The 60948-nt window shown below is 46.0% G+C and overlaps 6 protein-coding genes, 2 long non-coding RNA genes and 2 other non-coding genes across 13 annotated transcripts in view; 4 read left to right on the plus strand and 6 right to left on the minus strand.

Annotated features, from left to right (window-relative positions):
* Positions 1-2992, plus strand: part of LOC100840849 (type I inositol polyphosphate 5-phosphatase 4) — a 5311-nt gene extending 2319 nt beyond the window's left edge. For 2 of the 3 annotated variants that reach the window (XM_003557456.4, XM_024457689.1), the window contains 9 exons: positions 74-574; positions 737-872; positions 979-1172; positions 1257-1365; positions 1507-1655; positions 1766-2009; positions 2163-2228; positions 2368-2403; positions 2494-2992. In XM_003557456.4, coding sequence (XP_003557504.1) covers positions 74-574; positions 737-872; positions 979-1172; positions 1257-1365; positions 1507-1655; positions 1766-1985 — 1309 coding nt within the window. In that variant the 3' untranslated portion in view covers positions 1986-2009; positions 2163-2228; positions 2368-2403; positions 2494-2992. The remainder of the gene's footprint in view (positions 1-73; positions 575-736; positions 873-978; positions 1173-1256; positions 1366-1506; positions 1656-1765; positions 2010-2162; positions 2229-2367; positions 2404-2493) is intronic. The other variant, XM_014896316.2, reaches the window with a different exon arrangement.
* A 2845-nt stretch (positions 2993-5837) lies between these two features.
* TRNAF-GAA lies at positions 5838-5910 on the minus strand. The gene has a single exon. It is a non-coding gene; the product is annotated as a tRNA-Phe (tRNA).
* A 3254-nt stretch (positions 5911-9164) lies between these two features.
* On the minus strand, positions 9165-10261 carry LOC100841155 (non-specific lipid transfer protein GPI-anchored 2). The gene is made up of 3 exons (XM_003557457.4): positions 9815-10261; positions 9641-9712; positions 9165-9537 (listed from the first exon to the last, which is right to left on the minus strand). The coding sequence occupies exons 1-3, from the start codon at positions 10134-10136 to the stop codon at positions 9428-9430; spliced, it is 504 nt and encodes a 167-aa protein (XP_003557505.1). The 5' UTR covers positions 10137-10261; the 3' UTR covers positions 9165-9427.
* Positions 10262-27705: 17444 nt separating this feature from the next.
* On the minus strand, positions 27706-28919 carry LOC100841459 (protein YLS3). Its single transcript, XM_003557458.3, has 3 exons — positions 28458-28919; positions 28264-28326; positions 27706-28132 (listed from the first exon to the last, which is right to left on the minus strand). Exons 1-3 carry the CDS (start codon positions 28816-28818, stop codon positions 27948-27950), a joined length of 609 nt encoding a protein of 202 aa, XP_003557506.1. The 5' UTR covers positions 28819-28919; the 3' UTR covers positions 27706-27947.
* Positions 28920-29477: 558 nt separating this feature from the next.
* Positions 29478-33627, minus strand: LOC100839165 (potassium channel AKT3). Its single transcript, XM_024458106.1, has 7 exons — positions 32101-33627; positions 31920-32018; positions 31718-31750; positions 31422-31607; positions 31142-31342; positions 30951-31026; positions 29478-30858 (listed from the first exon to the last, which is right to left on the minus strand). The coding sequence occupies exons 1-7, from the start codon at positions 33271-33273 to the stop codon at positions 29885-29887; spliced, it is 2742 nt and encodes a 913-aa protein (XP_024313874.1). The 5' UTR covers positions 33274-33627; the 3' UTR covers positions 29478-29884.
* Positions 33628-45992: 12365 nt separating this feature from the next.
* Positions 45993-46991, plus strand: LOC112270212. Its single transcript, XR_002962610.1, has 2 exons — positions 45993-46219; positions 46361-46991. It is a non-coding gene; the product is annotated as an uncharacterized LOC112270212 (long non-coding RNA).
* Positions 46832-49493, minus strand: LOC104581704. Of its 2 annotated transcripts, none has more exons than XR_002962609.1 (5): positions 49182-49493; positions 48833-48915; positions 48396-48729; positions 47945-48052; positions 46832-47142 (listed from the first exon to the last, which is right to left on the minus strand). It is a non-coding gene; the product is annotated as an uncharacterized LOC104581704 (long non-coding RNA). The 2 variants fall into 2 exon arrangements; XR_729807.3 differs by having other exon boundaries at positions 48833-48912; positions 49182-49492.
* A 3992-nt stretch (positions 49494-53485) lies between these two features.
* Positions 53486-54075, plus strand: LOC100841763. The gene is made up of 2 exons (XM_003557459.3): positions 53486-53622; positions 53706-54075. The coding sequence occupies exons 1-2, from the start codon at positions 53497-53499 to the stop codon at positions 53934-53936; spliced, it is 357 nt and encodes a 118-aa protein (XP_003557507.3). The 5' UTR covers positions 53486-53496; the 3' UTR covers positions 53937-54075.
* A 2174-nt stretch (positions 54076-56249) lies between these two features.
* MIR7756 (microRNA MIR7756) lies at positions 56250-56342 on the minus strand. Its single transcript, NR_127045.1, has one exon. It is a non-coding gene; the product is annotated as a microRNA MIR7756 (primary transcript).
* Positions 56343-58490: 2148 nt separating this feature from the next.
* Positions 58491-60654, plus strand: LOC100839777. The gene is made up of 2 exons (XM_003561317.4): positions 58491-59797; positions 60281-60654. Exons 1-2 carry the CDS (start codon positions 58621-58623, stop codon positions 60337-60339), a joined length of 1236 nt encoding a protein of 411 aa, XP_003561365.1. The 5' UTR covers positions 58491-58620; the 3' UTR covers positions 60340-60654.
* Positions 60655-60948: the final 294 nt, after the last annotated feature.

Raw genomic sequence — 60948 nt, forward strand, 5'->3', positions numbered from 1 at the left:
ATGGAGTCAAGTATTTTTCTACATTTGCAATTTTGAGGTGATTCAGTTAATTTGATTTGTCGATCTTTGGCAGATTTCAGGAGATTGTTCCTTTGAATGCTGGAAACGTTCTCGGTACTGAAGATAACATTCCAGCAAAGAAGTGGGTATCGCTCATTAGGAGGACACTGAACAAAAATCCTGGGGCCAGTGGTTATGGTGGCTACCACACGCCATCACCGGTCCTTGATCCGGTTGTAGAATTGGATGCTGATTTTGAGGGGTCTGCAAGAAGGCAGGATAACTTTTCATTATTCCATCGTCGATCATTCCACGATCTCAGCCGTAGTTTGAGGATGGATGGAGACTTTATGTCCCAGCAACCAAGATTAGATCGAAGGTTTAGTGTGTGTGACCCAGTCAACTTGGGGGGCAGACCAAGTGACTTTGATGGAAATTCACGATGGATTGGGTCACCAGATGATGAGAACATTGACGAGGAAGTGAGCACCAGCGCACAATTTTCACCGTTCCCATATACCTACAACATGTCAGGGCCCACTGAAGAAAATGACGGGCAATCAAATAACTCTAGGTATTGTGAATTCTGTCATATTTATAGGCAATTTTACCTAGATTTCTTGCAACATATTCTAAAACTCTCTAAATTTTGATATTATTGTTGCTGCATTTTTGTGCATGTTAACTCTTAAGTTCCTCTTCTACTAACTCCGTGAAACTGATTGTGCCTTGTCAGGTATTGTTTGGTTGCCAGCAAACAAATGGTTGGTGTATTTCTCACTGTTTGGGTACGCAGTGAAATAAGGGATGACGTGAGAAACTTGAAAGTTTCTTGTGTAGGTAGAGGACTCATGGGCTATCTTGGAAACAAGGTAACATAGTACAACCAAGTGATACCGGCATCTCTTCTCTTCAGACATTTTGTCATTATTTGTATGTTGTAAATTCTTGTAGTAAGGTCCTTTCCTTTTATCGCAGGGTTCTATATCAGTAAGCATGTCTTTGCACCAGACCAGTTTCTGCTTCATCTGTTGTCATTTGACCTCAGGGGAAAAGGAAGGGGATGAATTGCGGAGGAATTGCGATGTTATGGAAATTTTGAGAAAGACCAGGTTTCCACGGGTTCACGGCACTGGAGATGTGAAGTCACCTGAAACTATTCTTGACCATGAGTAAGTGTCTGTTTCCTGCGCACTAATGTAGAAGCTGCAGCAAACTTTTCTAATCCATCAGTTGCCCTCTAATATTGATTGCAGTCGTATAATATGGCTTGGGGATTTGAATTATCGGATTGCATTGTCCTATTGTTCAGCAAAAGCTCTTGTCGAAATGCATAACTGGAAGCAATTGCTAGAAAAAGATCAGGTGATTATTCATTTCTACTGTTAGGATTCTGATTTTATACCAACTAATTTGATGGATAAAATCTTCTGATCAAAATGGCCTTTATAAAAGTATAAGCTGTGAAGACTATAATAATCCTTGAGTTTACTTCTTATGGAACAGCTTCGGATACAACGAAGATATGGGCGAGTTTTTCAGGGTTGGAAGGAAGGAAGGATTTATTTTCCTCCCACATACAAGTATTCCTTCAACTCAGATCGGTATGCTGGAGAGGGCATGCATTCCAAAGAAAAGAGGAGAACACCTGCATGGTAAGTTTCTTTACTTTGCATAATATGCAGATATATTTGCTTTATTTTACAGTAGATTACTGCTTCCTGTGGATCTCAAACCCTTTCATGTTTGGCTTATGGACTGAAAGGTGCGATCGCATTCTCTGGTACGGCAATGGCCTCAATCAGCTATCTTACGTTCGTGGAGAGTCTCGCTTCTCCGACCACAGACCAGTATACAGTATTTTCATGGCAGAGGTTGAGATTGTCCACCAGAGGAAGAGAAACATGGGCTATTTTAGCTCTAGGATTGAGGTGGAAGAGCTGCTACCGCATTCGCAGAGCTACAGAGGCATAAACTTCTACTGATTTGACTTATTAGCATGTTGTAAGGTATGCTATGCTAACTCCTGTTTAACGTTGATGAAATTCCAAGGATAATAAAACTTGAACTTTTGTTCTGGTTGCATAATGTTTACACCGTTGATAACTTGTTTACTTGTATTCCACCTTTATTTACTCTTTTCCTTGTGTCACACGGTGCAGGTTAGGAGGTTGGCCAAAAGTACTTTATGTATGGTTCAAGATTCAGAGCCCACTAGATTATCAGATGTGAGTTTGACTAAATATTTAAGCTTTTGACTCTTTGTTTGCTGAAACGAGACATGCTTAGGGTCTAAGATATGATTGCCGGTAATGATGATATGATCTCAAACCTAATCGCTTGTTTATTCGACATGCCTCGTGACAGATACTCAAGCAAGAATGTGCAAATACTAACTTACAGGTGCATTTTCTCAATTATATTGATATAGTTTTAAAAAAAATCTTGCAAACCTTAATAGTTGATTAACATTGTTTTGTTTTATGATTGCAGGATATTGGGCAATTTTGCAGGCAGCCATTTTGTCAAATGGAGAAGTACCAGCCCATGTCACTAACTATACTTGAGATCCAACTTTAGCCTCTTAGTTTCTCTGAGCAAGATATTGCTTCCAGTTTTTTCTTCTTCTTTAGTTCTATTTTGTTCAGACTGTCAATAAACACCATATATTATTTTGTTTTTTCATTTCCCCTTTGCAAGTTCTGTAAACAAACCAGTGTATCCCATGCAAGTTGTGCAAGAATTATTGCAAAACATGATGCCTGAACTTAGCTTTAGGAGAAGTGTTCCCGGCCTGAGGGAGGAATGATGAGTCTGAAGAGGCTTGCATAGTTACAATCATGTGTACACCTTTCTCCTTCTGTTGTAGTGCTCGAGCAGTTAAGTGAGGCATGCATTTTTTTTGTACTCATTACTGCTTTGACCAAAAAGCTTGGATCCCTCCATTATGCTCCCAGGTTGATTAATTTGCCCTCTGTAATGTTGCTTGAAATATTCTGTTTGCCACTGGTTTGTTAATCGAGCAAGTTTTTGCTTCGTTTGAAGTACCAAACAAACTATTTACTTCTAGCTCTTGGAAAAGGTTGCTTAATTTGCTGCTTGATGTCCACAAAAGAAAGTGAATCCACTGTATGTAGATGGCTCTTGGAGTCTGATGTTTAACCTATTATTAGTCTCTAGCTGCATGGCGTCACATGCTGTGATCTCTCCTCCCTAGGTTCATGCACAACATTGCTGTTCTGACTTCTGAGTGCTCTTGGAGTATTGTATTGTAGTAAATGTGTGTTGGCATGCAGTTGCATCAAGTCATTGGCAGGAGAGCATGCATGATATGCCAGTTGATCAAGATTAGGAAGGAAATCCAGAGTTGTGGATCAGATTGAGAGCTTTGACTATCTGCTTCTGCAAAGTTCTGGCAATGTTGTTCTATCCTAGGTGGAAATTAGAGTATATGTATATTTCCCAAGGCTGTGCTGTCCATGTGAAGTGTAAACTAATTAATATTTTGGTCAACCATGAACTGTACTGTACCCCTCCATGTTTCTCATCCTACTTGTGTAGATTTTATTTTAGTTTTCTTCTGGTTAGACATGCTAGTGATGATCTGGACATTGTTATTGTTGTGATTACTTTTCTGCTCACCAGATTCCATAAATACAGTTACCAAGAAGAGCAGAGTACCTGTTTTCCAAAAAAGAAAGAACTGCGCAGCAGCAGCAGCAGCAGAGATGAAGCAGAAAGCAAAAGAAAGAGGGAAATGCTGTTCCAAGTTTCCAACAGTGCAAGTAAAAGATAAAGGTATAACGGGTAAAAGGGAAGAGGGAGCAACGGTCGCGTCCAGTAAAATGAGTGATGGCCTTTGGAAGTTGGAACCCGTGAGTCCAGTAAAAATGAGAATCATTTCTGTCATCTTCTTAAACCATAAATTGTTTCTGCGATCAATACATACCCTTTCTCTATGCTTTGGAACGAAAATAAGTACTATTATCTGAAGGTGAAATGTCTCCCTAGTTGAACAAGAAATTCGGCAAAAGTATTTGATGGTGACAATTTTTGGTAGTATTTGTTTTCGCTGCCTGTTATTTGCTCCCTGTCGCCAACTGTTCTATTGCAGCTATACCGGCTTTTTGAAATTGCGTCCTCTAGTCTTTGATATCCATGCAAACACTGTATCTCTGCTCTTCATATGTAAACATCAAACAGATGAAGATTAAACGCAAGCATCAAGAATTAAATATACAGTATAAATTCTTCGTGTTGTCTTGCTTCGCACACATCGTCGTTACTAGCTTGTATTGCAGTTACATACATCGTGGAAGATCATGCATCGAGATGCTTCTGCGCATGCTCCTTGGCCTTGTTTTACTGACCTCTGTATTATATTATGCTCATCTCCTCGTCACTCCTGATGACAAATTAAGCAGCAAACTGTGGACTGAACCTAGTAGATCTTTGTCAGGTGAAAGTGCATGGATTTTTGCTCTTTAAGCCATGTTCATTAAAGTGGCCTGGACGCCACCATTATCTCTGAAGCGATAGTCTAATTGCTAGCAGTTCCTTATCTCGCCTCCAAATCAAAATAAAGCAGGTCAAACTATCTGAATACCTCCTCTAGAAGCGTACTATAGCCACCGGTCTTGCCTTGCCACATCTGCCATCATCGTCAATTTGTGCGGCAGATCTTCTTTTTTTAGTCTGGTCCGCTGCTACCTTGTCATTGTTTTCGCAATCGCTGTTATCTATATCAATATATTGAATTGGAATTGGTGATGATGGTACGGACGTCACGGTACGTCACTTCACCAAAATTACGAATCTGCCATCGATGTCTTCACGTGTCTTTTAATTCCGGCTCCCGCAGTCTTCAAACGTAGAAAAAACACGTACCGCTCAAAAAAGAAAAAAAGAAACCAACAGAGCCCTCCTCGCTCCTCCTCTCCTCCTACGAATCTCACCCCCACCCCCTGCCCGATCCGGCTCTCGCCGCCGCCCTTCGGATCTTGCCCGCCGCCGCTCTTGTCGTCTCCACCAGCTCGTGCGCGTCGGCGGCGTCCGTGTGCGAAAGGCGGCTGCGGACCCACGGCGACGGCGCACGCTCCGACTGCCGCCTTCCACCGGCTCGTGCGCGCCTGTGGCTCCCCGCGGGACTTGGACGGCGATGGGATGAGCCTGAGGCCGGGATAACGGTGGCCTCGCGCAATGTAGCTGGAACCGCGTCGGCGCGAGCCATCGGTGGCCCTCCGAACGGGCAGTGGCGCGCGGCGACCAATGGCCGGACGCGATGTGTGGGCGGCGCACTGCGTACTTGGCGGCAAGTGGGAGTAGACGGCGCGCGGGAGTGGACGGGCAGCGGGAATCTACGGACAGAGACGGTGCGCACAAGCGGGCGGGCGCGCATGGTGACGTGATGTTCGGTGGCAGGATGAATCGGGGCAGGGAGAGGAGGAGTTTGCACTCAGGATGGATGGACAGGATAGACAGAGGGAGAACGAAAAATTGGGAGAAGAGATTTGAGAAATAAAGTACGGAGTAGGAGTAATAAGAGAGTAGGGCAATGAGAAATATAAAAAATAAGACATGTGAAAAAGAGAAAAAGAAAACAGGGTATAGCACACGAAAATAAACATACCATAATCGCTATATACATATGTATTCATAAAACACATCAATATTTAATTTAACGTTTTGATACAATTTTTTGTTGTTCTGTAGCAACGCACGGATCTTTTTGCTAGCGCGCGCGCAAAATCAAATTCCGTAATCAAAGACAATTAGGAAAAGGTTCAAAAAAAGGAGCGAAGCAATACGCGAGGGAGGGAGGGATAAAAAAAAAGGAATGCGGTGAGCGTGGATCGAACACGCGACCTTCAGATCTTCAGTCTGACGCTCTCCCAACTGAGCTATCCCCGCTTCGACGATTTTGAACACCGGACACATTTTTACTAAATGTACAAGTACTATGATTGTATGAGGAATGTGTTTTCCGTATCATCTATGTTCACGTTCTCGTACATCGTGACGACATGTGTCGGGTACCACCGTCGCCTCCAAGTTGCCACCTCGGACGCGAAGCCGGCACGATCCACGAGGTAGATGCATGCACGGGCCTCCATGTGGCTAAGCTAATAAGCTGTCCTGCTCCACAGAGATCGACGATGCATGGAGACCCGAGAGCCGGCCGGCAATTAACCTGGCCCGCGTCGACCCGGCCGGCCCATGCCGATGCCTGTTCGTTTTGCTTCCTGTCAGATGCCCAACGTACACTCCTCCAGATGCATCCCTGGCCGTGGCCTGCTGCGACTGCGTGCATGCATGCGTGGTCGTGTCGGAAGCTACTGTGCACAGACTCCCCATGGATGGATGGAGACTGATTGTTGGATGGTTGGAGGGGCGTACGGCTATATGCAGCAATGCAATGCATGGCAAGGGTTCACGGCACTCAGACGTACACGACCCACTGCACACCAGTCCCATTTTTGCTGTCACACTCACACGGTGTACGTACCCTTTTATTTTTCAAGAAATAACGGGTATTTAGGGATTTCCACTCCCTAGCTTACACGTAAAGATTTAACCAAGCAAGGGTTCTCTGAGCAAAATGATCGCGGTACACATATGAACGGTGGAGTGCACGTGTGTACGCCGGTACGCACTTATTAGCGTACATGGACTTACGGGAGCAGGAGCATTGACTCGAGAGGCTACGGCGCCGTGCGATCGACCTAGCTAGCCCATGCATGCGTACCTTAGTTTTACGACACGCAGTCCGCGACAAGATGTCAAGACCAGCCCAGCAAGCAAGCAAATGAGCCCAGACCGAGCTCTCGGAGAGAGAGAGAGGCTTCGTAGAGTTTCAGACAGCATGCACATGCACATGCATGCATGCGTCGACGCGCGCGCTGACTACGGAGCGGTGCTACGTCCTACGTGATGTGTGCCATCGGGACAAGACCGGCCGGAAGTGACGACCATCGTCAGTTCCTACTCAATTCCAGTAGCTACCACTAGGCAAGCATTGAAGATCGGTGGTCTGAACTTCTGAGGCAAAGCTGACGACGACCGACGTGATGCCAAGTTTCAGACACCCGTACGTACGTATACGCTGATACGCATGCAGCACGTATGTACGTACGTACACGGCACCCGCCCATGCATACCTTTGATATACTCATGCATAGCGTGCGTACATCTGTACGTGGGAGACCGTACGTACGTACATCCAAGCCTGTCGTCGTTGCGTGCGGATCGCGCCAGCGCCACAGCGCGCAGCTGAAACTATGCCAGTACGTGTAGCTACTACTCCGTGCATGCATGATATGTATGGGCTACTGGAAAACAGGCCGGCCAGTGCCCAGCAGTACGGATCAGCTGCTAGCCAGTGCCAACACACACACGCGTAGTACTATACGCTCAGGCCGGCACGCATGCAACTGTTGAACTCGAGTTATTTCTGTCACTGCATGGGCTGGTATAAAGACCTAGCGTGTCCGATCTAAAAAAAGAAGCTCGCGCTGCGTGCATGCGCGCTCCTGCTGTGCTAGTACTGCGTATACACACGTCATCGCAACTTGGTTACACGTACGCGTGTGTATGCATGCATGCAATGTGTACGTACGTACTGCAGCGCACAACTGTTGAACTCGAGTTATATATACTCAACGGCTATATCTTTGTTTCCTGCGTGTGCCGCCGGGTGGCATTCAATGAACTGGCAACTGGTATAGTGTCAGTATGTACATATGTATGCCGTGGCTTAATTTGTGCTTCTAGCACGAATATCTTCAATCAACGCATGCGTCTGCTCCTGCTCTGGTTCTCATACAGTGGCTGACGAGTAACGACTTGTATATGTACGCACAACTGCGAAGCTGATATGCATGCATTTTTGCAAAAACTGAGATGTAAAACGAGAAAGATATTCGCGGATGTAGATTAAAAAAAAAAACAATCCTGCCATGTTGATCATGTAGTTGATGAAAAACTGGCCCAGGCATTTTGCTTCGGGCCCAGGCATGAATGAGCACGTAGATCACTAGTAGTACGTGCGGGCCAAGGCTGGGATAAGCCCAGAAACCTGCAACTACAATTGCAAGGGGCCGCGACCCAACCAACCACCGTTCAACATGGCTGTCTCAAAAGAATGATCACCATGCCGTTAGCTTTCTGCACCAACACATTCGTGTGCTACACTAAACGGAAAGAAAAAAACGGCATGTCGACCCATGCCAAGTTCTGCATTATCAATTTTGCTATACAATGTGCAGCGTTTAAAATGAACGGAATTTTTTACTTTTCATCTGTGATGACTGTTGTCAAAGTAGAGTTTTGGTCTTTGAACCCTGGTACCGACGTTGATAGATGTCTCTGTAAATTTGATATTTTTTTTTTTGACTTAGGACAAAGATAGAAACATCATGTACTAAAAACATATTTAGAAACAGAGAAAGTATAAATTATCGGCTTCTTAAAAAATTAGTTCATGTTTTTGTTGTTCTGATTTTTTAAAATTTAGTTTTTGTTGGTTGTTATTCGAGTTTACTAAATTCCCAAAACCAATTCCTGTACGGGAATTCTAAAGAGCAAATGTTCTTTCACTCGTGTTTGTGCGCGATGCCTCTTGGTGGTCTGATATAGTGTAGGCTTGTTTAATTTTTGTGCTGACTGGACTGCCACCTATGCGAAAATGAGAACACTTTGTTTTTGCGAAGATTGTCAGAGCACTTTTGGTTGACAAAATCTAGATCGTCAACACTTAAGAGTGGACATGCCGTCCATTATAAGAGTTGACATACCAAACACACACTTTAGAAATAGTGAACCAACTAAAATCTGGCTCCTTTTTTGCGTGTATGCATGGATGTTTTTTTCTTTGACAATATATATGCATGGGTAATTGGTAATGTAAAATTGTATTTACTCGTAGTGGACATGCACATCATATCAAACCCAATATGGTGTGCCGACCATATGAAGTGACACGAAGTTTTTTCCGGGAGAGAAGATCGTTTCGACCATATCTCTACATCGATCGATGCACATGAAATTATAACATTTTTTCTCTTCTTTCCTAACATGTGCAATGGGTGCGCGTGCCTTTCATTTGAAACTGAAAGGGCGTCGAAATAGTCGAACATTCATCCGAACAAGCACAACACGGAAATTCATACGAGAATATGAGATGATAACAAATAAATATGGTATAAATTTTATTACAAACACGACAACAAATCAGGTAGAAATAACATCATGAATGCCACGGTACAAAAGAAGAACAAAAGCTCATCAGGCCTCCTCCCTCTCGAACTCACCAACCAACGAGATCAAAACACACCCAATGTAATATCCCCAAATGAACCTCAAGTGCAACCACCGCTGTCAAGAAGAGACCGGACTGTCGGTCAGTCGGCCGGCCTTCACATATATCGGATCACATGACGGACACGGCAGCGACGACGAGGCCAGCGATGATGCCGGCGACCCCTCGCAGCGACGGCGCAACGCCGCTCCCGATGTCCGTCGTCGGCGTCGTCTTCGATCCTGCGTGAACATACCCAAACCGTCAGTACGACCGCAAATTCAGAGTTTCAGACAAGATCATCTCAGCCATGAAATTCCATCTCCATCGTCTTTAATTAATTACCTGCGCCGGCCGAGGTCGGCGTCTGTCCCGCGGGCGTCCCGGCAGACGGCGACGTCGTGGGAGCAGCGCCACCTGAAAAAAAATCCACCAATCAAGACAAATGAGTCTCCAAATCCAGGCATAATAACAAGTAATTTCCATGGAACTCTGCTCTGCTGGCTTAGTGCTTCTTACTGTTGCAGTTGCTGAGGGGCGGGGTCTTGACGGAGCACTCGTCGGGCAATCCCACGGCGCGGGTCTTGTTGATGGAGCCGAGCCCGAGCGCGGCCGGGTCGGCGTTGAGCGCCACGCAGAGGCACTCCGGCTGCGACTTCACCACGGACGCCAGCTGCGAGCAGCACGAGCTCGACGGCTTCGTCGAGTTCCCCGTGATGTAGCCCAGGCACGGCGACATGCCGATCAGCGTCTGCGTGCACCCGCTGGACGACGACTGCGCCGACGCCACGGACACCACCGCCAACGCCATGGCCACCGCCAGCAACGCCCTCGCCGCCATTTCCTCTCTTGCTCCTCTGCTTTCTCCTCAAAACTCTGTCAGGCAGTCTTGATCGAGAGTATGTGTTGCTGCTCTCTATGTGGCTAGGTGATTGTGATTTGTGTGTGTTCGATCTCTTGATCTGTGATGGCTTTATAGGAGAGGGGTTTGGACTTTGGACTTTGGAGGTGGCGTCGTGGCAGGAGACGGTGGTTTAGTTAGGGGTTGGTGACCTGAATTTTCCTACCCTTGAAAAGGGGGGAAAAAAATCCAGGCAGGCTATCAACTCTGTTCAACAACGTAATCTTTCCTCGTGTTGAAGTTTCAATCATTCAGACCAGTTGCCGTACGTTCATCTTTTAATTATGCGTGTCCGAAGAGATAATTAGCGACTAACGGTATGCGTCAGCGTGGGACCGGAACGTGTTTGAAGTAAGAATTGGTGTGATCCGGGCAAAGGCAAATTGGATCTTTTGCTCTTGAATTGCTTCTAGACACTTGTAGTACTGCCTGCGTCGAGATCGAGAAAGCGCTTTGAAGATTACGAGTAACCGGGAAAAATGCAATGCCGTGTTTTCTTTTCGAATTTCGGAACGTTCATGGAAAAGGAAATGAAATGAAATGCCGCGTTTTTCATTACCGAGCGATCGAGCTTTTTTGCATGATACTCGTATATGCTTTTGGTTAGGCTCTCTCTTCTTTTTAAGAGGGCAGCTAGAGTGCTACCGCAAAGCTAGCAATGATTGGGCCGGTGCTGCCTCGTGTCTAATCAAGTTTTCATGCACCGGTGATTCTGGAAACTGCATGAGAGAAGGATGCCGAAAGAAATCATGCAAAAGCAAAGGGGCCTTCATGCATTCGCGCCCCCCAGTCCAAAGTTGCAGTGCATTCGCTTCTTCTTGCGCATGCATCGCGACCATTCCCTCCATGTCCTTTCTTGTTCCGGACCGGACCGCATCGGTTCGCGTTTCCCGTGGAAAAGACTAGTAGCGGTATTTGAATGAAGTTGTAATGATATTGATGAAGTATTAATAAAATTCACAATGATATATCAACCAAGTGGAGTATCAATGAAATTTCAATAATATATTAATAAAATAACGACATTTTGGTGAAATTATATTATTTTATCAAAATCATAATTCCGTTAACATATACAATATTATTTTGTTGGCCATGTATATCACTGAAAGTTCAATAGCATTCATTTTTTTATTCATTCGTATGTGAGTGTGGTTGACACGTGTGGAAGCATGGTAGGCCAGTAATAAAGTCGTGTACCTTTTGGCTCGACAGTAGTCCAGACAATGAATTCTGATTTCTAATCACCTAACCACAACAAAGAAATTCCGTGAGGAAAATGCTACTCCCTCCATCACATAATTCTTCTAGAAATATTACATCTATCTAGACATTTTTTAGTAGTAGGTACATCCATTTTTCAAATTTGTCCCAAGATGTATGTATCTATTTTTACCGCAAAGCTGGCAATGATTGGGCCGGTGCTGTCTAGTGTGTAATTAAGTTTTCATACACCGGTTGATTCTGGAAAATGCATGAGAAAAGGATGCCAACTCAGAAGAAATCATGTGAAAGCAAAGGGACGTTCATGCATTCGCGGCGGCCCCGGTTCAAAATCGTTACTCGTTACGCAGTGTGGGTTAGTAAATTGGAGTGCATTCACTTCTTCTTGTGCATGCATCGCGACCATTCCCCATTTGTACTTTCTGCTAGTCTTGTTCTGGACCGCATCGGTTCGTGTTTCCCGTGAAAAAAAAAACACTACAGAGTAAGACTTAATAATTAAGCAAAATTAAATTCCACGCATAAAAGAAATTATTACATAATGCACTTGTTGTTTCTTTCAAACTTAGATCAACATAAAATTTAGCCATGTTTTTTTTTGACAAAAAAGCCACAGCGAGCTATTTATTACCAATAGAAGGGTTGAGAGAATCAACCCCAGGAGAAAAGTTACACGGTTAAATACAAAACAGGCACGAGAGGGGGGAGGGAGGAAAAAACTAAAACGGATACAAATCAAGGAACGTCATCCGAACCGGAGACCAACTCTCCAATGCCAGCACCTGCTTTAATCCAGAGGGCGGCCTCCTCCTTGATGAGGGCACACACCACAGACGATCGCAGAAGCTTGTGTTGGAAGATGCGGCGGTTTCGCTCCTTCCACGTCTCCCATAAGGTAAGGAGGATCAAGGAAGCCGTAGCCTTCGCCCTTGGCTTGCCCATCGTCGAAGATGCCAAGGAACGTTCAATCCACCAAGATCGGACCGAGGTAACACCGGACCAACTAGAGGGGTCGATCAAGGGAGAGTTGAACTGTGCGGCGATCCTCGTCCAAATGGCTCTAGCAAAAGAACAGTCAAGTAGAATATGGGCAGCCGTTTCAATGACATTGTGGCAAAATGGGCACCACTTATCATTCGGAATGCCGTGTCGTTCTAACAAGTCGGCCGTGGGAACTCGGTGGAGAGCAAGGAGCCAACCAAAGAAGCGGCATTTTTCAAGGGCAAGACGTGCCAGAACAAGCGGTCAAAAGAGACGCGGGTCAGCCCCTAGAACTGGGCAAGGTAAGCACTTTTCGAGGAGTAGACACCATTCGAAGTGAGATTCCAGGTAATGCTATCGGCGCCGTCCGACAGAGCAGGTGCCCTATCGAGAATCGAAAAGAGCCAAATGAACCGGGAGATATTCATAGGACTAATGCCATGAGCCATGTTTTGACGGGGGAAGACAGGAGCTCTGTCAATTTAGCCATTTTTGGGGGTCCATTTCTTTGAAAATCATATTCTTATGTTTTCCTCCGCTTCACCTAACCAATGAAGTTGTTTGGTCAGCATTCCGACCGTGAGAATGGATTCCAGAAGAAACAAAGATAATAGTAAAGCGAGAGTAACATGGGTATCAGAAAACATTCAAAGTTTGCTTGAATGTGAACTTTTCAGAAATGTTGACCAGTTTGAGTTTTTCGATAACTAGACCACTTCCTCACCTTGCCTGTCACAAAAGAAACGACTTCAAGGTAGGCTTGGTGTAGTGTACCTAGTTCTAACGATGAGCATCCGAGCCCAAAAACCAAGTGAGGGCCTAAGAGAGTGGAGGCCTCATTTTTTAATCGATCTAGAGTTCCTCATTTTTTGCAGGTCATCTTCGAAGCCACTCATTGGATTCGACTCTGGTCCTTCCTACTTCCTGCACATCGGCGGGACCTTTTGGCTATTGGATGCAACCATCTGGAGATGGTATCTCGGGATATCTTCAGCCGGGCTGGTTGGCGGTGTACTAGTCGTCTTCTAGATGCATAGACTCACTATGTTGAACTTGTTCCGCTGGCTCATTTGTGTTTCCACGATATCTATTCAGTGATTTGTAAGACTCTTATAACTTCGTAATAAAATATGGTTGTGTGCATCAATTGATGCAGAGGCCGGGGACTCTTCCCCTTTTCGAAAAAAAGAAGTGAGTGGAGGCCTTATTGTAAGTCTGACTGTTAGTGAAATATCGAGCTTTGTAATGATTTTTTTATTGGGATCCTAAGTAGGTCCGCCCTCACTTGTACTACGTTCGTTCAATAAATAAAGCCCGATCGTTGTTTAAAAAAACGTAGGTCCGCCGCTGGTTCAAACTCGCTTGAGCTTAGCACCAGTAGAAGTGGAGCCTAATTTATACATGTGAAAGGGAAACATTGCTCTTGTATGGGTTTTGATGAATGATGACAACATGGTTGAGAAATTAATAAGTTACATATAGTGTTTCAGGTTTTAGTTCCTCAGAAGAGTTGGTCTAACGAGCATCGATGACCCCTAAAACTGAAGTACAGGTACTGGCTTGAAGTATGAAGAACTCAGTGAAGAACGGTGAAAAACATGAAGCGTAGCATTCTTCATAGGTCTTTCCGTAGTTGTTTTCTTCACTTGAGTATAGGAACGCTGTATTATTAAGAGGGGTTTAAAGTATGGAGCTGGTTCAGGTGAAACATATTCTTTACGTTCAGCTTAGGCGAAAACCATTTTTTGTGTGAGTGTTTTCCGTCGGAGTGAAGAATGAAACATTTCAAACTTCACAGAAACTTCCTCGTGAAGTCTTCACTCTGATTTCAAATGTGTTTGAAAATCTGTGGCTTTCATGCTTGACCACCTAATCTAACCGTTGTGAGACAAAGTGATAAAGTGTGAGGTGGAGTCTCAGTGATCACTTTATCCAACGGGTCACAATGGATAGATCAGTCGTGGCCAAGGCTATATAAGACGACCCACCCCGAAGGAGTTCGGTGGTGAACCCCAGTGAGTTGTTTTGAAAAACACCTGATAAAACCCTTAGAGCTGAACTGAGCGTGAAGAATGGGATCCCCTCTCTAGCCGAGCACTTGAAGCTTGTTACTCTTGGTGATTGGCATCACCTAGACGGCTAGGAATCAGTGTTGAAGAGCAATCAAAGATTGTGATTTGCCATCAACCAGTCTGTGAAGGTCTGGAGATCAACTCAAGATCTACCACGAGTAACTGGGCGAGACTTTGGTCTTACCTCAGGAGGATTGGGTGGACTTGTGTGTTCGCGAGTCTTGTGTGACTCAGCCCCCTCAACGGAGACGGAGGATTGTGCCAACAATCTGAACTTCGGAAAACAAATCCCTATGTCTTCAGTCCTGGTGATTTCGTTCCTCAACTTTTACTCTCTGTTGAAGTATAACTGATTCATTGTGTTCTGTCTTCATTGCTGCTGCTATAAACTTGTTCATCTTTCTTTCTTTCCACTGCAACTCTAAAATTGCTAAGTGTAATCCCTGTTGTTGAAGTATTGTGACTGTCATCAGTCTTCAGTCTTCATTTTGAAGAAAGTTTTAGACTGGTCACATTCATCCCCCACCTCTGTGACATACTCGATCTTTCACTTGGTATCAGAGCAAGGCTTCCTTGTTTTGGTTTAACCACCTGAGAAAGAATTATGTCTAAGGAAGGGAAGTTACCTGTTCTTAGCAGTACCAATTATGCTTTTTGGAAAAATCGCATTAAGACTCACATCATATATACTGACCCTTGTGCTTGGGAAGCAGTCACAAACGGCTTTGTTGTTCCTCAGGGACCCATCTCTGGATATGATCCTATTTCTCATAAGAAGTATCAAGCAAATGCCAAAACTTGTGATATCATCTTCTCAACTGTCAGTGATGCTGAGTTCAACAAAATCAGTAACCTTGTTGATGCAAAGAAGATTTGGGATCTTCTCACTGAAGTCCATGAAGGGACAACCACTGTCAAAGATTCTAGAATTACTCGCCTCATCAGTCAGTTTGACAGACTTATGCTTGAGCCCAATGAGACTGTTTCTTCACTCTACGATCGCATGAGCACCATCGTGAATGAGCTGAATATTCTTGATGATCACAATACCACTAACTTGATGCAAAACGGAAGGTTTTTTCGAACTCTCCCCATGGAGTACACCACTGTCTGTGAGTTGGTCAAGCATAGGCCAGACTTCAAGGAGTTGACTCCCACCTGGGTTCTTAGAAGAATTGTGTCCTATGAACTTGACCAAGAAGAAAAGAGCTTGATCCATGGTTCGGGATCCAGTTCGAAGAAGAACAACATTGCACTCAAGGCCAAGAAATCATCCAAGAAGATTGTCTGCTCCAGTAAAAAATCTGAAGACTCATCTTCATCAGATGAAGAATCCAATTCCAATGACGAGCTTGCTCTTTTTGTGAAGAGGTTCAATAAGAAGTTTGGAAGTAAGTTTGGAAACAAACTGAAGCACCAAGGTGAATCCAGCTCCTCAAAGTTTCGGAAATCTGCTCATCGGAAGAAATCTGATATGGCCAAGAGAGCTTGCTTCAACTGTGGCAAGAAATATCACTTCATTGCTGAGTGCCCCGAGAAAGCTGATGAAGACAAGGAGAAGAAAGGATTCAAGAAGCACACTCACAAGAAGAACCATAACTGTCACAAGAAGAAGGATTGGAAAAAGGACTCTGCTCACAAGAAGAAGGAGAAGTACTACTTTAGAGCACATGTTGGTGAATGGAACTCAGATTTTTCATCATCTGAAGAATCATCTGACTCTGAGTCTGAAGACGGTGTCGCTGGATTGACCATAGCTATTACATCTGCCAGAGAGAAGACTTCACTGTTTGACTCTGCAGATTCATCTGAAGATGCCTCGGGAGACGATCGCTCCTCACCATCATGCTTCATGGGAAAATCCTCTAAGGTATGATCTCCTAGTGAAGAAGTAAACTCTAGTGATAATGATGAAACTGATAATAAAGAATCTGAACCAATGACATATGAAAGACTTCAGTTCATCGTTGAGAAGCAAGAAGACCTGCTTATCACTGAGATTAAGAATAACACTAACATGGCTAATGAACTCAAAAGACTCAAGTCTATGTTTCGGGTCATGGAAGAGGCTCATAAGGATCTGAAGAAAACTCATGCTGAGATTAGTCTTAACTATGTTTCGATCAAACCCGAGCATGATAATCTGAAGATTTCTCATGAGGACCTCAAAACTGAGAATCTTGATCTCAATGCTAAGCTAGTCAACTTATCTCAAAACGGTGATTCCTCTGAAGCATGCTCTAAATGCAATTCTTCATTAAACAACATTCTTCAAATCACTACTTCACATGCTGTGACTCAAACTGATTTCCCTTATTCACCTGATATTGCTTCTAGCTTTACTACTATTGCTGAATCTTGCACTGCTATCACTAACCCTTCACCTAGTGATCTCTCATTGGCTGAAGAAAATGCTAAGTTGAAGAAGCAGATTGAGGCTGGTATCCTCAAGTGTCACCAAGGGACTGAAACCTTGAACCAGATTCTTGGTCTTCAAATTCCTCGCCGACGCAAGGATGGTATCGGTTTTGAGAGGAAGTACAATGTTAATGGTGATGCTTGGCTCCCTGAGCAATATTCCCCTACAAAGTTTGTCCAGAGAAGAGGAATGTATACTGAGGTTCCTCCATTTGTGGGAAATCTGAATCCCCGCAAGAATGCTTCAAAGCGTCCCAATACTTCACGTGCTTATCCGATATTCCATGTTAATGATTCTTATATTCTGAAGATGGGCAAGGATAATAAAGTGAGAGCTAATTTCACTAGAACCATAATGCGTGGAGAACATGCAAAACCTCAAATTTGGGTGCCAAAATCTGTCATTACTTTTTTCTGTGATGCCATGTGTTCTTCAAATTTTACTAACGTGCAGGAACCCATGAAGACATGGGTGCCTAAACGAGCCTAACTTTTTTCGTAGGCATAGGCATCTGGAGGAAGAGAATGGGTCATGGACTCCAGATGTACGAATCACATGAATGGTGAGAAGAAAAATGTTTAGCTCTGTAGAACTTGGTCCTCAACATCATGAGAACATCACTTTTGGTGACAATGGTAAGGGAAAGGTAATTGGTCTCGACAAAATTGCTATTTCTAAGGAAAATGACATGTCTATCAATGAAGTACTTCTTGTTGAATCACTTGGATTTAATTTTCTATCTGTTGCTCAACTATGTGATCGTGGACTAATCATTTGCTTCACAAGACCATATGTGTATGTTACATCAGAAAAGGATAACTCTTTTGTATTCAGAGGGCGAAGAAAGGGAAATCTCTATCTTGTAAATTTTGAAGACTCCTCATACTCACCCCTACGTGTCTAGTTGCAAAATCCTCACTAGGCTGGTTCTGGCATTGAAGACTCGGTCATGTGGGCATGAAGAATTTGAACAAACTTGTCATAGGCGACCACATCCGAGGCTTGAAGATCGTTTCTTTTGAAAAAGATCGTTTATGAAATGCGTGCCAAGCTGGGAAGCAAATCGGAGCGTCTCATCCCGTGAAGAATGTCATGTCTACTTCAAGACCTCTCGAACTGCTTCATATGGATCTTTTTGGTCCTACAACTTACATGAGTATAGGAGGTAACTGATATGGATTTGTGATTGTTGATGATTATTCACGTTTCACTTGGGTGTTCTTTTGGGATGATAAGAGCATAGTAGTTGAGATCTTCAAGAAGTTTGCATGAAGATCCCAAAATGTGTTTGAAGTATCCATCAAGGGCGTGCGAAGTGACAATGAAACAGAATTCAAGAACCTGATGATGGAAGAATTCCTCGATAAGTTCGGCGTGAAGCATGAGTTCTCTGCACTTCATGTTCCTCAACAAAATGGGGTGGTAGAGAGGAAGAACCGTACGTTGATCGAAATGGCCCGGACTATGTTCAACGAGTACAAGACCCCTGACCGTTTCTAGACTGAAGCCATCAACACCGCTTGTCATGCTTCAAATCGCTTGTATCTTCATCGACTTTTGAAGAAAACTCCATACAAGCTCATCTCCAACCGCAAGCCCGATGTGTCATACTTCAGAGTCTTTGAAAGCAAATGCTACATCCTCAACAAGAAGAATAGACGAGCTAAGGTCTATTCTAAATGTGATGAAGGTTTCTTCTTGGGTTATCCCTCGAATGCACATGCTTATCAAGTTTTGAACAACACTACCAAAGTTGTTGAAATTGCTAAGGATGTGCAGTTCGATGAAGCTAAGGGCTCCCAGGAAGAGCAATTGCCAATATATGTAGATATTGAAGAAATTTTAGAAAATATCCAAAAGATGGCCATTGATGATATTCATCCAGAAGAAGTCAAGGAAAGTGAATCCGGAATCAATAATGAAAAAGGCGCTTCACAAGCTGAAGAACCTAACCAAACCGGAACTTCCACCCTAACTGAAGAACAAACTGATGCTTCAAATGAAGCACAACCTAGCACTACTGGTGGTGAATGACATCATCCGAAGATCTGCAAAAGAATCCAGAAGGATCATCTTGTCGATCAAATTCTTGGAGACATCAGAAGAGGTACTCAAACTCGCTCACGTGTTTCAAATTTTTGTGAGCACTTCTCTTTTGTGTCTTCAGTTGAGCCAAAGACGAGGGATGAAGCATTATCGGATCCGAATTGGGTAATGGCTACGCGTAAAGAACTGAACAATTTAAAGAGAAATCAAGTCTGGACCCTTGTGGAAAGGCCAAGGCAAAATGTCATCGGCACCATGTGGGTTTTCAGAAATAAGCAAGATGAAGACGGAATTGTCGTGAGGAACAAAGCACGTCTTGTTGCACAAGGCTTCACTCAGGTTGAAGGTTTTGATTTCGGTGAAACCTATGCCCCTGTTGCACTTCTTGAATTCATTAGAATTCTTCTTGCATATGCTAATCATCATGACATAACTTTATATCAAATGGATGTGAAAAGTGCATTCTTAAATGGTGAAATTGAACAACTTGTTTATGTTGAACAACCTCCTAGTTTTGAAGATCCAAAACATCCTAATCATGTTTATAAACTTGATAAGGCACTGTACGGCTTCAAGCAAGCACCTCGAGCCTGGTATGAATGCCTCAGAAAGTTCTTAGTCAAAAAGGGTTTTAAAATTGGTAAAATTGATCCAACACTTTTTACAAAGAAAATGAATGATGATCTCTTTGTGTGTCAAATATATGTGGATGATATTGTGTTTGGTTCCACTAACCCTGATTTCAGCGAAGAATTCGGAAAGATGATGACGGAGAAATTTGAGATGTCTATGATGAGAGAATTGAAGTTTTCCTCGGTCTTCAAATCAAGCAAATGAAGAATGGAATCTTCATCTCTCAAACGAAGTATATCAAGGACATGCTGAATAAATTTGGGATGGAATCTGGTAAGGAAATTGAAACTCCAATGCCCACAAATGGTCATCTAGACCTCAACACAACCGGTAAACCTGTAGATTAAAAGGTTTTTCGTTCCATGATTCGCATTGCTTTATCTTTGTGCATCTAGGCCAGATATCATGTTGAGTGTTTGCATGTGTGTAAGGTTTCAAGCAGATCTCCGAGACTGTCATCTCATGGCTGTGAAAAGAATCCTTAAATATTTGGTTCACACCCCATTCTTCGGTCTCTGGTATCCAAAATGAGCTTCTGTTGATCTTGTTGGCTATTCCGACTCAGATTATGCCGGTTGCAAGGTTGATAGAAAATCCACTTCCGGCACTTGCCAATTCCTCGGAAGGTTCTTAGTGAGTTGGTCCTCAAAGAAGCAGAACTCTGTTGCTTTGTCGACGGCTGAAGTAGAGTATGTTTCAGCAGGCAGCTGTTGTGCCCCACTTCTTTGGATGAGACAAACTCTCAAAAACTTTGTTATCTCAGTGGATGTCGTTCCTCTTCGGTGTGACAATGAGAGTGACAAAAGATTGCCAATAATCCCGTCCAACATTCTCGCACGAAGCACATAGATATTCGACACCATTTCTTCAGAGATCATGTGTCCAAAGGAGAAATTTGCCAAAACCATGTGAGGACAGACAAACAACTCGCAGATATCTTCACCAAACCACTCGACAAAATCAGATTCTGTGAGCTGAGGAGTGAATTAAACATCTTAGATTCCCGGAATGTCTCTTGAAGACTTGCATACTTGTGAATACTCTTGCATTCATGCTTACTTCCCATGTATTGTCTTCAGTTTCTCTATTCCTCAGTTTGTGTTATCTGTTCTTCGTTTTCATTTGTCTTCAGTAGGTTTAGAAGCCTGTTGTTTGCCTCTTTTTTCAAATTCATCCGCGCAGTTGTTCTTCACTGATGTTGCCTGTTACTGCCAGATGAAAATGAAACTTAAGGACACCTTAGAACCTATATATCTTATCTATTTCTTGTCTGTACACAAATTCTGTTCATCATAATTCAGGTATCATCGAAATCCTTGTCGGTGATGCAAGAATTTTCATTCTTCAAAAATGAGTTTTGTTTTCGGTAAAACAGTCAGTCTTCAAAGTTCTGAAGAATACAATTTTAACGGAATCTCCGTTTTAGCCGTAGTCTTCACGAATCTTTCCGAACGGTAAAATCTTATCCTTAAGGAAATTTAAATCGTACGGGAAATCCTAACGAAAATTTTGGTATAAAAAGATACCGATAAGATCCACCTTTTTCACCTCCCTATATAAGGACAGCTACCCCTCCTCGGAAAAATCACCTCTACCCCAAAATCCACCGCTCTCACGCCCGGAAGCTCTCGCGACCTCTTCTCTTCGCCGCGAACGCTCGGACGCATTCATCAAGCCCGGATCTTTAGCGCCGCCGGTGATCTTCGTCGATTCAAGTCGGGAATTCCAGGCAAGCGTTGTTTTTCCCTTCTTAGATCGATTCCACGTAGCAAACTCATCTAAATATCCCCGTTTGCTGCAGTAAATTGACCACTCTCGCCGAGTTAGGGTTTTGCGGTTAGGGTTTTGGTGATTCCGCTGTTCTTCACGAAGCTCCTCCTAGGTACACTTCAAATCTTCATTAGATGAATCCTCACTCATGTAGATTGCTATGTTTGCGTAGATTGATTTACTCTGTATTTCCGAAGTTCTAGCTAAAACAGATCTAGGTTGAAGCTCTCTAGTAGAATTTCAGTTTAAATCTGTGTAGCTGTCCTCGTTGAAGAACTGAGTTGTCATTCTTCACAAACGTAGTCAATTTGCTTCAACTAAAAACTCTTTGTCAAAATCGCTTTGTTGCTGAGAATTTGTGTACTTCTTGCCTATTCTTCTTATCCTCTATTTCACAGGTGTCACCATGTCTAACTCGACCCGCTCCAGCAATGATTCAGAGAGAGAGAGACAATACCTGTTTGACTCAACGGCTGAGCCCTCACCGCCTGTTTCCCCCAATGTTAACATTGGGGACTCAGATGAAGAGGTTGAAGAACCTGTGCCTCTGAAAGTGACACCCTCTTCCGATGTGCGCCTGAAGTATGCTATCAACTCCCCACGGCCTGGTGAAGTATTGCCCAGTCGTGGAAAGAAAGTGGCGTCGAAGCCCAAGGTAGAGAAGAAAGAGAAAGTCAAGAAGTTTATGGATGTGCCTGCTCCCACTGCTGAAGAGATCTTCATTTTCTATTCTTCAGAAGACGTTGTGGAAGGGGAGATCAGGATGAAGAGGAAACACCGTCTCCAGCATATCATCCGCAAGCACTCCCATGTGCTCGCAGCTGAGATTCGGAGAAGGACCAAAAAATCGGAGAGTGCTAACATGTATTTTCCGGCTCCCAAACTGGGAAACTTCAAGATTGCCCGCAAGGAAGGCGGACATCACCGTGAGGAATTCAACAAAAGAGCTCTGAAGATCATCAGAGATATTAACTATGTTGACATCTCAAAGAAGCCTAAGTCCAAGAAAGCTTCAGATGCTGAAGACAGTGACGTGTTCCTGTCTGAACCTGTCGTTGAACTGCGAGATCCTGCAAGAGCATCCAGGCTTAGATGTTCTTCACTGCCTCCTCCTGTGCCTCGTAACAAGCCCAGCGAAGACACTAAGGGCAAGGCAAAGATGCCCAGAAATGGAAAAGCTCTGAAGACGCAAAGAAACAGTTCAAGAAAGATCTGAAGAAAGCTAAGAGAGCCTCTGCTGTCGGACCCGGTTCCTCATCGAAGGATGCTGTGGTGTTGCCGCAATGGCTTCGAGAGAAATTCCGTATCCTCCTCAAGTCGTTCACATTGATCCGGTTCTTCTTACTACATTCAATGAAGGAACGCTCTCTGATTCCCTCATGAGCCATGTTGAAGGTCTGATCGTTGCCAAGACTCAGGCTGAAGAATGGGAGCAGAGCCGCAGTTTGCGTGTTGCCAAGAGATTGGAAGAAGAAGATCGTGCAGAAAAGAAACGTGTTGAGAAGGAGAAGGCCGAAGGTGCCTTGAAAGAAAAGGAAGAGAAGAAAGCTGCTGAACTGCAGAAGAAGAAGGCTGAGAAGGAAGCAGAGGAGAAGAAAAGGTCTGACCTCATCGCCCTGAAGAAAGAAAAGGAAATTGCCTTGAAGACTCAAGCTGAGCTTGAGAAGAAGAAAAAGAAGGCTCTGCTCGCTGAGCAGATGAAACATGTAGCCGAAAGCATGAAGGCTGATAAGGCTAAAAGTGATGTCAGGAAGAAAGCCGCCGAAAAATCGCCTGAAGTACAGGGTGGAAATGAAGAAGTTGATCGGGAGAAGACTGAATATGAGAAGACGATGGATGCAGCTCGTGAAATCCGTCGTGAGATTGGTCTCAAGGCCAGAAATGATCCAGCCGCCCCCTCTGACACTGAAGAAAGTCAGGATTTACCTCAGACTGTTCCATCAAAGAAGATCACAATGACTCGCCAGGCGTCTGAGATTGCTGAAGTGAAGAAAACTGCCAAGGAGTTTGGTCTGAGGATCAAAGTTCCTACTGGAAGAAGTACCTCCACTTCATCATCTGTGGAAGTTCCTCAGAAGAAGAAAGCTATTGACACCCTTGTGCCAAATACATCCAATGTCAAGCTTACTTCACTTCTTGAGGAACAGGAACAAGCTGCTTCATCTCCCACAGTTCTGTCTGAGCACACCGCTCAGCAGGAAGAAGGAGATGAGGTGCCGAGGAAGAACCAAGAAGACCTCGCCCGTCCTGAAGAACCACCCACCAGCAGTTCGTTGCCTCACACTGAATCAGTTGATGCCTCTGCTGAAGAAGAAAGGACTTGTGACTTCGAAGCTGAAGCCACTCGTGATTTGAATGTCAATGACATACAAACTGATGCAGATGCCCCAATGCCCACGCCGGAAGTCCGTATGAAGAAAGCTGTTGAGAAGAAGACTGTTGCACCGTCCGACCCGTCCGAACCGTCCGACCCAAGTTCCTCGAGTGATGAGCAGGAAGAAGAAGAGAAGAAGGAAGAAGAGAAAGAACCCGCGCAAGAGTCTGATGATCTGATGGAGATTGATCGTCTGCCGGAAAAGAAACGATCCGGAATTATTAAGGATTGTGAAGACAGGAGACTCTCACGGATGCTTGTGAGATCTCAAGCTATGTCTGAAGACAACCGTGAGCTGTTGTCTCCCAAGCCCATGATGCCTATATCCTCTGACCGAGAGAAGGTTTACTTCAAAGCCCTGAAGAACGCTAAGCTTCGCCTCGTAAGGCTGAAGAACGGGCTGAAGTACAAAGAGGAGAGATCAGCTGAAGACCGGAGGTTTTGGTCTTTTGAGCAGTAAGATTACTATGCGCAGATTCTTCTGCCAAGGACCTACTTCGCTAAGATGAAGTTACTCAATGATGATTGGTTCACCTACAATCGTCAAAGTGGTGTCACGCCTGCAGCAAATGCTCTCAATGATCTGCATCTGCTGAAGTTTGTAGAGACCTGCTAGAACTGGAATGATGAGCTGATTCTGCAGTTCTATGCTACTTTCGGCAGAAAGGTCTGCAAATTTGAAGACAACTCAAAGGGCTACAACATCTACTGGATGACTGATGGTGACAGGCACAGTTGCACCTCCAAGCACTTCAAGAGTTTCTTGGTCTCGCCGAGTTCGATGGCCAGCCCAAGATCCATGAAAAACATGCTGCCTCAGATGAAGAAATCGCTATTCTTTATGAAGAAGGATTCTCTGGCGCCTTTGGAGGACTGTCCGCGTTAAAGCCTGAAGTGAAGATTCTCAATGATATTCTTCGTTTCACTCACTCTCCCAAGCAAGGCAGCTCCAGTGAAATTGCCGGTCTTCACCGCAATCTGCTGCTTGCAGTCTACAAGGGTGAGAAGAAAGATTTTGGAAATTATATTCTTCAGACCATATGCGTGCTCTGCCCTATGCACCTCAGATCATGAAGATAATCTTGCAGTTGTCAGAGAAGCGTTTTGAGTTGGAGCATCAGCACAAGTACTTCTCGCTAAAGCCTCAAGACCCTGAGCCGTCTGTGCTTCCTCCTACGGTGTTTGATCGCCCGTCAAAGGAGTTTTCACAGCCCATTCCGTCGCAACCGCAGCTGACACAAGCACTTCGTCCATCTAATTCTCAGTATGAGACCAGCTCCGGCATGTATGGTTCCTTGAAGAATCTTGTTGTGAAGCTCTCCCGCAAGATTGACGATCAGCAGGATCTCCTTGAGAAGCAGGCTGCTCTTTTGAAGAATCAGCAAGTGCTGCTACAGAAGCTGGTGTCCCGCGAGGAGAAGACTAGTGGCTTAATTCAAGACTTCCTCACCAAGCACTACCCCGACGTTCTGAAGCCTGAAGACAGCGACGCTACTCCAAGCCAGTAGTCTTCAACCTTTTTGGCGTCTTGATGCCAAAGGGGGAGAAGGAGTAGGGGGGAGGTTTCGCTTTATTTGTTGCAAGGGGAGTTTTGCTTTTATCTGGTTCTTCGTCGTCTTAAAACTTTAGTCCTATCGTTCGTGGTTGAAAACTTTTTCTTGGTTGTGTTAAAGTATAATTAATATTGCCTCTTGCATGAGGATTCTGCAATGCCTGTAATAAATTTAATCTTCATGCATTTTCGTTCCTCATGCATGCATGTTTACTTCAATACTTGCTGGGGCTGCTTCTGTTTACTTCAATTTATGAGCATGTATGAATTCTTATTATTTCTGCTCTAACCTTGCACACGAGCACCCTTGCTTCTGAAGAATATGAAGATTTCCTCACATTCCTAAAGCTCTTTGCACTTGCATTCAAACGCAATCTAAATAGTGCATATCTTCAGGGGGAGTCTTCATATAACTCAGAAGCTAAATCCTTCACACTTACTTTTTGCCATCTTTGAAGCTTTAACCAGTGTTGTCATCAAACACCAAAAAGGGGGAGATTGAAAGGAAAACCTTGCCCTTGTATGGGTTTTGATGAATGATGACAACATGGTTGAGAAACTAATGAGTTACACGGAGTGTTTCAGGTTTTAGTTTCTCAGAAGAGTTGGTCTAACCAGCATCGATGAGCCCTAAAGTTGAAGTACAGGTACTGGCTTGAAGTATGAAGAACTCAGTGAAGAACGGTGAAAAATATGAAGCATAGCATTCTTCATAGGTCTTTCCGTAGTTGTTTTCTTCACTTGAGTATAGGAACGCCGTACTATTAAGAGGAGTTTGAAGTGTCGAGCTGGTTCGAGTGAAACCTATTCTTCATGTTCAGCTGAGGCAAAAACCATTTTTTGTGTGAGTGTTTTCCGTCGGAATGAAGAATGAAGCATTTCAGACTTCACATAAACTTCCACGTGAAGTCTTCACTCTGATTTCAAATGTGTTTGAAAATCTGTTGCTTTCGTGCTTGACCACCTAATCTAACCGTTGTGAGACAAAGTGATAAAGTATGAGGTGGAGTCTCAGGGATCACTTTATCCGATGGGTCACAACGGCTAGATGAACCGTGGCCAAGGCTATATAAGACGACCCACCCCGAAAGAGTTCGGTGGTGAACCCCAGTGAGTTGTTTTGAAGAACACCTGATAAAACCCTTAGAGCTGAACTGAGCGTGAAGAATGTGATCCCCTCTCTAGCCGAGCACTTGAAACTTGTTACTCTTGGTGATTGGCATCGCCTAGACGGCTAGGAGTCAGTATTGAAGAGCAATCGAAGTGTGATTTGCCATCAACCAGTCTGTGAAGGTTCGGAGATCACCTCAAGATCTACCACGAGTAACTGGGTGAGACTTTGGTCTTAGCTCAAGAGGATTGGATGGACTTGTGTGTCCGCGAGTCTTGTGTGACTCAGCCCCCTCAACAGAGACATAGGATTGTGCCAACAATCTAAACTTCGGAAAACAAATTCCTGTGTCTTCAGTCCTAGTGATTTCGTTCCTCAACTTTTACTCTCTGTTGAAGTATAACTGATTCATTGTGTTCTGTCTTCATTGTTGTTGTTATAAACTTGTTCATCTTTCTTCTTTCCGCTGCAACTCTAAAATTGCTAAGTGTAATCCCTATTGTTGAAGTACTATGACTGTCATCAGTCTTCAGTCTTCATTAACTGGTCACATTCACAACCCCCTTGGACATACTCGATCTTTCAACATGCCAACAGATTATAGTGGATGATGATCATTGCGGAAACTTTCACGGTCTTAAACTTTGTGTAGAATACCCAACATGCAATCGACCGGTGTTAAGCTTAGGACAAACAATAGAAATCTTTATCAAAATTTCCTTATAATTCTGTTAACATTTATTATTTAGTTGGAATATCACTATAACTTCAATATCATTCTTGTTAATTTCATTCATATGTATATGAGTGTGTCTGACACGTGTCGAAGCACGATAGGTTGGACCGGCTCCTTAGGTATGGGCACCAGTAATAAAGTCGCGTACGTTTTGGCTCGATCAAAAAGTAGTCTGGACAATGTACTCTGATTTCCAATCACCTAACTTCAAAAAAGAAATTCCATGCTATAAAAACGCTAGATCCATCATGTGTTCTGTTCCAGGCACGGTTTTTTCAAGGTGGCCAGAGGTCTTTTTCTTGAGCATAGTTTTAGCCGAAAGTTAGTTACGCCTACTGTTATGACCCTGGCTGCGGACAGCCGGACAGTACTTCAGGCTCTCTTTTTTGGAAAAGAAGGGAATACCACCGACCTCTGCATTGATGCACACACTCATAGTGCTTCAGACTCTGTAGTTACTGAAGCTACTGAAGATGGCGATACCAACAGAGAGCTAAGACAGAGAAGCCGACGACTGGGCTTGTGCGCGCCAACTGACGAACAGATAGTTTCCTTCCGTGTGGTCAAGCTTCGCTCGAACTATCCCATGGATTGAGGACTAACACTCAGGTTTTCCATTGTCCAAACATGTACTGTATGTATTATTTCCCCAAGCACACAACCCAAAGAATGTAAAATTACACAACCAGCTAGCGAACAAATCATACTAGTACTATATGTACCCGTGTACAAATCAACTCTCGGTTACGTACGAAACAATCACAAAAGACACACGATCAACACTATTCTCGATCCGCAGCTCCACTCAATAATAACCCATCAAGGTAGTCTGATCAAACCAGCATGGCTCCAACGGCGGCTACGAGCACCACGGACACGCCAGCACTGGCGCTCCTCCATCCTGAGCTGGGCACCACCTGCGGCCTCGTCTGCCCCTGGCTCTGGCTACTCGGCGCCATCGTCACGGTGGTTCCCGCAGGCGGCGCCGGCGCCTCCGGAGCCTCCGGCTTCATTGGCGCTGCAGACATGACAAAACCCCATGAGATATATCCATCGATTATAAACCACAGAAACCCACAGCTTTGCCATGAGAACGAGGAGCAGAGATGAGGTTAATTAATCAAATCAATCAAGCGAGCTTGTTCTTACGCAGCGGGGGCATGGCGGGAGACACTGCGACCGGGCCCGGCGCCGGGAGCTGCGCCGCCGTATCTGCAGTCCATTCATCACCAAAAAAAAATCAACCAACCAACCATTGGAATCAAAAACTTCACACGAAACAGCCCAAACAATTATCATCTGAATTCTCAGAGAAATATATAGTCTCTGTAGTCCGTTTGTACCTTTGCATTGGAGCGGGACGGCCTTGGATTTGCAGGCCTTGGGGAGGGTGACGGCGAGGGTGCGGTTGATGGGGAGGCCGAGCGGGACGTTGCCGGTCAGGATGAGGCACGCGCAGCTCGTGCTCGCGCTCACCACCGACGCCAGCGACTGGCAGCAGTCCGCCGTCGGCGACGACCCGCTGCCGCCGTTGCTGCTGTTGGTGATGTACCCCAGGCACGGCGTGAAGCTCGTTATCAGCGACGCCGTGCACGACGTCGCCACGCCACCGCCGCCGCTCCCCTGCCCGGACGCCAACGGCGCCGCCAGCGAGAGCAGCAGCAGCACGGCCGCGGCCATGGCCAGCACCCTGAGGAGACCCATGGTTATATGTCTCGAGATTTGTGTGTTTTCTGGACGGGAAGAGAAGACTGGAGAGCGTGGATTAATTGGTTGTGAGAGGATGGGATGCCTCGTTGTTAACTGCATGCGTTGTGGTTATATAGTGATGATCAGGATTAAGGCCAGGTGTAGTGTCGTGTTGGTGGATCAGATGTTTGGTTGTGGCAGTGCAGCTACCATAACTAACTTAACCATCATGTTTTTTTGTTAATACGGAAGTGTTGAGGTGATGGGACTTCTTTTTGTTTTTCGTTTGAAACCTTGAGGTGTTGGGAGCTGATGATGAGATTATGCGTTGATCGGGTAGGAAGGGTTCGTCACCAAATGCTAAACTGGTCTCGTTGACTATTTTTCCGTCCATGCGTGATGTGGCACATACAGATGCACCGGCCTGCTGAAGTTTTTGTTGGTGGAGATCCTACCCACCTGGCAACGACAATGTTGGGTGCGTTATTTTCCATGATACAAAATTGCATGAAAAACCAACCGGTCTAAACTCTCAAGTACTTCTCTGATTTTTAAAGCATCGTAGCTGTAACGACACTGCAGTGTGCTATTTAAAACTTTGATTGGCCATCGAATCAGGCTTCATTTTGAAGACATAACGTATCTTTTATTTTTGCGGAAATGGAAATATTATGTCACCCTAAACTGCAAAATTCCTCGTCCAAACATGGGCCGTTAGGCCCGTACAGATATTTTTTTTGAGAGAAAGGCCCGTACAGATAGAACTTTTGGACCGTTGCCTGTATGGGTTCGTTTTTTGGTTCCTCCTATGGACTTTCCTCGCCTGCTCGGCGTCCTTTTGTGGGCCGATGGGCCTCTTTTTCTCCGCACTTATCTGATCGAAGGCTGCAGGCTGGAGTTCCCCGATCACCAGCATTCCAGCAATGGCGGCCGCCTACAGCAGCTCCTCCTCCTCCGCATGAATCAGGGCAGGAAGACCAATCTGCTACTCAAAGCTCTGCAATTCGCCCCCCATAATCTTGCAGCCTTCTTGTCTAAAAAAATCTGGAAGATGATCCATCCTCCCCTAGAGCTACTTCTGTTATTGGTTCCTACGCGAGCTGGTACTAGTGTCAGGGCCAGGCGGCGCCCAGTGATCGGAGACGAGGAAGATGTGGTCGCCGTCCCTGAAGACCCTGACATCATCGACCTCGGCGCCGTCGCGCGTCACCGCCCTGGTCGCCGCCCCGAACCCGAGCCTGCTCGCCCCGCCCTCCACCAGCTGCCGCATCGTCTCCGGCACCGGCACCATCACCCTCCTACTCCCGCCTTCTCCCTGAACCTCCGGGCACGACACGGTCACCCTCGCGACCGGCGACGGCGCGCTCTCCTGCTGCTGCTGCTGCTGCTCCCCCCTCTCGTGCTGCCGGCGGGGAAGGCGGTGGTGGAAGCTCCGCGCGCCGTCGTCCAGCCGGTTCCCGTGGAACGAAGTGGAGAGCACCCCGAAGAGCGAGTTCCGGAAGCTCGACGCCATCATCCTCCGCGGCGAGATCCGCGCCGAGGACATGGGGGACGAAGAGGAGGAGGAGTTCGATGGCGACCGGTTCCCCACTCCGCCGCTGCCCCGGGAAGGAACCCTCTCCGCCGCCGCCGCCGCCGGGGACGAGGGCGTGGGGTCCGGATCTGGATCTCCCTGCTGCCGGTGGTGGGACGCGAAGAGGCGCTGGATCTCGGCGTGGCCATGGCGGTCGGCCATGGATCTCGGCGTGTGCCCGCGGTCGTCCTGCCGGTCGGGGTCGGCGCCGAGGGACAGCAGTGCCCTGGCCATGGCGGCGCTGCCGTTGAGCACGGCGCGGTGAAGCGGGGTGACGCCGTCGCTGCAGGACGCGCCGGCCACGTCGCCGCCGCGCCGGGCGATCTCCTCCAGCAGCGCCGCGTCGTCCTCCTCCACGGCGAACCGCGCGTACGCGGCGCTGTCCCCCGCCGACAGGCTCCCGCCGGCCTCCGCCAGCAGCTGCGCCGCCCGCTCGTGCTTCCTGCTCATGGCCTCCCACAGCGGCACTCTTCCTTCCGGATCTGCACTTACATTAATTTGGCAAACAATCCTACTTAGAATTCAGAATTATTCTACGCCAATTACATTCTTGTTTGCAATTTGCAAAGCATACCTCTGGCATTTGGATCTGCCCCATTCTCCAGAAGCAGCTTGACACACTGCTCACTCCCACCGGAAGCTGCTATATGCTGTTACTTGGAACAAATCATCAACCATGGAAAATTAACATCAACACCGTAAATTTCAGATTTCACAAACTAGTACTCCTGGAGTAACTAACAATGTGTTCTGATCTATTGTTACCAGTGCAGTTCGTCCATCATTGTTGGTTTCATTCGGGTCCAGCCCGCGGCGCTTCAGTAGCTGATGCAACAGATGTTCATCTCCCCTGGACGCCGCGAAGCAGAGTGTGATTGGCAGATCAAGCTGGCCCCTGGTTATCATGTGCTCGATCTCCTTGCTGACGCCGGCGATCACCCCGTCGTCCTTCTTCTCCTTGAGGTACTGCGTCATGATGATCAAAGTGAAATGAGCCCCCAAATGATTCAAGATCAAAATCACCCCCTAAATGTAATGTACCTACATGAATGAGGTTGTTCATGATTATGGTCCCGTCGCCGACATTGGACTGGACGATCTGGAGGAAGTCGGTGCGGTCGAGGCGCAGGAGCTGGCAAAGGGATCTTGTCCTGGCCGTGAAGAGCTGGGGCCTGTAGCACAGGACGCCGATCTCGCCGATGACTTCGCCGGACTTGGCCGCGCCGGCCGGCTGCACGGTGCATTGCCACATAAGCTCAACCAGTCATTGCTCTGTTCGTGTTCTCACTTGTTGAAGCTATGTAGTAAATATAAAAGGTGCAGATCAAAGACTGGACTTGCCTCCTCTGCACCGTTCTGGATGTTTATCAGCTCCTGCCAATGCGCCATAAATGGATCAGTCGAGAGCCTCTTAATTTGTCTGGTTTTCTGACGAACAAACTACCGATTTGTGCTTTTGACATGAACACAAATTAAATGGAGCCAAAAATGATAAAGAGTTACATGATGGATATGTAAAGAGTTGTGTCTATATTTTTTTTACCACACTACCAGTGACAATAATGTAGAAATCGGTGGGCGCTTCGTTCTGCAGTATGACGTCCTCCCTCGGCGCAAAGTACTCGGCGGTCATCTCGGACACCTTCAAAATCACCATCAATCATTTGAAGAGATTGTGAATTAGCAGCAATGCATTATGCAATGCAATGGATTAGCATATATACCAGCTGGAAGATGAGGTCGTTGGAGACGCCCTGGAAGAGGTATGCGTTCTGGACGAGTGCAAAGAAGAGGTGATGCGAGATGCTGGAGCGGATGGCCTTGGGCAGGGCGTCCAGCGTCTCCTGCTGCTGGAGCCCCTCAGAATCGGTCCTGAACTTGAGACTCAAATGGGAGATCATCTGCTCCTGCAACCTGTCCGGCAGCTGGTGCCTGACCGCGAAGCTCGTCGCCGCCTGGATGGTGTCCCTGTACTTCCTGGTCCGGCTGGCGCCATGGACGACGAGGTTGGTCATGTTGCCAATGAGGTAAGCGGTGAGCCCCAGGTTGAAGAGCATGTAGACGGTGCTGAAGAGCATCTCCCTGGGGTTGACGGCGTGCATGTCGCCGTATCCGACGGTGGTGAGCGTGGTGATGGACCAGTACATGGAGGCCACGTAGCGGTCCCAGAGGGTCCTGGCGTGGAAGTCCGGCATGGAGGTGGCGATCCACGTGGCGGCCGGGTCCGGGTAGCGGTCGGCGAGGAGGTAGTAGAAGCAGCCGGCGCAGTGGACGGCGAAGACGGTGACGAAGACCAGCTTGAGGCACCGGACCCAGAAGTAGCTCAGCTTGCGGTCCTTCTCCATGGCCGAGAACAACGCGCCGACGCGCCGGAGCCGCCAGAGCCGGAGCATGCCAAAGAAGCCGTAGGACCGGAGGTCTTTCGGGAGGAGCATCCGGGTGAGCTCCGTCGGTAAGGTGGACGCCACGTCGAGGACCAGCCACGTCTTGGCGTACCGCCAGGCGATCTCGGACGGCGCGTCGACGAGGAGGTATGTCTTTTTGTCGGTGTAGGCCACGAAGAAGGTGAGGACGATGTCGACGGCGAAGAAGACGTTGACGGCGTTGTCGATGACGGCGAGCGGGCTGTGGGCGGTGGGGTTGTGGAGGAAGCCGAACTCGAAGGGGGAGACCCAGGCGGAGTAGAGGACGAGCGGCACCAGGGAGTGCTGCCAGAGCCTGTAGCGGCGGTCGTAGGGGGAGATGATGCAGCTCCGGAGGCGGCGCCGGCGGCCGCTGCCGCTGATGCTCTGGGCGCCTAGCGACGGGAGGATCCCCGTCGTGATGCTGAACGACCGCCCTGAGCTGCCTGACAGGTCGCCGCCGCCCCGGCCCCACCGGCCGCACCGGGACGGCATTTCGATCGATCCCCTGCCGCGGCGGATCGCGATGCGCGCTTGGGTGATCGGGCCGCGGGTTGCGGGCTTTATTTAGGGATGGGGCCTCGAAGCTCGATCGCCCGCCGCGCCGGCAGTGGGGAGTGACACTCGAGATGAGTCGACGCGCGCGCGCCGCGGCGGAGCGGCGGGAGTCTCCCTTGCTGACATGGAGAAGCTAGCGGAGGGTAGTTTTCTTCGACGGATGATTTGGTCAAACGAATGGGCTGGGCCTTTTTTCCCTTTGACTCTGAACCATACACTGATATGGCCTTTTTTTTGGGGGCCACCACACTTTTTTTTTCTTTTCTAGAATACGCCCACCACTATTTCAGTTTCGCTAGAAAAAAACCACAATTTTTTTTTCTTATTGAATTTGAACTGATGTGGCTAACAAGGAACATTGTCTTCTTTTTATAGAAACTTGGCTGAATAACTAATGGACTTTTACTCCCTCAAACTGTTGGCCGTGCTCTGTTGATCCCTAAAACAAAACTGGGCTCACATAATCCTTTTAAATATTATATCCGAGAACACCACTGTTAAAATTTCATACATGCAGTATGAGTATGTGATGTGAATAATATACATTTAATTTTTTGCTAAAATTTACGACCATTTACCATACTCACGCTAAGTAGTAAAGTCTATTTTAAACCTGACTTTGTAGAGCTTGGAGAAGATGAACCTTAAGCTTCTAATCCTTGAAATTGGCACCCTTATCTTTTCGATCCCGGACATTTCCGACCTTCTGGCACTAAAACATTGTTTGGAGGTCCAGGATTGCTAATGTGGCACCGGTATCCGGCATTTCTAAACTTGTCCTCACTTCTAACCTTGCCATGGATGTTCCTCGGCTGGTTCGTCGGCGAGCTTTCTGGTGAACTCCTGTGACGCTCCAGCAGCCCCCCGAGCTCTGCGCGCACAGCCTGTGTGGTGGGTTTGATTCATCCCATCACTGCAAGCTCAAGAGGTTGAGAATAGACTTTGCGAAATAGAATGGGCCGCTCCCAAAACGGGCCTGCAGAACTAGTGACCAGGGCCTTGTGCACGGAGATTGTTAATCAAACTTGTCCGAATCCCTGTCGAAACGACATCTTCTAGATCGAGGCGATTAGGATTAATAGGATTCCTCCCGTGTTCGTCCTCGTGTAGGTCTCGATCTATTATCCCCTGGCCTGGCCAGGCCATCCGGCCTATATATAGTACACACAGATCGGATCTGATCTGATCTCGATTGCTCGCACACGTACGAAGAGACGTTTATATCGATCGAATTTCGATATGAGATCCTTCTTCTCTTCTCCTGTGGCTGTGGAGGAGCAGGCCCCCAATGCGGCTGTGGAGGAGCAGGCCCGCAAAGCTCATGAATGGGGCCTGGAGGGTCGCACGCCTGAAGAATTCATGGACATCCTCCGCCGAGAGTACGTCGTCCCTAGCTCAATCCACTCTCCTCAATTGCACATTCTTAATCTGTTATCCAAATTTTTAGTAGTACCGGTGCTCACTTCGTCCAACAAAAGATGTCTAAAGTTTGTTAAAATTTGGATGTATATATACATGATTTAGTGTGTAGATGCATTCAAATTTAGTCAAATTTGAGACATCTTTTCACTACTACAAAACAATGTATCAGTAACGAGCACAAAACGTCGACGGTCATTAGTGACGGGCGTGAAAGGTCCGCCACTGATGACTCGTCACATATGCGCTGTTTTGTAGTAGTGTTTGTTGGACGGAGGAATACATAAACTGGACGGTGATGATAGGCCCCCCTGCCCATGTGCAGGTTTAGATTTCTCGTACCACCTCATCGTCGTCGTGCGATTTTCCTTTTGAGATTGGACCTGTCGCCGTAGCTGCGCTTCGATCAATGTCGAAGCCACTGACTAAATAAACGTCGTTCAACACCTAGATTAGGTGTAATTTCCTGGGTCATTATTAGTTAGAGATATATGTACCTACTGCTGTTGTCCAAGGTGTGTGTGTGGCAAGGACAACATAGTGACGGATCAACACCAAAGGATTCACATTTGACAATTCGTAACATAGCCCGAAAGCATATCGAAGAATTTTCCGGCTTTTCTCTTGGTCGATGCTTCACAGCAAGATTCTTACCGCTGAAAATTTGGAGGTGAGAGGTTGGGATCATGAGACAAGGTGCAAGCTCTGCAATTCTCAGCCTGAATCTGTCACTCATTTTTGCAAGGATTGTTCTTATATTAAATCTGTTTGGGCAATTCTTCGGAGTTGGAATGATATTCATATCTTGACTATTGATAGAACTGATTCCGTGGAAGATTGGTGGAATGCGGACAGGGTAAAGGTTGCTCATTTTCATAGGAGGTTTTTCGACGGATTGCTCATTTATTGCTTGGGACAAAGGTTGCTCATTGCCATAAAAAGCTTTTCGACAGATTGCTCATTTATTGCCTTTGGAATGTGTGAGAATCTTCAACAATGAATCCATGGAAGAGGAGGAAGTTGCTGCCAAAGCTCAGGAGGATCTCAAGTCTTTTTTGTGGGCTAATGAGATTAGCCCGGTTGTGTTGAACGGTGTTAGAGTGTAACATTTTCCTTTTGTGTTGGGGAGGTTGTGCGCCTGCCTCCTTATTTCAAGTTCTTGTAAATATTAACATCTCTCTCTTTTAATGAATGGCAGTGCTCCTGCCTTTTCCGTAAAAAAAAAAAATTTTGCAGCTAAACCTAGAGATATGGAACCCATACCATAAAAGCAAAATTCATAAGATATAATTGCCTCCTAGATCACACCCTGTAAAACAAATTCTCTCATATGACAATATTATAGCAGCATGTCCTTTCAAGACGAGGCGGCTTCTAGAACATGAATCAGGGATTTCAAAGTAATTACTAATTAAGTAACTGTAAACAAGCTTATATAGCTCTCAAATGGTCAAAACAGCAGTAGATCGAAGAACAAAGGTAAAAAGAAGTCAGATATCATTACATATGCAACTACTCTAGCAGAATCAGCTCCCGTCGTAACAAAATGTCAATCATGCCAACTATCCATGCCGGCTTTCATTTCTCCATTGTACATATCCTAACTACCATTACGACGGTTATGTGCTCGATATAAATCCATTTCACACCTTTTGAACATTAGCAGATTGCGTCAAATACAAACACCTGTTTCGTATGTTGTAATGATTAGGCTGGGAGGATATTAGGATGTAGAGGCCAGAGAAAGATCTGATCCGTCATCTAAAAAAAAAGACAAAGAGAGAGCTCCCAGTTGTTTAAAGGGTCTACAAGACCAAAAAGAAAAGCTCGGCTCACAAAAATTACTATGGTAAATTTGGTGCTCAAAGCATATTTCTGTAATTCTATCAAAAAAATTAAAACAACAAACATAATCTAAAGTAATTAAGCTTTTATTTAAATTATCTAGTTATATGAACCGCAAAGAGCACATGTACTGGTACCTTTTCAGCCATGTTAAACACAAGGAGAAAAACCATGAGAGTTTGGTATTCGAGAAATTACCAGAAGTGGAAACTGCAGCTCTCAGTCCAGCCACCCAGTTCTAGCACCAAATGTTGCCTGTGCACCAGAGCTTGTCGGCGTCGTTCCTTGTTGTCCTTCACAGAATCACAGCTCATTGCTCTTGAAGATTAAAAAAACAAGGATCTTTAGAGCACCCTTGATGCATGTTTTGGCTTGGATTACTATAAAAGATAACAATGCTAAGGTACGAAAGCAATTCCACACCAGAAAAATAAAAAGTAGGCCAGTGCACTGCTATGTCTGTCTTGACAAATTTTAAGGCTGTACAATATCATGAACTCTTTCTTCATTATGTAGTTCAAGTCCTCAAGCTAATGGAAGTACCAACAATTCAAAAATGTGAATTCTATCACTCATATGCAAGTTGAAGGTACATAATCACAAAACAAATGATGTGTGCTCAGTAAACGTAGGTAAAATAAAACGTAAAACCATATGCTACCTTGCGATGGGAGTAACATCTGATCAGATGCTAGATCTGTTGGGAAAGCTGAACAAAGAAGATTGTAGTCCCAAGAAGCTAGCTAGGCACAAGGTGCTGGACCACTAGACATGCTTATAATCCATACAGCTATTTAAGAAAAAAAAACATATATGCAAATAAGACCGAAGAGGAAACATGCGTGCATGAGGCGCTCCCCACAGCTAATGAACACGAAACAGCACCTCATCCTCCAATCCTTCAAACAGAACCTCGTAGTTCAGATAGCACACACGATCCAAGCCCAGTTCACACTGCACACATTCACAAATTGTCTCCAACAATCTTGCTTGCCAACTGAAAGAGTAATTAACATGTACATTGCAAAGCCATGTATCAAAACTCATTGCACAATTCATCAAAAGCATTACAAATAGCCAACAGCCAAAGTTTCGGACACATCCAGAAGCAATAGTTAAAGCACCAAGTCAGCGGGAGAATTACGAGTGTGAGGAATTGTCCTTTTTGGATGACCTGGTTGACAAAGAAGTAGGCGAATAGTGTTCTAACATAGTCATGGCTTGGTCACTCATAGGATTGTCATTCATCAAAAATATCACCTGCATCATGTAAGTTCAGACATTTGGCTTGTATGGCAAAGAGAACAGAAAACCATGAATATCTCTAGATATAGATGGAATTATGTGCCGAGAAAGCAGCTGGTGGTCAAAATCTTTCCCCTTCGAATATGGGATGAGTTTAACCATGCGATGCAAACATACTAGCCACAAAGGTTGGTCCCCATTGGGTGTTGCAGACACTGAATTTTGGTTACAAGAATCAGGCATTTGGTAAGAAAAATACTCTCAAAACACATGAAGAACTAAAAATCAACATTCAGTATTCTTACTGAATGCTCGGATATGTCATATGTGTCCCAAAATTTGCCGGCCTTTTCCTTGTTTGCATCTCCCTCCACAGCCAACGCACTCCACCAATGCACTACAACGGAAGATTAATCCATGTAATCAATTCTCGGCCATAAATCTCTACTACTTATAAAGACACAAACATATTCATCCCAACGTCCACCCAACTAAACGTACACGGACAAATAATAACCCCACAATCAGCCTAACAAAACATGGATTACTTGCTAACCGTGTGCACTTAGTAATTACCTATTGAGGCTGAAATTCCACCCGCAGGAGAATCTTTCAGTCCATCCCGAACCGTTTTTCTTCTTTTCTCCTCGCCCGTACAGCCTCCAACGCCGCGATCTCGATCTCCTCCTCCGCCGCCTCCCACCCCCGCGGCCCTCCTCTGCCCAACGGCCGCCGCCGCCTCCCATCCCCCGCGCCCTCCTCTGCCCGGCTCGCTACTCGCCCGCCGTCGCCACGATCCGCGCCGCACGCCGTGGGAGGCACGTGACGAGGAGACTCCCAAAGCTGCCTCCTCCACCCAGAGGGCCTCCTCTGACCCGCCTCCCATCAAGCCCTCCTCGGCCCTGCCTCTGCCCGCCATGCACGCTCGCCAGCCATCGCCGGCAATCTCCACCTGCGATCCGCGGCCGCCGTCAGAGTCTTCCGGATCCTCAATTCCGTGACACCTTGAGTTCCCATTATGTGTCATTCTATAATTTCAACGAATTTTTGAAGAGAGACATATAATGTGTCAAAACATTGTTACATGCTCTTTTGATTGCGCATATGTACTAGACTGTCGATTCAAAAACATTGTTACACTCCAAGGAACTATCATGGGTACGAAGTTTCTCACTCCCACACAATCTTATCTCATTTTTTCAACGCACAATGTAACGTTACATATGTTTGCAGTGGTCTGTCTGGATATTTGGTTTTCAATTTCATGCACTCATATCACAACGAAAGGCTACATTATTCAATACTGACGGTGATTGTTTTTAACATGCTCATTTGTACCAGATTATCACATGAATTTTTTTATGACCATGTTTTATGACGCATGTGTAGGACGACTTCTTGCTCAAACGACGATTTTTGGCACATATTTTAAAGCATGAACTCAATGAAGTTGTAGACAATATCTCTCCCGAGGAACGAGACGTTCTTGACCGCATAGAAAAATGGACATTCACCGATTTAATAGAATAGTGGATAATATTCTGGAATACGTGTATTTTAATTATTGCTTACAATTTCTGTCGAGTTGTAATATTTCGGTACCTAAATGTAATATATTTATGCGCTCGTGGATTTTATAGTTACATTGCTACATAATCACAACTATTATAATAATGGTTCAATGAGAAAAACAGTAATAATAAATAACTTATACAGTAGAAAAAATAAATTTAAAAAACACGTATTGTGGAGACGTGCGTTGCACGTGCAAGCTCACCAGTGATTAGAAATATTACAAATTGAATTAGTTCCATTACCTTTCAAGAACTTATTTTGTATGCGTATAATCCCGAGTTTGTGGGAATCGGTGTGGAAAGCTTTGTCCATTCTTTGTGCAACGACAATCAAGAATGGCAAAACCGAGCAATGCTCATGGATGCATAGTCTGCTCAAAAGAACCGTCCCTTTTAAAAGAATGGCAGGACCGAGTGATGCTCGCCCACCCGCTGTCGAGGCCCGGCCTGGCGGCCTCCACAGAGGTGCTCACTTCTTAATTAAAAAAATGCCTTGGGTTATAGTGCCCATCGAAATATTTTTCGAATACAAAGGAGGCAATGTAGTTAGGCTCTTCAGTCTTCACACAAACGAACAAAAACTTATAAAAAGAACTGAAAGATGTTAAATGACAATTACCTTGTAGAATCAGAACAATCCTATTCTTTATGAATTATAAACAAGCTCAACGACTTTCGTAAGGGGATGACCTGTACCCCTTGGAGTGAGTATAGACCAATAAGAAGGTCATGTATAATATCACTTTGATTTTATCCTTTGGATTGTGCTAGTGATGAAGGGGATGAAGCGTCAGGCTGCTTTATGACAGCAAAGAATGCGATCACATCATTTTATTCGTTTTCTGTTAGTCCACTTAGTTAGTACATAATCTCATAAGTTGTCAAGGAGCACTTGAGAAATATGCTAAAACTATTTTAAACAAGTCGTGATGAGTATTGGTAACAGTAAATGCATGAACATTAACATTCTACTATTGTGCAAAAAGAAAGGTGTTGTTCTAATCCTATATGTAGAAGCAATGGAACTAGAGAATTGTTAGTTGAACGCTCTTCAAACATGCTAAGATTAGTATTCAAAACTCTAGCAAAGCTTACTCTCAGATTCAACTTACTGAACACAAAAATATACTTCCTGATAGGGATACTAGTAATACAGAAGCAGTCCAGTTACACAGAAAACGAGGAGTTGTTCATGGAACACTTAAGGCATATGGTAAGATTTTTGGACAAGGAGTGATTAAGCAAACAATGTTTGATTTTTTTTAGGTGACTAACCAAACACCAACAACATTTCATCAAATAAATAATTATTTTGAGCACAAGTATGACATCTCCATATATGAAATGGATCAAACATTCAAAATGAAATACAATTTCTACATCATCTAGTGAATCGCATGAAATGGATCAAACATTGAAAATGAAATGCAATTCCTGCATCATTCAGTGAACCATATGAAATCTGCAATTACGAAATTGACAAAACACTCAACCACACACATGAACTAATTTCTGTAAAAAGAATAACACAGTAGAAGAAGTCAACAGTGCTCCCGGCCCCAATCCACATCTGAAGCCATCACACGGGCACGGCAGTCACAGAGAAGGGGTCGCAGTTTCACCGAAAGCAAAATATCATCAAAAATTGATAGGGGCTGGATAGGGTTAGAGGAGGATGGCCGGTTGGGGCCAAGGGAGCCGATCCACGGCCGTCAGATCTGGAGGGGCTGGATGGCGTTAGAGGAGGATGGCCGATTGGGGCCAAGTGAGCCGATCCACGGCCGTCAGATCCTACCGTGCCGGCCTCGCAAGAAGGATGTTGGTTGCGGCGGCGGCGGCGCGCCCTGGGGTTGGATCTGGAGTAAGGGCGGCCAGCCCAGGAAGCGCCTCTAAGGGATCTTGCATCGACGCCGGCGAGTCTACAGTCTACAGCTACCGCGCCGCGATTTTGGGAGGAATACAGTGACTAAGCATAGCCAAACAATCAGATCTGTACTTGAAGACAACAGTTGAACAAAATGGAACAGAAATTCTTCTACCACTGTACAGTAAGTACCGATCAAATTCGCTTGTGAAGGGAGTAATGCACTGGACCAAATACAACGAGGTAGCAAAAAGATTCCACTCGGGAATACAGTAAAATTGGACGTTCCCCGTCCGAACCCAAGCACATAAATACTACACCCTCAGAGGAAAAATAACACCTTGCTTAGAACTGAGCGCAGCCAGCTCTTCTTCTTCTTTTCCTCGAGGAGATTGCGATCGAGGGGCTCCACTGTGATGAACGTCAAAGTTCTAAACGCTGAGTAGAGAATCCATCTCACGGGCCCGTCGTCCCTATGGTTCTCCATCACCTGAATATACATCAGGTCTGCCTGCTCCTCCGGCATGATATATCCAAAACAAACAACAGTGTGGTTGGGGTCACCTTCTGCGCCTTGGTAAGCTTGGGTTTCCCAATCGCCAGAGTAGTAATCCTCGCCAATACGCAGAGAACCGATTATTGGGCCCTTCTAGTAGATGTAGGCGGCTATTTCACGAGGACTGAACTGTTGTGTCACGTTCGGGCAATATTCAATGGTCTTGACGTCGAGATAGCCGTCCTTCCAACCATCGACCTTGACTGTGGGCACTCCTTTCATGCATTGGATAAGAGAAAGCACTGCCCTCTCAAATGTTCCTTGCTCTGGTTTCCAAATTGACACCTCCTGACATATGTACTTAAATGCTCCGACTTGTGTGAATCCAATTCGGTATGGAAAGGAGAGGGCACCATATACTCTTTCAAACGCCAATCTGTGATGAGCTTCGAGACACACTAGGCATGAACATATTACACAAGAACCTGAAATGTATTTAAGCAGTACGCATTGCAGTCAGATTTCAGACGATCGAATTTTCATCTAGTACCAGACAAACGGTGACTACAACACAAGAAAGGAATTAATCATTTGATTTAATATGTACTTGAACAAGCAAGCAAAAGCACGAAGCTAGAGCTAGGAGGAGGAGGTGAGGTGAGAGGAGAGGCTCTTATTACGTACCATCGCCTTCCCCATTTGCTTGCGCAGGCTGGAAGATTGGTTTCCCCATTATATTCGACCATGTCCAGAACAAGGGCGGTTTCCGGTACCTTGGGAATCCGGCTTCCTTGCAGATCCAATGGAACAACGCCCGGAGCCAATAGATGGCTCCCATTTCGATGGCCACCTTGGCGCGCCCGGCCGCGCCGCCATACCTCGCCCAGGTGTCTAGCAAGAAGTCGCAGAACGCCCGGTTGCCGCCGCCTCGGAGATGGCCAGACGCCGCCGTGCTGTCCTCGCAAGCGAAGGGGAGGCCCAGGTGTTTCTTGCAGCTCTTGCAGGCGCCCAGGGAGTTCCATCTGACATTGGAGGCCGCGGCGGCCGCCACGACATTGCAGTTGCTGCCGCTCGCCATGTGCGCCGCCAGCGCGAGCCCCACCGGCGCGACCTTGTTGCCGATCGCCTTGTGGGCTCCGTCAAGGTTCCCGGCAGTGCCATCGAGGCTCTTGGGGGCACCAGAGAGGTTCTTGGGGATGCAGGGGAGTTTCTTGGGGGCGCCAGAGAGTTTCTTGGGGGCGCCGGCGTGGTGGAAGCCGCAGATTTGGGCGCAGGATTGGTTCTTGGGGCTGCAGGAGAAGTTCTTGGGGCCACCGGTGAAGTTCTTGGGGGCGTATCTGAAGCTCGAAGCGCCCGTCATGGAGGACGAGGCGAGGTCTTCGCAGGCGATCTTGGAGGTGGACTCCTCTTGGCGATCGCAAAGTTCTTCACTTCGTTTTCGCCATTGATGCAGGAGGTACATCGCCGTTGCAGAGGCCGCGCAGGAAGCGGACGAGCCGGCCGGTAGGTTCCCCCTCCGAGCTCCCTGGCCGTCACAGCCTGGGTCTGTCCCCATCGATCGGCCCCGACGCCGGTCCCAGGGATCGCCGGCGAAGATTTCAAGGATTCTTGGTAGTCGGACCACGGTCTCGCCGGCGGCCGGCCAAAAAGATGAAGCTCTGGGACTGGGAGAGAAGAAGGAATTAGGCGAGGTTGAGGTTGGGGCGTTGGGCGGCAAGGCAGTATTTGACGATGCCCTGACCGGTAGGACCGACTAAGATCTGATGAAAGCCCCTCCCCCTTTTTTTTGAGATTTAAATGGGCCGGTCCCCACTACATGCCTATGGTGGGCCGGTCCATTTTAACCTTTTCCCGTTATTGTTTTTATTTTTGCATTTCACTCTCCTTTTGGTTTTGTTTTACTCCTTCCTCCGACCGGAATTACTTATCGAAATATTACATGTATATAAATGCTTTTCACACATAGATACATCCGTATTTAAACAAATTTGAGAGAAGTAATACCGATCGGAGGAAGTATTATTTTTTATTTTCATGAAACTATTTATAATTTATTTCTATTTTTACTTTAGTTAGGAATATATATTCCGCGTTGATATTTGCAACTAAATAAAAGAATTGTTTACTGTTAGATTCAATCAATTCTAAGAGTGAAAAATATATTAATTTATTGTGATCATCTTTATAATATGCAATTATTTCACGAATACTTTTTCCAAAATAGCTAAACATTTTTTATGGAAGATAGCCCATATTCAACTTAATTCTTTTAACATGTGGGGCATTTTTTGTGACCATTTCATTTGTACTGATTTACATTGATTTTGTATGCATATCTCTTTTACATTATTTAAATAAAAATTAACTAGAAAATATTTTTTCTTTTTGTCGAGCTTCACAGGCAGCTGCCGATAGGTACTCGTCTAGACAATGAAGCTTTTGACCCCCAAGAGTACTCGGTTACCCGGGCATGTCACGTGCACACAGAGAGAACACTTCGTACACATGAAAATAGCCTTCCACGCCAGGAAATATTTACAAAATAACTCACGAAAAGTCTCGTCCGGTAAGTTTGTGGCCTCTATGTCTATTTCTTCACCTTGAGCTCATCATCTTCTTTGATCTTAAGAATCTCATCGTCGACTGGGACACTGGGTGTGTCTCAGCCTCTCGAGTCCGCAACTACATCGACATCTTCTATATGCCACTTTCGACGTCTTTGGATGAGTATTCGATTGCAAGAATCGACCTCAACCATGACTACATCTGTCGCCTTGTGTTGACCCGCTCTGCTTCAATTAAGAGTAAAATACATCAGCGGTCCTAATTCTTTCGTAAGGGTGTCAAGTTAGTCCTAAATCTTTGAAAATGCACGTCTGAGTTCTAAAACTATTTTAAGTTGTTCATCGCAGGTCCTAGGTGTGTCTGTGCCCCTTTGACTAGTTGACGTGGCCGTTTGATTGATGCCACATAGGCCTGGACCCACCCGTCAGGTAACCATGTCAAATGTAATCTTGCAAATAAAACCCACACTTCTCTATTCTTCCCCACGAGCGGTCCCTCGCTCTATCCCCCCGAATTTGAAGCCTACCTTGTGTTCGCTGCATCCTCTTCGTTTTCTTCGTCCTCCTCTAGCGCACCACCGCCTACCGCCGGCGCCCACCGCCTACGCCACACAACCCGAACCACGCGCGACATCTGCGCTAGCCACCCCAAGCCCATGCAGCCACCCCCGCCTCCTCTGAGCCCACGCGGTTGCTGAGCACCGAGAGGAGGACCAAGAGGAATGTAGTTGTTGCAGCACAAATCTCCACGGCGGCGGCAGCTTTTGGTGACGGGCTGACGGCTGAGATTCAAGCGGCGCCTCCGGCCATGATTCCTGCGGGAAACTGGTTGACGAGGTTTGCGGGGGGGGGGGGGGGGGAAGGGTCGCGCGCCCCGACGACCAACAGCGGGGGAGGATTAGCAGCTCAAGGAATTAGCAGCAATAGCTCTTCTTTTCCTCTCCCTCTTCTCTGTTCTGACGGTTGGAGGTGGAGAGAGGAGAAAGATCGGGGAGAGGGGGGGGGGGGCGCTTCACGTCAGCCGGTAACACATTTAGGACCTGTGATGAATCACTTAAAAAGTTTTAGGACTCAGACGTTCATTTTTAAAGATTTGGGAGTAACTTGACCCCTTACAAAAAAATTATGACCGCTGGTGTATATTTTACTCTTCAGTTAATTCCAACATGTTCCACCAATGTATTTCTTACCTCGGTCGTGGTATTTCATTAAAAAAATGTAGTGACTAATGAATTGAAAAATAATGAAATACAATAAGAAGAAAATTAAAAAAAACTTCTTGAAAAAAATATTGGAAGATATTCTAAAAATACATGCATAGGAAGAAAAATTAAGGAGGCGCCACTGACACGACCTCTTGCGTATCACGTTCTAACCTTGCTTGCAGCACCCGCACAAACAACCTCCGTGTCTTCTTTTCTTCGGGAAGGGAGAAAAAGAGAACCTTCCTAAAAAAAAAGTATTATTTTCCTTGGAATGGGCCGCCCGCAAAACGGAAGCACGAAATAGAACGGGCCGCTCCCGAAACGGGCCTGCAGCACCGAAGTGAGCAGGCCTTATGCACGGAGATTGTTAATCAAATTTGTCCGAATTCTTGTCGAAACGACATCTTCTAGATCGAGCCGTGTTCGTCTTCGTGTAGGTCTCGATCTATTATCCCCCTGGCCTATAAAGAGTACACATAGATCGGATCTGATCTAATCTGATCTCGATTGCTCGCACACATACGAAGAGACGGTTAGATCGATCGGCCGAATTTCGATATGGGATCCTTCTTCTCTTCTCCTGTGGCCGTGGAGGAGCAGGTCCCCAAAGCTCATGAATGGGGCCTGCAAGGTTGCACGACTGAAGAACTCATAGACATCCTCCGCCGAGAGTACGTCGTCCCTAACTTAATCCCTCTCTCCTCAATTCCAAATTCTTAATCTGTTATCCAAATTCTTGGTAGTACTAGTATATAAATTGGACTAGAGAGAATGAATCGCGTGACAATTTGATTAACATGGAAACATTCCAGGTTCAAGTGTCCTCCAGATGCGGTGATGATGAGGCCCCCCTGCCCATGTGCGGGTTTCTGCAACCAGATTTCTCGTAACACCTCATCGTCGTCATCTCATTTTCCTTCTGAGATTGGACCTGTCGCCATAGCTGCGCTTCGATCAATGTCGAAGCCACCCACTAAACTGAACGTCGTTCAATCCGTAGATTTGGTGTAATTTTCTGGATCATTTGTTAGAGATATATGTACCTACTCGGCTACTCCCTCTGATATATTCGAGAACATTCATTTTGTACTTTTTTTTAAACTTGGTTCATATATAGGTTTAAAACAACAAGTTTGTACATGAGCACAAATTACAAACGGAAGGATTTGAGGCCATTGATTGACGAAGAAAAAAGAATCTTGAACATGAAGCTCAAGAAAGGCAAAGGCTATGACCACCCCACCGATGGTGCTGTTGTCCAAGGTGTGTGTGTGGCAAGGACAACATAGTGACAGATCAATACCAAAGGACTCACATTTGACAATTCGTAACATAGCCCGAAAGCATATCGAAGAATTTTCCAGCTAAACCTAGAGATATGGAACCCGTACCAAAAAAGCGAAATTCATAAGATATAATTGGATATAATTGCCTCCTAGATCACACCCCGTAAAACAAATTCTCTCATATGACAATATTATAGCAGCATATCCTTTCAAGACGAGGTGGCTTCCTTTAGGTACGAAAGGAGATCAGCAAGGTCATGTAGCTTCTTCACCCCAGGGAAGACCATCTTGCAGGTTCTATGAATGTACTGCATGAAAATAACAAAGTTCGTGTTATACAGATAACATTCTAGACTAGAGATATTAGAACGACATGGTATATGATATCAGGACACCAGCTAGAACATGATTCAGGGATTTCAAAGTAATTACTAATTAGTAACTGTAAACAAGCTTATAGCTCTCAAATGGTCAAAACAGCAGTAGATCGAAGAACAAAGGTAAAAAGAAGTCAGATATCATTACATATGCAACTACTCTAGCAGAATCAGCTCCCGTCGTAACAAAATGTCAATCACGCTAACTATCCATGCCGGCTTTCATTTCTCCATTGTACATCTCCTAACTACCATTAAGAAGGCTATGTGCTCGATATAAATCCGTTTCACGCCTTTTGAACATTAGCAGATTGCGTCAAATACAAAATCTTGTTTAGTGTGTTGTAATGATTAGGCTGGGAGCATATTAGGATGTAAATGGCCGGAGAAAGATCTCATCCGTTATCTAAAAAAAATACACAAAGATAGGCTCCCAGTTGTTTAAAGGGTCTACAAGACCAAAAAGAAAAGCTCTCACAAGCTCTAAGCTAAAATATATGTCAGTACTTATTTTTGGTTGAGGAACCAAAAATTAATATGGTAAATTTGGTGCTCAAAGCATATTTCTGTAATTCTATCAAAAAATTAAAACAACAAACATAATCTAAAGTAGTTAAGCTTTTTATTAAATTATCTAGTTATATGAACGGCAAAGAGCACATGTACTGGTACCTTTTCAGCATGTTAAACACAAGGAGAAAAACCATGAGATGTTTGGTATTCGAGAAATTACCAAAGTGGAAGCTGCAGCTCTCAGTCCCACCCAGTTCTATCACCAAATGTTGCTTGTGCACCAGAGCTTGTCGGTGTCGTACCTCATTGGCCTTCACAGCTCATTGCTCTTGAAGATTAAAAAAACAAGGATCTTTAGAGCACCCTTGATGCATGTTTTTGGCTTGGATTACTATAAAAGATAACAATGCTAAGGTACCAAAGCAATTCCACACCAGAAAAATAAAAAGTAGGCCAGTGCACTGCTATGTATGTCTTGAAATTTTTTATGGCTGTACAATATCATGAACTCTTTCTATTATGTAGTTCAAGCCCTCAAGCTAATGGAAGTCACAAAAATTCAAAAATGTGAATTCTATCACTCATATGCAAGATGAAGGTACATAATCACAAAACAAATGATGTGTGTTCCAGTAAACGTAGGTAAAATAAAAAGTAAAACCATCTGCTACCTTGGTATGGGAGTAACATCTGATCAGATGCTAGATCTGTTGGGAAAGCTGGATAAAGAAGATTGGAGTCCCAAAGCTAGCTAGGCACAAGGTGCTGGTCCACTACACATGCTTATAATCCACAGAGCTATTTAAGACAAAAGACATACAGTATCACAAATAAGACGGAAGAGGAAACATGCTTATATGAGGCGCTCCCAACAGCTAATGAACACAAAACAGCACATCATCCTCCAATCCTTCAATATCAGCTCTGGTTTGGTTTGCCACATAACCTGTTTGCTACTCCAGTTGCCTCCCAGGAGCTGAGCCTTGCGGCTCGACACAGCGGTTGCTTCAGAAGAAGAAAAACAACACCAGTAACAGCAACCAGTTTCAGTTTTGGTTCAAGAATGAAGGAGTGTGTAGATGCATGGAACTGGGAGTATTTTAATTACCTCTACTGTTGAGGCCTTCTCATCGGCTGGGCCCTTCAATTCCCTTCCACAATGTCATATATAGTACTTGAGGCCATCAGCTGCTACCAATACCAATAATCTCAGATCAGTTTTACTCAGATATCGCAAAAATGAGGTTCAATTTAACTAATACAGTGAAGACTCATGACTAATGAAGCAAAGCCTAATAATTTTGAATTTAAACTGAATTTGCAATTCCAAATATCATACTCCGTATATGGCTTGACAGCAGAAGTCTGAAACTAACTAGCCTTGATTCAGTGAGCAATAACTTGTGGACGAAAAAAAAACAGAGCAGAAACGGAGAAACCGGCGGTGCCGCCCATACGTAGGTGTAGTTGAGTAGTCGCTGCGGAGAGCCTGAAGAACCACCGTTGCTAGCCCGCCGCCGTACTGGACGAGATGAGGCGGCGGTCGGAGGGGGAGAGGAGGCAAGCTCCGCGGGAATCCATGGCCGGTGCGAGGAGGAGGGGGAGAGGGAGGCAGCACAGCGGGCAGAGGAGGTGGCGCGGCAGACGGAGGGGAATGGAGGAGAGGGGCGGCAACGAGGCGGCGAGCCGAGGGGGAGTGGAGGTGGCGCAGCAGGCGGATCGAGGGGGAGAGGAGGTGACGTCCGGCCACCAGAGGGGGAGATCTTTCTTCCGTGCGTCGATCGTCACTGAGTCTGGAAAATAGGAGCCATTGATCATTGCTGATCGGACGGTCCAAAATGATTGGATGAGAAGGATGATAAGCCGTGTCTTTGTACTTGCAGAGTATGAATCTAGGAAAATAGTCAAAGAGAGATAGTTCTTTGTACTTTCAGAGATATGAATCTAGGAAAATAGTCTTTGCACTTGCAGCTTGTTGGTTGGGGTGTAATCCGGTTGTGGATACACCCGATGTAACACTTCTTTGATCAATGAAATCTTCTTTTCTCACGAAAAAAAGAGATAGTGAAACTCTCAATGGTTGTTGCATATAGGAGTGGCAGATTCACGTTTAAAAGTATGTACGCTCGATTAGCTGGATGGGGTCTTGATAGATCTTTCAGCATTTGTGGAAAGCTAAATTGCATTTGAAAATTAAGATTTGGATGCGGTTAATTTGGCACAATGCAATTGCAACTAAAGATAACATAAAGAAACGAAACTGGGTGGGAGACTTTAAATGTAGATTATGTCCTCCGGTGAAACATAGGACGCCTTTTCTTTGAATGTGCCACGGCAGGTTACGTGTGGAGTGTCATTAGCAAGTTTTTTTGGGGCGGATTTGGTACAACTGTCTACCTAGCTTGTGCGCAAGCTAGATCGGCTTTGCTAGCATCGCCTTCAATTCAACCCCTCCCACACATCCTCCGCCTCAGAAAACTATATATGATGCTGCTACATCAAATGGCCGGCAATGACACTCTAGTAGCTTGAGCCCCTCCTCGTCATCTGTAATTTGGGGAAGATTTTGCTTCGGTTGGTGGCTTGGTGCGCTAGTGAAGGGAGTATAAAAACGGTTACCATGGGTATGTGCCTTTTTTATTTGCAGTGATCAGTCTAGCTAGCTAGGTAAAAAGGAGTGATCAATCTTGGGTAAAAAAAATCTATTTGGAGTAATGAATCTAGATTAAAAAAAAAGAACAAGGGTGAAGTGATGTACTTCCTCCGTCCATCTGTATTGGGCGTACTAATTTTTACACGAATACCTATGAGCTGAGCTGGCATGTTACCCTATAAAATTCGTAGCCTGGCCCTAGCACGCAAGATTTTCTACCTAGCCTGGCCACTGCATGCACGGAGCTATTGGCCTGTTCACACGGGTGCAATTATTTAATAGGATGTCTCCTAACATGCTAACTAGATTCAGCGGGGCCTCATACAACGGGACTGCGCGATTTGAATAGTACGTCCCCATAAAAGAGGACGGAGGGAGTATCCAGATAAAAACAGGTGGAGTGCATATGGCACGATCGCGAGCGAGAGACACCCATGAGCTTGCTTGCGTACCTGCATGGCACGGTGACGTCACGAGCTATGAGTCCAGTCGTCACGGGATCCAATCAATTTTTCAAAAGAATATACCGTTCGCAAAAATCAGAATCTTAGAAACGATCGATAATGAATCCATTCTAGCAATTTGATGATGAGACTATATCTTGGCGATCTTTGAGGTAATTATAATGCTCAATGGAGGCTTGATTCGGGCTTGGTGGGGAGACACACGCAGTGATGAGTGATGACGTGTTGTGTGTCCTTGTCGAATGGTTGCATCTAAACAGACACAATTACGAGATATAATTACGAACGCAAAACATCGATCCCGAACGTATGAACTTAACCGGTTCCCAAAGCAAAAACAGTTTACGTACGTGCCAGCGTCCAAAACCGCTAGAGGGTATACGAGAATTAACGACGAGCTCAAATTAACCGGCAAAAAAATTAAGAGCCCCACACGCGCGCCTCTACGCGAACCGTTTGCGTTCGTTCGATTAGATATAATCGTGTTAATACCGAAAAATCACGCGCGGCAGTTGCCATCCTATCCCAAAATTTCCCATAACCAGTTTCCACGTGCGCGCGCTCTGGCCTGCAAAGGAAATGAAACACGGCCCAACTTCGAAATTAACCGCCGGCACGTGCGTGCGAGCAACAAAGGATGCCGGCGCGCGGCAACCGCCGGCCAAATCCTCTCCAACAGTCGCGTCCCCGGCCCCGGCCGGACGCACACGCGCGCGCTAACTCCCGCCCCTTGGCGCCATATTTAAAACCGGCCCCTCGCCGTCTCACTACTCACCGTGGCCAAAACACAAGCGCTCTCTTCTCCAACAACTCCGGCGAGTCGCTCGACCACCATGGCTAACCAGCACAACCACCACGACGACGACGACTACATCGACGAGGAGGCGATGATGAACTTCGTCAGCGGCGTCATCGTGGATCCGTACGAGTTCCCCGTTGAAGACGAAGGCCGTCTTCACGACGATCCGGCGGCGGCGACGCATCCGGTACTGCCGCCCGTCGTCGCTGACGACCTGCCGCCCGACGTCCTCCTGGCGGAGCTCTCCGACCACGTGCTGCAGAACGCTCATGATCACAACCAGCAGAGGCCCGGCAAGGCGCTGGCTTACGAGTTCCAAGGCCAAATGGAGGCCGGCGGCGGCCAGTCGTCGTCTTCCGCCGCCGCATACTGCTTCGATGACGATCACGTGCAGATGCAGCAGCAGGTCCAGGCGACGACGACAGCGACGAAGCCAATCTCCATCGAAGATTACCTGCAGCAAGTGCCCGGAGAGTCTCCATCGGCGTTTCTTGATGATCAATTAGTGTACGTCGGCGGCGACTTCCACGACGTTCTGCAGGAGATCCAGGGCCAGAGCCAGGCGGCGCAGCCATCATCCGATCACGTTCTGGGGTTGGCGGCGGTGGCGGCGGAAGAGGAGTTATGTGTGTACGACTCCACCGACTACGACAGAATGCTGCACGAGTGTTGGATGGCCTGCGGCGGCTACACAGAAGAAGAGACGCCGGCATTGCCGGGCTCAGGAGACGACGACGAACAGTTCTTCAGCAGCCCTTCGACTGACGACGACAGCCCTCCTCCGTTTCTCGACTCCTTCTTGCGAAGTGGTCTCACTGATGTTGCCGACGTACTCATGAGGGGTGAAGTCAACGACGCTAGCGGCGGCGGCGGCAATGGTAACGACCCACAGCAGGCGGCGGGCTTCGCGGACGATCAATTCAATTTTGTGCCGTTCGTGCCGGGGGAAGTGAACTGCGGCAACTGCCATGTCGTCAGGGAGATCGACCACCGAAGCGGTCAGCATATTCCATATCCATGGCTCCATGCACAATTTAATTTATACACATTATTACATAGCTTGATCGCAATGTGCCTTGATTAATTTCGTCTTGTTTAATTGCAGACAATCGAGTATTGCGCCTACTTCTTCACAGTGCGGCGCCTGGAACATTTGAGCATGCGATAATTGATCGCAAACACGGCGATGACGACGGAGAGCCTTCCAGGAGCGAACTGCTGTACATCAAGTAAGTGTCCGACACATATTTTATGCATGGAAGAACGGCGTATTTTCTTATCTCTGAAATGCATGTCCTAATTATTCCACTTCATTTTATGCTTCAGTCTCCGTGGGCGTACGCAGGAGTGGGTGCTCAGCTTCATGGCAAACTTGGTTGAGAAACTGGGGAACGATACCAGTGCTACACTGGAGGATAACTCCTTCGATCCCTTCCACGTAGCGGCCGCGAGCTCCTCCCCCAACCCCAACCCCAAAACCCCCAAGCCCAAGCCCAAGCCCCCGTACCCCAACCCCCTACACGTGCCACTGGAGAATGGAATGCTGAAAATGATGTTATACCCTTCAGATATTCGTTAGTAAACCTTTCTGGCTATATCTATATCTAAATCTATATCTATATATCGATCATATATGCAATCGTTTTTTGTATATATAAACCATTCATGTATGTGCTGCAGATGGTGTACAGCCGCCGGACGGTGCAAACACCATCGACGATACCCCATTCTATGTAACTATTCTCGAGTCTTCGCGTGTCCCCCAGCCTGAGGCGGAACAATCTGGTCAGAATGCTGACGTACTCCCTAGCATGCTCACTGGGCAGCAGCAAGTGATTATAACAGAAAGTCTGACCATGGAAGAGATGAAGCAGTACATACAAGAGCAGATGGAGAAGGCCCGAGAGGAATTGAAAGTACCTTCTGCCGTGATCAGGAAGTTTTGTCGAGAAAATTCAAGCTATACCTGGATACGTCTCAGGGTATGTGTGCGAAAAATTGTCCATACACATGCATGATTTTTGTTCAACACATTTTGATGTGTCATTTGGTTTTTCCTCTGCAGATACGGAAGTTAAACAGAAAGATCATTAAACTCGGGATGTCATCACAGGACAGTGTGAAGAGAGCCGTGATAGAGAAAGCTAGGCAGATAACCAATGGCTATGCGGTTGAGAAAGCACACCTGAAGGCTGATATCATGAGGGGAATGAAGAAGGAAAGGGAGAATAATGGTTGTACTAGCTCCCGGCCTGTTGACAACAATAGCAACGAAGCTGGTCCTTCTGGCACCTGAAACATCTGGGGATCTCATCGTCCGATAGTTACACTACATTCTAATTTATGTCGATCACCTAATAATTTGTATTTCAAACAAATATCGATGTGTGTATAGTAATACAAAATAGGACTGTACCTCAATAACTCTTGTAATATATATACATATGTAATATTGTAAGGAAATTAATTGTATCATATTTCATTATTGCTGCTGTTATGATATACCTTGCAATTGCATATCATGACAGGAAGAACGACCATCTTCAACATGCAACTACAAGAAAATATAGTAATATTGCAAGTTAGTCACTTTAAGTTGTTTGGAAGCCTGCTCTTGCTAACTTGCTATCTCCTCAAGTTAGCACGTTCTGAGAATTTTTATTCAGCTGCTCGATCAGTACTCATCAATCTTGTGCCACTCCCAGAAATTTATATGATCTCTTTTGATAATGTTTATTAATTTCAGAGACATATATATTTTCGTCTGCTTCCTGTACTTGTCTATAGTTATTACCATGGTTTCTGAGTTCCTCTTAAAATGGTCCTAGGTTTATCGGCCTAGCAGAAATGTTACCATGGCAACATGTGAGTCTATATATTGAATTCTTGCAATCTTATACATTGGTAATGCTTGAGTCTATCTTGAATTCTTGCAATCTTATACATTGGTAATGGTTCTTCTCATTTCTCTCAAGTTTGGGAATAACAATATGAAGGTTGATATATACTTATTATGTTGCTCTTATCTAAGATTCTGAAATGTTTGCAAAGTAATGGTAACCTTTAATGATGTAATGCCGATATAATTGCTCTCTTATATATGCCGTTACTGATCCAAGGTCTCTATTTGTTTTGTTGCAGCATATGTCTACTCACCAACCAGTGCATGCGGACTAAAGAATTTCAGTTACCAATCATCCTTGGCTGCTAAATTTTAGTCACCAAGTTATACTTAAAAGCTATTGGCTTTAGTTTTTTTTAGCTAGGGGAAACAATAGGCATTTGCCTACGTACTGCAAATATATTAATAAGAAAATATGCACAGGAGCAAATACAAAAGAGAGATGAAAAAAGAACAAGCTAAGTTCTATCTAGACATCTCAATCCGATGCTTGAAATTGGCATGTTGTTTAGTTACCAAAGGTTGTAATGTTGGTCACTAAATATCTTTACTGACTAGAATGTAGGATTTGTAGCCACCAAGAAGCGATAAAAATAGTTTTTTTTTTCGATGATAGCAGACCAGTACTAGGCTAATTAATAGTCACATTTCGAGTAGTATTGAACAATTTAGGATGAAACATATTTTTGTCGTATTGTTTTCGTCCAATAATTTCCCTGCTGCACCCCTATCCCTGCATCGATCCTCCGGTGGTGTCAACACTGCTGAGATGTGAGAAAGTTGGCGAAGCGGCACTGAGGCTCGAGCTCCCTTACCTCCATGATGAGGCGCTCACGTGTCGGCTGGACAGAAGTTTGGCTCGCCAGCCACACAAGTAGTGCACACCATCACTCCTTTTGGATTTAGTAAAACAGTCTGACAAAACGCATACATCAATTAATTGAACAACCCAAAGTAAAAATATGCGAGGGTAATCCTTAGTAAACGCAAATTTCGAGCATTTATGGGTCGATATCCCCATGGAAGAGAGGAAGCAATGGCTTTTGTTGAGATGCTGGCGGATGAGGTTTGATTCATATCACATGTGCTTTCCGTTATGCTTTCCTGGATTTATTCCAGGTTTTAACCAACGTTGTGCTTTCGGTGGAAGTGACGTGTCCGTCAACTACGAGACGCCTGTGGTAACTTCGTCAATCTCAAGATGATCGGACGGTGGCTTAGTCTCTCGGAGATGCTCATAGGAGTAAGGTGTGCGTGCGTGCGTTCATAGGGGTGGGTGTACGCCCCTGTGTACGAGTGCTTGCGTCTGTACTGCGTTTCCTAAAAAAAACTTGTCGTTTGTGCTTAGTTTGGCACTTCTTAATATGCTGTCGTGTTCATTTTGGTGGATTATGCATGTCACTTGCAATTATGTGTTGTGGTTGCCATGTTCAAAAGTATTATTTGCTTGTGGTCAGAATTACTATGATGTTGTGGTTGTTGTGCAGAATTTTTCAACATATTCATGTCCTCTTAGATTTATTAAAATGTTACACAATGCAAATACACATTTAGCATAAGTGTAATCATCATATAGTTTCAATTCATCACTTTGGCCATCTAAACAGGATTTGACATTGAACTTCAATATTAAGTATTCGTTCTGAATATCTAAACATCTTAACAAAAATATTGTCATCCAACCTCAATATCAATATCCTATGATATTGGCATTGGAGCCAATTCAATGCCAACATCTCCAATGTATACATGCAAACAAAGCAACATCGAAAGACTTGGCATTGCATTGGTTTCAACGCCAATATCACAAGATATTGATATTGAGATTCAATGCCGATATTTTTGTTTGAATGTTTAGGTATTCGGAGTCCAAACTTGATATTGAGATTGAATGCCAAATCCTGTTTGGATGGTTAGTGTGACGAATTGCAGTTATATGAGTATGATCAATATACTGTTTAATACACATTTCAAATATATTTGAATAACTATATATACATGACAATAGAAAATAACAAGTAAATATCATGTAAAATGGCCGCATCATTTTTATAACTTTACAAAAACATGGAAAATATACACAACGCTGTAATCTTGACATTGCAGGCACAACATTGAAGTCTTCCTAAGCTGCAGAGAGAAAAGAGATATCTGCAGAGAGAAAAAGGAGATGAGAGGGTGGTCAGGCCAGAGAGAAGACAGAAGAACAAACTGATGATGAGAAGAATTAATCATCGTGACTGGAATCAACATCTCCCATCGCTTTCAAGTAGTGTGTTTGCTCAACACACGAATTTCTACAGTTGGACATGCGCCAGAGGCAGGAGCTGGGTCAAGACGCCCCCTGAACCTGCAGAGAGAAGGGAGATGAGAGGGTTGACGCCGGGAGGGAGGGCCATCGGAAGGGAGGGGCGGGAGACCACCGGCGCCTGCCCAGTCGGAGGAAGGCGGAGCTGCTCCCTAGGGCGCCGCCGCTGCTCTGGGTGGAAGGTGCGCTTACCGGTGCTGCGCCCAGCCGGAGGAGGAGGAGGGAGGGCAGCGGGACGGGAGGTCGCGGGCCAGGCTGCGTAGAAATTATGCTCTGGCACAGAAACGAGAGAGATGAGAAGGAGGACGAGGTCGTCAGGCGCGGGGCTGCGACGGGGCAGGAGAAGTCCGCCGGCGCCGGAGGAGGAGGATGGAGGAAGGGCTGCTACCTGCGCCGCAGCTGCGGGCACCTCGTGCGGGAGGGAAGGGGACGGAGCACTGAGGTGGGGAATGGAGGGGAAAAAAGAAAATTGCTTCCAGCGAGGGTCGAACCCGGGTGTTGTGGAGCCGTTCTGAATGGCAAGCGATGTCGAGGCCTACCCTTCGGAATTGTGCCATCAGGATTCTGTACCACGAGACCAGACGCAAGATATCGAGCCCGAATGCGTACATCGAATGCTTCGACCAACCAAACGGGCTGAATCGTGGTATTCGGGATATGTCCAGTTCCAATGTCCAATACCAGGACTCAATGCATACATCCAAACACATTAGTGTCTCTTGTCACAGGAGGAGGCGCGGTGGTGGATGAGGACGAGGAGGAATTGGTGCGGCAAGCGGAGCCAGCGGTGCTACGTACGTCCGGTAGTGCTACAAGCGGAGGCGGCGGTGCTGCTAACGGCGACCGGCGGCAGGCTCTGCAATCCGGTGATTGATGCCTGATTGTGCTGCTAGTGGCGGCTATAAATGCCCCCCGGTAATGCTGGAACAGGAGGCGGCGGTGCTTCGAACCACGGCAGGTGGTGTCGCGAATGGCCCCGGCAGTGCTGGAATAGGAAGCGTCGATGCTTCGAACGGCGGCCGGCGGTTCTACGACCGGCGGTCGGCGCTGCAATGACCGACGCTGCTGGGACGGGAGGCGGTGCTATGAACCACGGCCGGTGCCAAAACGGGACGATGGTGTGGCGAACGACGGTGCTGCAACGGGGTGTCTATGCTGAAATCACGGCCGATGCTACTGCGAACTGATTCAGCTTTAGTTTATATGAGAGGATGCGGATCCAGCAGTGCACCCATCAGAGATCGGTGCGTTTTATTGCCCCACGAACGTCTAGCACGGCCTAATGTTATTGCCCGGAGACAAACTTGATGCCGTGAAATGTGGAAACAGTCAAACTTTGTTGTCAAATAGCTTGAACTAAATAATTTGGAGCGCCGAAAATTATCTGACGCAAACCTGTGGATTTTAGAAAAACAACAGACCATGTGGTCATATAGAGTTTTCTCTTCGTTCTACCCGCAAAAAAGAGGAAGAATTTCTCTTCGTTCCATCAATAAAATCTGAAAATAACTTATCCGCCGTTCCGACTCTCAGCTCATTTGGCGGGAAAGATTTCCTCCCGCGCGTAGTGCCGCTAGTTCGGTTGGCGGCAAGGTTTGAATTCGCTGCCCGCCAAACGGCGTAGATTTATAATAACGCATCGGCCCATTCGTCTCCAATCTGCTAAACCCTTCAACGAATCCACGCCCTCTCCACACGACGCGCCCGAGCCCCTCTCCCATGCCGGTCGCCGCCGCTCCCTAGTTCCTAGCCTCCACAAAGCCTCAAACCATGGACACGTCAAGCGCAGCAACCATCCAGGTAACGGACGGCGTGCCCCCGCCGAAGCGGCGGCGCCTCGCGCAGCCGGTGGCGCCGCCACGGACCATCGCCGACATGGCTCAGGAGATCCTCCTCCGCCTCCCGCCGGGCGAACCCGGGTGCCTCGCGCGCGCCGCCCTCGTCTGCAAGCGCTGGCGCCGCCTCGTCTCCGACCGGGCCTTCCTCCGCCGCTACCGCGCATTCCATCGAACACCTCCCATGCTCGGCTTCGTCCTCAACCTCAAGCAGCACTTCCGCGGCATGGCCGAGCTCGTCCCCACCGCCCCCTCCTTCCGCCCCGAAACCGCGTGCTACGAGGGCCTGAACGTGCTCGACGCCCGCCATGGCCGCGTGCTCCTCCGCACCTCCGAGCTTGGCTCCCGCCAGGACCTCGTCGTCTGGGACCCCATCACGGACGACGAGTGGGAGATCCCCCGCCTGCTGGTCTACGCGCTCGGTTTCAACGCCGCGGTGCTCTGCGCCGCGGCTGGCTGCGACCACCTCGACTGCCGCGGCGGCCCCTTCCTCGTGGCTCTCGTGGGCTCCAGCGAGCGGGGCATCACGTTTGCCTACACCTACTCGTCGGAGGCCGGCGCGTGGGGGCAGCGGATCGTCATCGAGGAGCCGGCGTTCGTCGACGAGCAGCGGCCCAGCGTCCTTGTGGGTAACACTGTCTACTGCTCCTGCGATCCGCAGATCAATTTCAAGATCGTGGGGTATGACGTCGCCGCCCAGAAACTATCCATGATCTGGCCGCCATCCCAGCACGATGAATACTGTAGCTGTGCCATCATGAAAGCTGGGGATGGCACGCTGGGGCTCGCCGGCGTGCAGGTTGACAGCTTCTTTTGGGAAGATAATACGAGTGCCAGGCTCTACCTGTGGTCGATGAAGGCTGGTCCAGACGGATTTGCGGAATGGACACAACGCAGAGTTATCCGGCACAAGACGCTGCTCCGCACCCGTGGCCTCTCGACACCGCCTCAGATCGTCGGCTTCGCAGATGGCCACGACCTCATTTTCGTGAGGACAGGTAACAAGGTGTTGTCCATGGACCTCAAGTCAGACCATGTTCGTCAGGTGTACGCCTGCAGGTCAAGGAACTACGACGTCACTATCATTCCGTACATGAGCTTCTACACTCCAGGTACAGGTTATGTATGTCTGCTTGGTTGTGAATCGTGATTCCTGATATGTGAATATTTGCTCAGGCTGCTAGTAGTATTCCCATTACACACACAAAACTACATACTGTTGAAGACTGCAATGCCATATGCACTGACTGGCTCCTAAAAAAAAGAAAAGACAATGATGGCTTGTGAATATTTAGACAGACTACTTAGTATCCAAATTACCACATAATTGTGAAGATTGTAATCTTATATGCATCTACTTACTCCGGCCTATTGGCTTGTTTTTGTCTGTTTGAGGCTTTCAGCCTCTTAAGGAATTGTTTGACTCAAATGGGCGTGTAGACACTAGACAGTTCTTGAATTTGGTTAGATATGACTAGGAACTGGAATTGGCTAGATATAACAATAAATAATGTGAATGATTGAAATTCCATACCTCATAACTGCAAATTTAGAGCTATAGCATGGCCATAAGTTCTAACACTATATCTTTTCAGATCATGCTACAGGCTCAACTGCCATCACCATGAGGGCTCGCTGTCATCCAGTAGCATGAACCTGCTGCCGTTGGCTTGTTGAAGATGATGTTCTCAGTATTTTGCTTTCAGTTGGACTGTTTAAGTAGCTAGGCCGGAAGTAAGTCGCCAAGGTTGAAGTTATTATATTTTGTTGTCAACGTGGCAGTTGAAACAAGGGAAAGAGTTATGTAAGCATGGTCAATTTATTATGTTCTGTTTGCAGTTTGGTAGTTTAAGCAAAACATGATGGTCATTTTGTACTTAGTAGTTTCTCTTTCCATTGAACTGTTCTGGATTATTGCAATTAGTAATATCTATGAGTCAGATTTATGTTTCTGGTTCTCTTCAGCAAATGTTTGTTTCATGCTTTGCAAGCTCACATGAAACTGATATATGCTATGAGTTTAGCTTCCCCATTTCAAAATAAACCTCTGGTTTATTTACAATACCATTTCTTGAAGGAGATTGGCCTACATAGTAGTTCCAGCCTTTCTGGCATACACTTGGAACGCTGTAATCGCTGCTGCCATTATAGTCGTTGCCACTCTGGCACCGCTTGTGCTTGGCCTCTGTGGTTTTAGCTGATGCTTTCTTAGTAATTATTTACTTTGATAATTTTTCATTACTATTGCTCCCATTGATGATAG

This window comes from Brachypodium distachyon, chromosome 1 (assembly GCF_000005505.3).
Source record: "Brachypodium distachyon strain Bd21 chromosome 1, Brachypodium_distachyon_v3.0, whole genome shotgun sequence".
Classification (NCBI taxonomy): Eukaryota; Viridiplantae; Streptophyta; class Magnoliopsida; order Poales; family Poaceae; genus Brachypodium; species Brachypodium distachyon.

Bases quoted from the DNA above. Each gene is read 5' to 3' on its own strand.
- LOC100841155 (XM_003557457.4), bottom strand. From the start codon at position 10,136: ATGGCGGCGAGGGCGTTGCTGGCGGTGGCCATGGCGTTGGCGGTGGTG. The intron at 9,713-9,814 runs GTAAGAAGCACT...ATTTTTTTTCAG, and splicing joins GCCCCTCAGCAACTGCAACA to GTGGCGCTGCTCCCACGACG. The intron at 9,538-9,640 runs GTAATTAATTAA...ATGTTCACGCAG, and splicing joins GCCGACCTCGGCCGGCGCAG to GATCGAAGACGACGCCGACG.
- LOC100841459 (XM_003557458.3), bottom strand. From the start codon at position 28,818: ATGGGTCTCCTCAGGGTGCTGGCCATGGCCGCGGCCGTGCTGCTGCTG. The intron at 28,327-28,457 runs GTACAAACGGAC...AATGGACTGCAG, and splicing joins CGTCCCGCTCCAATGCAAAG to ATACGGCGGCGCAGCTCCCG. The intron at 28,133-28,263 runs GTAAGAACAAGC...TCATGTCTGCAG, and splicing joins TCCCGCCATGCCCCCGCTGC to CGCCAATGAAGCCGGAGGCT.
- LOC100839165 (XM_024458106.1), bottom strand. From the start codon at position 33,273: ATGCCGTCCCGGTGCGGCCGGTGGGGCCGGGGCGGCGGCGACCTGTCA. The intron at 31,608-31,717 runs GCAAGTCCAGTC...TGCACCGTGCAG, and splicing joins TCCAGAACGGTGCAGAGGAG to CCGGCCGGCGCGGCCAAGTC. The intron at 31,343-31,421 runs GTAGGTACATTA...ATCATGACGCAG, and splicing joins TCATGAACAACCTCATTCAT to TACCTCAAGGAGAAGAAGGA.
- LOC100841763 (XM_003557459.3), top strand. From the start codon at position 53,497: ATGGAAGAGATGAAGCAGTACATACAAGAGCAGATGGAGAAGGCCCGA. The intron at 53,623-53,705 runs GTATGTGTGCGA...TTTCCTCTGCAG, and splicing joins ATACCTGGATACGTCTCAGG to ATACGGAAGTTAAACAGAAA.
- LOC100839777 (XM_003561317.4), top strand. From the start codon at position 58,621: ATGGACACGTCAAGCGCAGCAACCATCCAGGTAACGGACGGCGTGCCC. The intron at 59,798-60,280 runs GTACAGGTTATG...ATATCTTTTCAG, and splicing joins CATGAGCTTCTACACTCCAG to ATCATGCTACAGGCTCAACT.